The sequence below is a fragment of the Aegilops tauschii genome, chromosome 4 (assembly GCF_002575655.3).
Source record: "Aegilops tauschii subsp. strangulata cultivar AL8/78 chromosome 4, Aet v6.0, whole genome shotgun sequence".
Taxonomy (NCBI): Eukaryota; Viridiplantae; Streptophyta; class Magnoliopsida; order Poales; family Poaceae; genus Aegilops; species Aegilops tauschii.
Window position 1 is genome coordinate 472,317,314 of NC_053038.3, and position 70,572 is coordinate 472,387,885.

Genomic DNA, 70,572 nt, shown 5'->3' on the forward strand with positions numbered 1-70,572 from the left:
TTAACTTGAACAAGATTCAGCATTAAAGAATGTCCTGCAGCTGTTTCAGGCTGGGGTCCAACTCTGCGCCATTACCCTCTTCATAATAACCATCTGAAGGGGTCCTGTATGCATCAGCAATTGCCTTTCCTTTATCCATAACGGCTGATGGCACGGTTTGCAGGAGGCTGAAATGATACGAATACAGAGAAGTATGAGTAAAGACTCCTTTTGATTTTAAGATGGATAAAGATTTTGTATTATTTGGTAATACTTGTCTAGTGCTCCAAGGGCTACAGCGATTTTGCTCCTCATGACTTCAACAGATGCTGACGAGTCTTTTCGTGAAGCCTTTAGTAGCAGCGAGTCGAGATCTTCCAACGCTCTAGGAAACAGCATGCATAACAGCTCATAAGCTCCAATACATTCGGCAAACAAGTATGTACTTCTAAAAAGGGTGTCATATACCGTAAGCATTCATCCACTGCATCAGAGGCAGTTTTGCCTTGGCCATTACTGGAAGCATATTGTGCCACCTACATTAAGTTTACGACACAGTTTCAGTATGCATAGCTAGAAAAAAAGGAATCATAATTATGAAATATGGATACTCTATAATGCTATGGCCTAAGAATAATTTCAAGACCCTAGGACACCTGAAGCTTGAGAAGTAGAAGGGCTAGCTAGTCATAAAACATGAATGCACTAGTAATGTACTAACATTCACCAAATCATTGACTTACTGCCCGAATATTGATGCGTAGAGATGATGCTGGACCAGAACGAAGCAATGATCTACTCTCATCAAACCTTGGCTTCTCGAATTCCAAGGATTTCTCTGTATGAATAGCATATAAAGGTTAAAACCATCTGACAAAGGTAGAATCTAAGATAATTGAGTCGTAGCACATTTCCACTGGAAGAAGCACATCATAATTGAATAATGTATGGTAGAGCTGCAAAAGAACTTTGAACAAAACTGTACATTTCACACTGATTCTGGACGATTGCATATGAAGAACCCAGCTGCTAATGGTTGCTCAAACAGTCATGCATTTGCAATTGGAATAACTTTCTTGCACATGTTCAATCAGGACAGCCAGCGTGTCGATCAAGTCGGTGCTTTGGGTACCAAGTTTATCAACGGTAAATCAGCCTCACCTAGATCCCTGAACTGGTCTTGGGTCAGCAGCACAGCCGGGACGTACGTCTCCAATGGCTCCAGCTTCTTCCTAGCAGCAGCCATTGAAGGTCAGCACGAAGCCACAAGGTGGTGTTAATAACGCAAAGAAAAATAGAGACACGGATTAGTACTTCTTGACGTAGTTGTCGAACGGACTGGCTTCAGCCCCTGCAACACCCGTGACACGGCAAATTTCACTCACATCGCACACAGCTCGCCCAAAACACACAGGCGAGCTGCCCATTGAAATATTGTAGTAGCATGCTTACGGCCGGCGGTAGTGGCGAGCCAGGCGGCGACGCCGGCGAGGGAGACGGCGCGGCGGCCGAGGCCGAGGCCGACGGAAGGCGACGGGGCGAAGGCGGCCGTGACGCGGCAGCATCGGCGCCGGCCGCGGGGCGGCGCCATGGTGGGGCAGGGCTGCGCCCCGGCGGAGGTGACGGGGAGGAGCGAGGCGGAGGGCATTTTTGGGGGGAGGGAGCTCTCGGCGGGGTTCGGAACTGGGGAGAGCTCTTTGCTGGCTGCCGCGACGCGAGACGGGGGAGGGAGGGATGCGGCTGTGGTTGGCTCGGCGTGGCAACGGGCGGGGCCGGCTACGAACAAATCGTTCGGGTCGGGTCGGGCCGGGCAACAGGTCGACGCACTCGGTGGTCTTGCACGTTACGTGGGCTATCCGTTGCCACTACCCCCCTTGTACGTGGCCTCTGCCCTGTTCTGGTTACGGATACGGTGTGAGTGCAACGTCGTCCGAAAAGGCATGGGAACCGATAGGGAGTTTTTGTTTGAGCATTTGCTATTCCTATACGTACTGGTTTTACAAAGATCCTACGCACTAGTTCAAAGCGCTGGCGGTTATTTTCTGGTTTTTCTCATAACGGTTAGTGCCTCTCTTATACAGATAAAGTTTTCGTAGAAGTTGTGCGTAGGAATAGCAATTTTGTTTTTGTTTAAGCTGTAATTTCGTAGAAGCGACAAAATTCGAGGGTTTGGGTTGCTTTCATGAGGTCCGTCCGCTAGGCATTTCGCCAAACATTTTCAAGGCGCCCGGAAGGAAATGTCGCTCCATGCAAAATGCGTTACAACAGTATACAAATGCAGTCAGGGGTGAAATTGGGTTGGATCTGAACGGAATCGTAAGGGGAACCAATGTGCAATATTGTTCTTTTCGAAATCGTGAGTCGGACCAATGCGGCAGATTGGAATACAGATTATTTCGAATCTCAACATGATATGATCTCTACTCTTATAAAAAAAAATAAAGTTGGTGATGATGGTGTGCCTGCCATCCTGCAATATAGGCCGCCCGATTTATATCTGACGGATAGGAAGGAAACTATGGCAATTTTGCAAAAAGATACCTACACCACTCTTCACATTTGTAAATAAGGTCTTCCCTCGTTCATCCTTTTCTCTCACAAGATAAACTATTCATACAAATGCATCTTCATTTTACGTGCAAGCATGGGCATCTTGCTAGTAATGGATAGAAACGTGCATGTACTACATGCACGTACGACGAGTATTAGTACTTAGATGCAGTTCTTGGTGAGGTTGCTCACCCGGGCATAGCCGCGGCGCGGATTCCTTTCTATGTGGTCCTAATGAGCAAACTTTTAATTTGTGTGTTGTGTTCAGTTTTATACAAGGACCCCATCCTCAAGTAAATTGGGTACCTTGATTATTTTAATTGTATGTTCTGTTCTAGGTGCCCGAAAACAATCTTGTATCCCTTCTTCAATTGCTCCGGCCTCCATGTGCTTTCTCCTCCTTGCTCCCCTCCCGAGGCTAAGTCTTCGAAGCACATCAATATCTTTCTTCCGTGGGTCATTTGGAAAACCATGAATTGTGTACTCTTCGACGATGCTCGGTCTTAAGATTTAGAGGTGTGCCGTATGATGAATGACCATTTCATTTGTAAATGGCGGCACTATGTGGTGTTTGTGATGTCAAGCAACATCACAGAAGTTTGGTTTAGTTACACGAACACACGTGTGTTTATCTGTACTTTGTCCACATGTATGCACATACAACCTTTTTTTGCAAGTAGTATGCACATATAACTTTAACATCACTTGTTTCGACTCCTAGTATGCTACTTGTGCTTGTGTTCCGTCAGAGCCTTGTCTCATGTTGATTGCAACCCTCTTTCCATAGTGGTGTGTGTATCACCCCTTGCCCTACTATATCTCCTAAACTGTGCGCTCACATGATTGGTGCAAAAAGTTTATTTTGCTCAATACAATGTTTAGGGGAGCGGTCACCCCATTGCCCGATAGGAAAACACGACACATAGCAAGTTGCATACACATGAGATGATTGGTTGTTGAATTTGTTGGATCAACACACTATTGAGGTGCGGGATATGATCATCATGTTACTATGGAGGATTTGACACTTGCGGAATGAACTATCGCATGGAAAAGAAATTCCTCCGGTAGAGACGTCTAAAACATTTTTCTGCAGCTATCTATGTTCTGTTCGCAATGTTGCTCATTTTGCAAGAGAACAAATTATTAAAGGCAAATCCCCACTGGAGGGTGCGCTGCAGCCAGAGATGATCAAGTTACGGCCGCCGGAACCACCATGGCAGCCACCGTCAGTAGCTGGCCTTGTCGGCCTTGTCGGTGGATGGCTCTTATCTGGCGAAGGATGGCTCAGCAGGTGCAAGCATGATCCTGCATGATAATGTGGGCTCTCTCATTTTCTCGTTATGCCAACTATTGTTCATTTGCCACAATGCCCTCGAGGCAGAAATTCAAGCTATAAGAATCGCTATGTCTCTAAACTTCCGGTCTTAGTGCAATAGGACTCGGTGGTAGCCTCTCTACAATAATGAATGCCTCGCTCGATAAATCGCCTAATGGTCAGTTGGTCAAGGAAATCAAGAACTATATGTTGCAGAGGGAGTTCAAATCCGTGAAGTTCCTGAGATCATAGAACATGGTTTCACATTGTCTCGCCCATTATGCTCGTACGGCTCGTAAACCGCGTGGTGGTTACTACAGCCTACCCCCTTCATTCCTAGTCTTATTTTAGCGGGCTATAATCTTGTTATTTGAAATAAAATGTGCTTTTACCCCGCAAAAAAGTACGACTAATAGTGTTAGTAACTCTAGCACCGATGGGCCTGAAGCCCACAAGAAGACCATGCCCAAGACAGATGCAACCCGATGCACCAGCTGGCGCACACGCTGACACGCAAGCCCTGCCAGCTAGTCTCTAGTGATGAGTGGGTGACGTTGGCTGAGTATAAGAAGGAACCGATGCCGAAGGAGTGAATCATCGAGATCAATCAGGACGGAGCTACCTACTCCCATCTTGGCTCTCAACCCCCCTCTTGCTTCTTCCATTTCCGCACACTTGTGTGTGTATCCGGTTGTAACCAGACCTGTAGCTACTCAGAATTCCCCTAAGCAATACAACTGTGAGAGAGAGAGAGAGAGAGAGAGAGAGAGGATTCCTAGTAGCTAACATATAGTTTGTAAGTTGCGGCTGGCCGAGAATCGAGTGCCAATGTTCAAAGATATTCTGTCGTGATATTTTCTCATGGATTCTTAGTTGTTAATATAACCAAGTAATTCTTTTCTTTTGCCTCTTTGGGAAAACATGCTTTCTTTTCTTACACATGATCAAAAGGTGATATTCCTTTTGGTTGAAAAGTTTTTGTGTGGTGAATTAGCAATGAAAAATGTATCTGAAACCAAAGCAATAAAACAGGTAGAGGTTTATTTGAGAAGTCAAGTTGCAGGATTGAAAAATCCAGCACAATCGTCTTCCCAAAACTAAAAAACAAAGCTAGCATAACCACAAAGGGCCCAAACCTAGAGGGTTACCGTGAAATGTTTGAGCTAGGCTGTAAACACTTCAAGAACAAATTCAATTTGTAGGTGACCAAATATTAAACAATTGAGCAAATATTATCTTTGTTCGAGCTATTTTCTTTTCTTTTCTAAACCAAGTTGCAAAAAATTGTCTGCCAAATCAAAGCTATAATAAAGATGTAGAAGGCAACATGACAAAGCCTGCACAATCCCTGTGCTGAGCGAGAAAAAATGAGCATACAAATCAAGCACAAATGTACCACAAAAAATATCTCAAGCCTCTTTGTAACCATGGACATTATCAAATTCCCTTTAACCATAGCTTTTTGCAGCTTTTTGCAGCTTTTGGCAGCCCCACCTATCCCACCTCTCATGACTTATCTTTTGACTTTCTAATTTGAATCTATTATATCTTTTGAATCGAAAGTCCGATTCTTTTTTGTTTGCACAATTATTGTGTTCCTTGCGACAAGGGCTTTGTAACAACATCACTCTTGAATAACTCATGACAAGTTCTAAAACCATCACAAAGTTTCAACTATTAAAATATGGTAAAGACGAACAATAATTTCAACAAGTTTCGGATACTAAAATCTAAAGTCTGCACCAGCACCCTTAGCCCTAAAACTTAAGCCCGCCAAGTTTTAACTATTAAAGCTTGATAAAACGAAGGATAAATTCAACAAGTTTCAAGTACTAAATATGAAACCCTGCACTCTGTTTTTTAGGGATCAAACCCTGCACTCTAAACTCGAAGCCCTAAACTCTAAGCCCTAGAACCTAAACCTAAAAGCAAATGGATCTTTGTAAATGTTGATGAAAGTTGGTAAAAACTTAATATTACGACAATTAAGTTTTACTGTTTGAAACTTGGTAAAAATTTAAATGTTGTCAAATTATAATCAAGAGTGGTCTTATTTGAAAGTCCTCGTCGCATGGAACATGAATATGCAAATGAAGCATAAACTGGAATTTCGGTTCAGAAGATAAATAGATATAAATTTGAAAGTGGAAAGAAATGCATGAGAGCTGGGATGGGTGGAGTGGCCAAAACTGCTATGCATGGACCCCATGAACATAAACTAAATACTAGTCACATATACGAGTTTACGAATCACGAAGCAATCGTGTGGCCAACTCAGTCGGTTCCCCTGGGAATTTCTGACTCACATGAGCGTCGTAAAGTTTGTTTAGGTGTGCGGTCACCCCATTGTCCGATAAGAAACATGACACATCGATAAATGGTGTTAATCTTGGGCTTTAGAACAGGCTATGGAGGGATGATAGTTTGTATTTCGCGGTTGGTGATTGGTCCCACAATTGAGTGCCAATGTTCAAAGAGATTCTGGTGTGATATTATCGATTCTTAGTTGTTAATATAAACAACCACTTCTTTTCTTTTGCCTCTCTCGAAAAAAATGCTTTCTTACACAAGATCAAAAGGTGATATTCTTTTCGGTTGGAAAGTTTTTGTGTATTGAATTAGCGATGAAAAATGTATCCGAAATCAAAGCAATAAAAGAGGTAGAAGTTTATTGGAGAAATCAAGTTGTAGGATTGACAAATCCAGCACAATCCTCTTCTCGAAACTAAAAAACAAAGCCAACATAACCACAAAGGGATCAAACCAGGCGGGTTACCGAGAAATGTTTGAGCAAGACCGTAAACACTTCAAGAACTATTCAATTTGTAGGTGACCAAATCTTAAACATGTTGACCAAATATTATCTTTGCTCGAACTGTTTTTTCTTTCTTTTCTAAACCGAGTTGCGATGTGTTTTAGTGAGGAATTAATGATGAAAAAATATATACAAATCCAGCACAAATGGACAGTCAGAAAGAGCTCAAACCTCTCCGTAACCATGGACATCACTGAATTCCTTTTGCTAGCACCAGAAACACTATACACTGCATAGCGGTGCGCTCAAGAACACGATTCAGTCAAAATAAAGGAGCAGAGAAGAGCACTGGCTAATGAGACAGGAGCTGCTCCATGCGATCGATTCATCATCATCTGAAAATGAAAGAAAATGGAGAGACGGAGACGACCCATAGCCACAGCAGGCCGGGTGGCTCGCTCGGGGAGCCTAGCCTAGAACTAGAAGGAGGCCTTGCACTTGAGGACGAAGCCGAGCAGCAGCAGCGTGGCCATGAGGCCGCAGGAGGAGCCCCCGACGCGGTGGATCCAGTAGGGGTCGAACCTGACGACCCTCCGGTCGACGAAGCACGCCACGTTGATAGCCAGGATGAGCAGCACCAGCAGCGCCGGCAGCCACAGCGCGGACGGCAGCAGCAGGCCCCAGCCCTCCTCCTCTTCCTCCTCCTCCGCCTCCAACTCCCGGTCCATGTACAGCGGCGACAGCACGGCCAGCGCCGCCAGGGCCACGCACACCAGCTTCTCCGTGGAAGACGGCCTCCCCATGTTCGTGCTGCTGTCGATCAGCCGCTGTCGATTGCACACGCTCCAAGTGCAAAGTAGACTCTCCTACACTCTCTGGCCCGAAAGTCTAAAGGTCTATACTGTGTGATCGTGGTGCTCTCCAGAATTTCTCTCTTTTATTCTGCGTTTGGCTAGCTGGGCCAATCTTGAGAAGCAAGCGCACGAGCACCTACCGATATCTATGCTTTTGATCGGCAAATCCTTTTTGACTATCGATCGATTCCTACCACGTAAAAAAGGAACATATTCAGATCTATGCATTATTATCCACTGATCGGTAGGGTGATGTAAAGCCGCCCGCAAAGGGGAGATTCTTTCTTCACCTTCGTAGCTGGTGAGCACGGAAGAGAATCGGATGCCGAGACAAACTGCTCGAGCTCGACAACCCGAATATTGCGCGGTTACGGACGCGCGCGTAGGATCGAACCGGCCGGGCTTGTGCTTGAAGCTGCATGCGCCCATGCAGCAACGTGGCTCTACAACTTTTTGCTGTACCTGTACGGCACAATGAGTCCTCTTACACGTGTTCTTAGCATAAGCTAAAGTATAAGATTTCGCTTTATTTTTTTCTTTGTTTTTGCGAGGATAAAAGTGTTTTGTTCTAGGATTATAAAGTTACAGTTAAGAGGCAAGAAATCCTTAGTACATGGAGCCGATTTTTTTATTAATAGTAAATGATAATTCTATAATTCCAAAACTGGTACACGGCCCGTGAAAATTATAAAAATAGGAAGGACGCCATAAATAACAGCATCCAGGATGGACTCTGTTGCTAACAGCGTCCAGGTCTGGACGCTAGTATGGATGGCGTCCAGTCATGTCGTTCCACTTATAGATAGAGGTTTCATGACTTAGAGCATCTCTAGCAGACGCCTTAAAAATTGACCCTTAAAAACACGTATAAAGGGCACTGTAAACCATTTGACAGTGCGAAATTGTCCCGGACAGAGGAGACCCTGTAAATAAAACTGTAGTCCACTGTAGCTCATTTTTTTTCTCCCATCCCGGCAGAGCACGTCTCCGGCCACGGTGTGCCTTGCCCCGAAGCCCTGGCTCCGCCTGCGTCGGCCCTGCGCCGCCCACCCCGACCATGCGCTCCCTGGCGCGCCTTCTCGTCCCCGATTGAGCCCGGCACCGCCCGCTGCCATGCGCGTGCTCCCTGGCATGGCCGCACGAGCTCCTCGACGCCCCCCGGTGTGGCCGCGCGAGCTCCCGCCGCCGCGCACGACCCGCCCCTCCCCCCTCCACAGCCCTTCTCCGACGCCGCCTCGCCCTGATTCGGGCCGCCGGTGGCCTGCTCCGCCCTGCCTATCGACGGCCTCGCCTCGGCAGTGGAGGTTGAGCCAGCCGCAATTCGGACCGGCGGCGGCAAGTTCCGGCGTGCGTCGGCTTCTTCCGACATGTGGCGACGGATTCCAGTGAGTTCTGGGTAGATTCCGGCCAGTTCCACGGCAGCGCGTCTGATCCAACGAGGTTTGAGCGGTTTACATGCAGAACTGTATACTGCCTTCAAAACTGTACATTTGAGGTTCTCGCGGATGGATTTGGTAATTGGCTAGTTTATGAGAATAGATAAGTCGACCTTGAGTCGGCGGCTGCGCTTTTGCCTCTACATGCCGGTGCACTGCTGCCAGTACTTCTGGGAGCATGGCGTGCCGGCGCCGTAGCTCAATGTGAACCTACCGCACGGGTGGCACCTCAACCTCGATAGGGTTCCGGTGCCGGCTCTGTCGGCCTCAGGCCGCACGTAGCTGACGAAGATCGACTGCCGCCCGTGCTCTACTACCGCCGACCTTCGCCGCGACCCAACGTACGCGGTGGATTCGCCGAAGGGGGATGCGTGGTTCGCCATCGAGAACAACCAACATTGCCGATAGTGCTTCGAGTGTGAGTCCGGTGCACCACGCGCACTCGCCGCTCCACCACCACTGCCGGTCATGGCAGGCGGAGCAGCAGCTGGCAGCCTTCCAGCAGGCGTTCCCGTGGATGGTGGCGCCAGTCTACGTCGACCTGGCCAAGGAGGAGGAGGACAACGATGATGCTACCTAGATCTACCGCCCGCCGCTGACTGTTTTGTAGTTTTCATTTAATTTTTTAGATTTAATTAATATAAATAGGACTTCTGTTGGTTGTTTTTTAAATTTCCAAAAGCTAGCGCAAATGTGAAATACTTCTGACCGTGTTGGACGCACCTACGAACCGGCAGACAAAAACAAACATTGGCGTGCACCTGACCAACCCAAATGAACAAAGAATGGAGAAAATCCGCATCAGTTTGGAAGGTTGCACAGAGGCGAAGTTCAACACACAGGACGCTGCTAACAATAGCGTCCAGGTGTGGACGTGGTTCGCAACAGCGACCAGGTCTGGACGCTACTAATCATTGCGTCCTTCCTATTTTTCAAAATTCCAGCTTATCGTTACTAGTTTCGGAATTGCAGAATTAAAATTTATTATTAATAAAAAAATCGGTGCGTGGAGGCCGTCTATGTAGCTACACAACTGTGCTACGTTCAGTACGTCTGTATCTCGCCAAACAACCTGCCACTCTATTCTGACTATGATGTAACTTTTGTGGAATAAAGACCCGATTCTCTGTCACGGACTTGATCTCCAGTGCTAGATGACAATACGAAGACTTGATCTCCAGTGCTAGATGACAATACGAAGAGCGAATAAGTGAATCATCTCTGAAGACCGATAGGGCCATCACTGAATCTGACTGCACGACAACTGGAAGCTCGGTGCACCGACTGACTTATCACAGACTCCGACGACCAACCCTGTGATCAGAGCGGACAGATCTGCGCCCCGATATGGACCTTCAAGCCCGCTCCCAGACCGCTCACCTCACCATAAACACCAACGCAAAAGACGTGGCGCCGCGTCGGGCGCCACCCTCCGCTCGCCGCCCACCACCTTGAACTCCCCAATTCATGAAGGACGCCGCCGCGGGAGAGAAAGAACCGGCCCTGCCGCCACCAGCTCCACACGAGCTTTTCCCGCAGGAGGCACTGGAGACGTGGAGTGGAGGAGGGGGGGCGAGGGTGGCCGGGCTCTCGGTGACGGGGGTCGCCGCCCTTGTTGCCCCTGGGAAGGGAGCCACGCGGGGGTGGGGCTACTTTTTGACAAATCATTTACAAACCGTAACATGCATGATTCATCACATGAAGCATGTAACCCGCTCGGCCAGATCATGTCTACATTACAAAAATATAAACAAATAAACTAGCACCACCGCACGGTAGGTGTGGTGAGCAATCTTCAAATTATTTGGAAAAAAACTAGCACCAACAATGAGCACAACTCTCTCTGTACCACTGATAGGTCACAAGGTTTTTTACTTTCCAAAGGTCAAAAGCCATATATTAAACAATTCTTCGTCTCTGACCTCCATTTTATGCTTTTTGGTGAGTTTTATGGCCCTGCACACGATTGTACTGCATCCTGAGGGCCTCTTTGATTCGCAGAACTCTAAAAATATGGGAATAGAAAAATATAGGATTGAAATATCATGCTCATCTTAATACTTTAGGATTTTGGGTTGTTTGATTGCGTCATAAAAAAAGGGTTCTTTGAAAGAGGTTTGAGTGAATGCTAGAAATCATATGGGAAGTAATAAGAAAAAATCCTATAGGAGTCGATCCTATGAATCAAACAACCAACATAGAAAGATCAAACAATCAACATAGAAAAAAATCCTAAAGATTCTAATCCTCCAAAATTCTTTTGAAAATCCTTTGGATCAAAGAAGCCCTGAGTGTAGCTCATTGTCGCACCTACTCCACACCCCTTGAGCCCATAAATGTGTAATTGTAGCCAGGAAGTCATCGACCATTGCTAGTAGATGACAATGACGATGATCTAGAGCACGCACCGTTGACCTAGATAAGAGATTATTCTTTATATATACCACTGATATTTTGAGGCACTCTACATCGTGCAAATGACTTCCTGTTAGTAGATAGAGATCGGTTGAACAATGGTGCCCATGTAATGCAAATTGTCCGTTTGTCATCCTAAGTGTACAATAATGTATTCTATATTATTCCCTCTGTTCACAAAAATGTAAGATGTTTTGAATATTTTAATATAAACTACATACAAACTGAAATGAGTGAACAAACCACTAAAACATGTATATATACATCCAATTCAGAAGAAAAAAACTAGAACATCTTATATTTGTGAACGGAAGGAGGGAGTACTTGGTATATGACCCAAAAAACTAGAATCGATTCTCCCTGATTTGCTAAGTGAAAATATGCGTTTAGATAGTATTACCGATATTTTGGGAAAAGGGCATCTATTATTTTTCTTTGGATGAAAAGGGGGCATATATCCTTTCTCCTGAGGGGAGGGGACATTTATTGTGATTTAATAACAGAACCCTATGCAATGTCATAGAGAAACTCAAAACCATTATACAAATGGTATGCAACGGGATATGCCTTCTCTTGGTGATGTAGGATGGAAGTGAGGAATTATCTCTTGCGCTGTAATATAAGGTAAACGTTTCACACCGGCAGACCGGCGGAAGCTTGGGCCGGTCCAATCCACGCGCGCACGCGCGACCCACTTGCAAACAACCACGTGGCGTGGTGGACCCGAATTAACTAGTCCTCCCGCGTTATCCCTTCTTCTCTTTCAGGCCGCTCGCTCTTATCCCCTTCTCTCGTATATTTTTTTTCGAGCTCGCGCGCCTCCGCCTGCACATCCTCCTTGTTGGAAATATGCCCTAGAGGCAATAATAAATTGTTATTATTATATTTCTTTGTTCATGGTAATTGTCTATTATTCATGCTATAATTGTATTGTCCGGAAATCGTAATACATGTGTGAATACATAGACCACAACCTGTCCCTAGTAAGCCTCTAGTTGACTAGCTCGTTGATCAACAGATAGTCATGGTTTCCTGACTATGGACATTGGATGTCATTGATAACGGGATCACATCATTAGGAGAATGATGTGATGGACAAGACCCAATCTTAAGCATAGCATAAAAGATCGTGTAGTTTCGTTTGCTAGAGCTTTTCCAATGTCAAGTATCTTTTCCTTAGACCATGAGATCGTGCAACTCCCGGATACCGTAGGAGTGCTTTGGGTGTGCCAAACGTCACAACGTAACTGGGTGACTATAAAGGTGCATTACGGGTATCTCCGAAAGTGTCTGTTGGGTTGGCACGGATCGAGACTGGGATTTGTCACTCCGTGTGACGGAGAGGTATCTCTGGGCCCACTCGGTAATGCATCATCATAATGAGCTCAATGTGACTAAGGCGTTAGTCACGGGATCATGCATTGCGGTACGAGTAAAGAGACTTGCCGGTAACGAGATTGAACAAGGTATTGGGATACCGACGATCGAATCTCGGGCAAGTAACATACCGATTGACAAAGGGAATTGCATACGGATTGATTGAATCCTCGACACCGTGGTTCATCCGATGAGATCATCATGGAGCATGTGGGAGCCAACATGGGTATCCAGATCCCGCTGTTGGTTATTATCCGGAGAGGCGTCTCGGTCATGTCTGCATGTCTCCCGAACCCGTAGGGTCTACACACTTAAGGTCCGGTGACGCTAGGGTTGTAGAGATATATGTATGCGGAAACCCGAAAGTTGTTCGGAGTCTCGGATGAGATCCCGGACGTCACGAGAGGTTCCCGAATGGTCCGGAGGTAAAGATTTATATATGGGAAGTCTTATTTTGGTCGCCGGAAAAGTTTCGCGCTTTATCGGTATTGTACCGGGAGTGCCGAAAGGGGTCCGGGGGTCCACCAAGGGGGTCCACCAGCCCCGGGGGGCCACATGGGCTGTAAGGGGTGCGCCTTGGCCTATATGGGCCAAGGGCACCAGCCCTAAGAGGCCCATGCGCAAGAGATAAGAAAGAAGGAAGAGTCCTAAAGGGGGAAGGCACCTCCGAGGTGCCTTGGGGGGGAAGGACTCCCCCCTGGCCGCACCCTTCCTTGGAGGAAGGGGCAAGGCTGCGCCCCCCCCTCTCCCTTGGCCCTATATATAGTGGGGGGAAGGGAGGGCAGCAAAACCTAAGCCTTGGGCGCCTCCCTCCTCCCCTGCAACACCTCTCTCTCTCTCTCGCAGAAGCTCGGCGAAGCCCTGCCGGAGACCCGCTACATCCACCACCACGCCGTCGTGCTGTTGGATCTCCATCAACCTCTCCTCCCCCCTTGCTGGATCAAGAAGGAGGAGACGTCGCTGCACCGTACGTGTGTTGAACGCGGAGGTGCCGTACGTTCGGCACTCGGTCATCGGTGATTTGGATCACGGCGAGTATGACTCCGTCATCCACGTTCATTGGAACGCTTCCGCTCGTGATCTACAAGGGTATGTAGATGCACTCCCTTCCCCTCGTTGCTAGTAGACTCCATAGATGCATCTTGGTGAGCGTAGGAAAATTTTAAAATTATGCTACGATTCCCAACAGTGGTATCAGAGCCAGGTTTATGCGTAGTTACTATGCACGAGTAGAACACAAAGTAGTTGTGGGCGTTGAGTTTGCCAATTATTCTTGCCGCTACTAGTCGTTTCTTGTTTCGGCGGCATTGTAGGATGAAGCGGCCCGGACCGACCTTACACGTACGCTTACGTGAGACAGGTTCCACCGACTGACATGCACTAGTTGCATAAGGTGGCTAGTGGGTGTCTGTCTCTCCTACTTTAGTCGGAACGGATTTGATGAAAAGGGTCCTTATGAAGGGTAAATAGAAATTGGCAAATCACGTTGTGGTCATACGTAGGTAAGAAACGTTCTTGCTAGAAACCTACAAACCACGTAAAAACCTGCAACAACAATTAGAGGACGTCTAACTTGTTTTTGCAGCAAGTGCTATGTGATGTGATATGGCCAGAAGATGTGATGAATGATATATGTGATGTATGAGATTGATCATATTCTTGTAATAGGAATCACGACTTGCATGTCGATGAGTATGACAACCGGCAGGAGCCATAGGAGTTGTCTTTATTATTTTGTATGACCTGCGTGTCATTGAATAACGCCATGTAAATTACTTTACTTTATTGCTAAACGCGTTAGCCATAGAAGTAGAAGTAATCGTTGGCGTGACGACTTCATGAAGACACAATGATGGAGATCATGGTGTCATGCCGGTGACAAAGATGATCATGGTGCCCCGAAGATGGAGATCAGAGGAGCATGATGATATTGGCCATATCATGTCACTATTTGATTGCATGTGATGTTTATCATGTTTTTGCATCTTATTTGCTTAGAACGACGGTAGCAAGTAGGATGATCCCTTATAATAATTTCAAGAAAGTGTTCACCCTAACTGTGCACCGTTGCGAAGGTTCGTCGTTTCGAAGCACCACGTGATGATCGGGTGTGATAGATTCTTACGTTCGAATACAACGGGTGTTGACGAGCCTAGCATGTACAGACATGGCCTCGGAACACACGCAATACACTTAGGTTGACTTGACGAGCCTAGCATGTACAGACATGGCCTCGGAACACGGAGGACCGAAAGGTCGAGCATGAGTCATATAGAAGATACGATCAACATGGAGATGTTCACCGATCTTGACTAGTCCGTCTCACGTGATGATCGGACACGGCCTAGTTGAACTCGGATCATGTTTCACTTAGATGACTAGAGGGATGTCTATCTGAGTGGGAGTTCATTAAATAATTTGATTAGATGAACTCAATTATCATGAACTTAGTCTAAAATCTTTACACTATGTCTTGTAGATCAAATGGCCAACGTTGTCCTCAATTTCAACGCGTTCCTAGAGAAAACCAAGCTGAAAGATGATGGCAGCAACTATACGGACTGGGTCCGGAACCTGAGGCTCATCCTCATAGTAGCCAAGAAAGATTATGTCTTAGAAGCACCGCTAGGTGATGCACCAATCCCACAGAACCAAGACGTTATGAACGCTTGGCAATCACGTGCTGATGATTACTCCCTCGTTCAGTGCGGCATGCTTTACAGCTTAGAACCGGGTCTCCAAAAGCGTTTTGAGAAACATGGAGCATATGAGATGTTCGAGGAGCTGAAACTAGTTTTCCAAGCTCATGCCCGGGTCGAGAGATATGATGTCTCCAACAAGTTCTTCAGCTGTAAAATGGAGGAGAACAGTTCTGTTAGTGAGCACATACTCAGAATGTCTGGGTTGCACAACCGCTTGTCTCAGCTGGGAGTTAATCTCCAGGATGACGCGGTCATTGACAGAATCCTCCAGTCGCTTCCACCAAGCTACAAGAGCTTTGTGATGAACTACAATATGCAGGGGATGGAAAAGACCATTCCTGAGGTATATTCAATGCTGAAATCAGCGGAAGGGGAGATCAGAAAAGAACATCAAGTGTTGATGGTGAATAAAACCACCAAGTTCAAGAAGGGCAAGGGTAAGAAGAACTTCAAGAAGGACGGCAAGGGAGTTGCCGCGCCCGGTAAACCAGTTACTGGAAAGAAGTCAAAGAATGGACCCAAGCCCGGGACTGAGTGCTTTTATTGCAAGGGAAGTGGTCACTGGAAGCGGAACTGCCCCAAATATTTAGCGGACAAGAAGAAGGCCGGCAACACCCAAGGTATATGTGATATACAAGTAATTGATGTGTACCTTACCAGTACTCGTAGTAGCTCCTGGGTATTTGATACCGGTGCGGTTGCTCATATTTGTAACTCAAAGCAGGAACTACGGAATAAACGGAGACTGGCAAAGGACGAGGTGACGATGCGCGTCGGGAATGGTTCCAAGGTCGATGTGATCGCCGTCGGCACGCTACCTCTGCATCTACCCACGGGATTAGTTTTAAACCTCAATAATTGTTATTTAGTGCCAGCTTTGAGCATGAACATTGTGTCTGGATCTCGTTTAATTTGAGAAGGCTACTCATTTAAATCCGAGAATAATGGTTGTTCTATTTATTTGAGAGAGATGTTTTATGGTCATGCCCCGCTGGTCAATGGTTTATTTTTGATGAATCTCGAACGTGATGTTACACATGTTCATAGTGTGAATACCAAAAAATGTAAAGTTGATAACGATAGTCCCACATACTTGTGGCACTGCCGCCTTGGTCACATTGGTGTCAAGCGCATGAAGAAGCTCCATGCAGATGGACTTTTGGAGTCTCTTGATTACGAATCATTTGACACATGCGAACCATGCCTCATGGGTAAGATGACCAAGACTCCGTTCTCCGGAACAATGGAGCGAGCAACCAACTTATTGGAAATCATACATACCGATGTGTGTGGTCCAATGAGTGTTGAGGCTCGCGGAGGATATCGTTATGTTCTCACTCTCACTGATGATTTAAGTAGATATGGATATGTCTACCTGATGAAACACAAGTCTGAAACCTTTGAAAAGATCAAGGAATTTCAGAGTGAAGTTGAGAATCAACGTGACAGGAAAATAAAATTCCTACGATCAGATCGTGGTGGAGAATATTTAAGTCACGAGTTTGGTGCACACTTAAGGAAATGTGGAATAGTTTCACAACTCACGCCGCCTGGAACACCTTAGAGAAATGGTGTGTCCGAACGTCGTAATCGCACTCTATTGGATATGGTGCGATCTATGATGTCTCTTACCGATTTACCGCTCTCATTTTGGGGCTATGCTTTAGAGACTGCCGCATTCACTTTAAATAGGGCTCCGTCGAAATCCGTTGAGACGACACCGTATGAATTATGGTTTGGGAAGAAACTTAAGCTGTTGTTTCTAAAAGTTTGGGGATGCGATGCTTATGTCAAGAAACTTCAACCTGAAAAGCTCGAACCCAAATCGGAAAAATGCGTCTTCATAGGATACCCTAAGGAAACTATTGGGTATACCTTATACCTCAGATCCGAAGGCAAGATCTTCGTTGCCAAGAACGGGTCCTTTCTGGAGAAGGAGTTTCTCTCGAAAGAATTGAGTGGGAGGAAAGTGGAACTTGATGAGGTGATAGTCACCCCTTCCGAACCGGAAAGTAGCGCAGCGCGGGAAAATGTTCCTGTGGTGCCTACACCGACTGGGGAGGAAGTTAATGATGATGATCATGAAGCTTCAGATCAAGTTACTGAACTTCGTAGGTCCACAAGGACACGTTCCGCACCAGAGTGGTACGGCAACCCTGTCCTGGAAATCATGTTGTTAGACAACGGTGAACCTTCGAACTATGAAGAAGCGATGGCGAGCCCGGATTCCGACAAATGGCTAGAAGCCATGAAATCCGAGATAGAATCCATGTATGAAAACAAAGTATGGACTTTGACTGACTTGCCCGATGAGCGGCGAGCCATAGAAAACAAATGGATCTTTAAGAAGAAGACGGACGCAGATGGTAATGTGACCATCTACAAAGCTCGACTTGTCGCTAAGGGTTATCGACAAGTTCAAGGGGTTGACTACGATGAGACTTTCTCACCCGTAGCGAAGCTGAAGTCCGTCCGAATCATGTTAGCAATTGCCGCATACTATGATTATGAGATATGGCAGATGGACGTCAAAACGGCATTCCTTAATGGCTTCCTTAAGGAAGAGTTGTATATGATGCAGCCGGAAGGTTTTGTCGATCCTAAGAATGCTAACAAAGTGTGCAAGCTCCAGCGCTCAATCTATGGGCTGGTGCAAGCATCTCGGAGTTGGAACATTCGCTTTGATGAGATGATCAAAGCGTTTGGGTTTACACAGACTTATGGAGAAGCCTGTGTTTACAAGAAAGTGAGTGGGAGCTCTGTAGCATTTCTCATATTATATGTGGATGACATATTATTGATGGGAAATGATATAGAATTCTTGGAAAGTATAAAGGCCTATTTGAATAAGTATTTTTCAATGAAGGACCTTGGAGAAGCTGCTTATATATTAGGCATCAAGATCTATAGAGATAGATCAAGACGCCTCATTGGTCTTTCACAGAGTACATACCTTGACAAGATATTGAAGAAGTTCAGTATGGATCAGTCCAAGAAGGGGTTCTTGCCTGTATTGCAAGGTGTGCAATTGAGCATGGCTCAATGCCCGACCACGGCAGAAGATATAGAAGAGATGAGTGTCATCCCCTATGCCTCGGCTATAGGGTCTATTATGTATGCCATGCTGTGTACCAGACCTGATGTAAACCTTGCCGTAAGTTTGGTAGGAAGGTACCAAAATAATCCCGGCAAGGAACACTGGACAGCGGTCAAGAATATCCTGAAGTACCTGAAGAGGACTAAGGATATGTTTCTCGTTTATGGAGGTGACGAAGAGCTCGTCGTAAAGGGTTACGTCGACGCTAGCTTCGACACAGATCTGGATGACTCGAAGTCACAGACCGGATACGTGTATATTTTGAATGGAGGAGCAGTAAGCTGGTGCAGTTGCAAGCAAAGCGTCGTGGCGGGATCTACATGTGAAGCGGAGTACATGGCAGCCTCGGAGGCAGCACAGGAAGCAGTCTGGACGAAGGAGTTCATTACCGACCTAGGGGTGATTCCCAATGCATCGGGCCTGATGACTCTCTTCTGTGACAACACTGGAGCTATTGCCCTTGCGAAGGAGCCCAGGTTTCACAGGAAGACCAGGCATATCAAGCGTCGCTTCAACTCCATTCGTGAAAGTGTTCAAAATGGAGACATAGATATTTGTAAAGTACATACGGACCTGAATGTAGCAGATCCGTTGACTAAACCTCTCCCTAGGGCAAAACATGATCAACACCAGGACGCAATGGGTGTTCGATTCATCACAATGTAACTAGATTATTGACTCTAGTGCAAGTGGGAGACTGTTGGAAATATGCCCTAGAGGCAATAATAAATGGTTATTATTATATTTCTTTGTTCATGGTAATTGTCTATTATTCATGCTATAATTGTATTGTCCGGAAATCGTAATACATGTGTGAATACATAGACCACAACCTGTCCCTAGTAAGCCTCTAGTTGACTAGCTCGTTGATCAACAGATAGTCATGGTTTCCTGACTATGGACATTGGATGTCATTGATAACGGGATCACATCATTAGGAGAATGATGTGATGGACAAGACCCAATCTTAAGCATAGCATAAAAGATCGTGTAGTTTCGTTTGCTAGAGCTTTTCCAATGTCAAGTATCTTTTTCTTAGACCATGAGATCGTGCAACTCCCGGATACCGTAGGAGTGCTTTGGGTGTGCCAAACGTCACAACGTAACTGGGTGACTATAAAGGTGCATTACGGGTATCTCCGAAAGTGTCTGTTGGGTTGGCACGGATCGAGACTGGGATTTGTCACTCCGTGTGACGGAGAGGTATCTCTGGGCCCACTCGGTAATGCATCATCATAATGAGCTCAATGTGACTAAGGCGTTAGTCACGGGATCATGCATTGCGGTACGAGTAAAGAGACTTGCCGGTAACGAGATTGAACAAGGTATTGGGATACCGACGATCGAATCTCGGGCAAGTAACATACCGATTGACAAAGGGAATTGCATACGGATTGATTGAATCCTCGACACCGTGGTTCATCCGATGAGATCATCGTGGAGCATGTGGGAGCCAACATGGGTATCCAGATCCCGCTGTTGGTTATTGACCGGAGAGGCGTCTCAGTCATGTCTGCATGTCTCCCGAACCCGTAGGGTCTACACACTTAAGGTCCGGTGACGCTAGGGTTGTAGAGATATATGTATGCGGAAACCCAAAAGTTGTTCGGAGTCCCGGATGAGATCCCGGACGTCACGAGAGGTTCCGGAATGGTCCGGAGGTAAAGATTTATATATGGGAAGTCTTATTTTGGTCGCCGGAAAAGTTTCGCGCTTTATCGGTATTGTACCAGGAGTGCCGAAAGGGGTCCGGGGGTCCACCAAGGGGGTCCACCAGCCCCGGGGGGCCACATGGGCTGTAAGGGGTGCGCCTTGGCCTATATGGGCCAAGGGCACCAGCCCTAAGAGGCCCATGCGCAAGAGATAAGAAAGAAGGGAGAGTCCTAAAGGGGGAAGGCACCTCCGAGGTGCCTTGGGGGGGAAGGACTCCCCCCTGGCCGCACCCTTCCTTGGAGGAAGGGGCAAGGCTGCCCCCCCTCTCCCTTGGCCCTATATATAGTGGGGGGAAGGGAGGGCAGAAAAACCTAAGCCTTGGGCGCCTCCCTCCTCCCCTGCAACACCTCTCTCTCTCTCGCAGAAGCTCGGCGAAGCCCTGCCGGAGACCCGCTACATCCACCACCACGCCGTCGTGCTGTTGGATCTCCATCAACCTCTCCTCCCCCCTTGCTGGATCAAGAAGGAGGAGACGTCGCTGCACCGTACGTGTGTTGAACGCGGAGGTGCCGTACGTTCGGCACTCGGTCATCGGTGATTTGGATCACGGCGAGTACGACTCCGTCATCCACGTTCATTGGAATGCTTCCGCTCGCGATATACAAGGGTATGTAGATGCACTCCCTTCCCCTCGTTGCTAGTAGACTCCATAGATGCATCTTGGTGAGCGTAGGAAAATTTTAAAATTATGCTACGATTCCCAACACTCCTCACCATGGCCAGCCTCTGTTCTTCTTCCTCACAGCGTCCCTCCACATCATGGCCATGCGCCAGCTACCCCCTCGTCCTCATGGCGCACTCCTAGGTCCCCAACTCCCTGGCCGTGCTACTATGGCCATTGGCGCGTGCTACAACCGGCAGCGGAAAAAGCTACAACCGTTTGATTCAAAAGCTTCAACCCGCGGTATATTAAGCTTCAACCGGATACCACGCACAGAAAAAAGCTACAATAGTTCATACGAAAGCTTCAACTGTAGTTTGAAAAAGCTTCAACCAGCGACGGCTGGAGGTGGAAGAAGATGACAAAACGCTGCAGTTTTGCTACATGCTTCAACTGGCATAGATTTTGCTACAATCGGCATATCATTTTGCTACAGCTAGGGTCACGTTTTGCTTCAACACACAGCCGGCGTCGTGGTTTTGCTATAACTAGCATCGCTTTTTGCTACAACCGGCATAATGTTTTGCTACATCCAACACGGCCGAGTTGCGACCCGCGACGGCGACAACGACTTTTTTGTTGCAACCGTCGTAGGTATTTGCTACGTCCGGCAATGGGTTTTGTTACATCCGTTCCGTGATGCAAATGTTCCTACCTGCAACGGCGAGCTACAACCAGCGAAAACGGCGACGTTTCTTTTTTGCTGCAACCGTGTCTCCATTTTGCTACGACAAACAACGAAAAATGCTACAACGGGCAATTCTATTTGCTGGAACCAGTCAATCGCCAACGAGGCGGAGCTACATCCATGGCGTGCGTGGGCGGCGAGGGCGGGATCCATCCATGGCGAGCGTGGGCAGCGAAGCTGCTTCCATGGCAAGCGCCGGGCGGCGGAGCTGCATCCATGGTGAGCGCAGATCTCTGATGAGCGCGGGCGGCGGAGCTGCATCCATGGCGAGCGTGAATCTGGGGCAAGCGCGGACGACCGGCGAGGGCGCCCACCGGCGACGAGGAACGCCGCGGTGGTGCTTCAAGCTCGGCTATTTTCTCGCGAGGATATGGCGTGGTGTCGGCGGCGCTCAGGCCGTTGCAATTTTTTTTGGAAAATTGACTCAGGAGGAGGACAAAGCGAGGGACAGATCTGACGGTCTAATTGCAGCATCGGGCGGCCAGGGCTGGACCGGCCCAGCTGTTGGGCCGGTGCGCCGGCGCCTAGCGTCGCCCTATACCAAATGGAAAACGATAAGAATCCCGGCTGCTTTTTGGCTCCCTATCGGCTGCCTCTCCCGTGCGACATGTGCCCCCGTGGAGCCTACTTACTGCTCTCCTATTCCTATCTCAAGCCGTAGCCCCTCATCCACACGTTTTCTTGGTCGAGAGCATCAAGGGCACAAGGTCGTCCGGTGATGTTGCAAGCCACATCACCCTCTGCTGCGAGGGGGCGGCGACACTGCTGTGAAGGCCAACGGAGTTGTTGTGAGTGGCACCACTCCCCGCTGTGAGTGGCGGCGGCATTGATGCAAAGGCTGTCGGGGTTTCTCCGAGCAGCGCAATGGTGGTACCCCGGAGATGCTGAGACAGGTGATGGCCCCGCTATGAGCTAGTGTTGTGAGCGTGCCGCCGTGGTGCGAGCCGTTGCTGTCAGCGGGGACCTCCGGTGTTGCGAGGGCGCAACCGGTGCTACAGGAGAGACGTGCGATGAGGGGGTCCTGGGATATGCAGGAGCACGACGGACGAGCCTTTTTTTAGAAATGGAGGAGGACCCCCGGCCTCTGCATCTGGACGATGCATGCAGCCACTTTATTAATTATTCACACAAGACCTTACAAAGTCATACAACAGTAAGACTAAAGCCACCGTCTAGGCAACATCTGTCGCTACTCCTATCCAGTTGATGAAGGGATGCTGATAGTCTGAGCCTAATACCAAACAGACCTCGCAGCCAAACCTAACATCTAAGACCTGAGTTCCCAAGCAGGACGCCTGCCGGGTATGGGGCACCCATCAGTCCGGCGCACTCCTCAACCTGGACGCCTGCCGAGTATGAGGCCGCCGCAGCCACCTGCCACCAATCCATCTTTAGTGCTGTACTGCTACATGTACCTTGCCCGGTCTAGCTGCTGTCGACGCCACCACGACGCCAGACAACGCCACCATCCTGCGCTCGTCCATCATCACACGCCCACCGGTGAGACCCCGCTGCTCCATGCCGCTGAGACTCGCCGTTGTCGACGTGTCAGATACCATGCCGCTCCTCCTCTTGTCCCCTCCAGCCAACACTTGCTCCAAAAGATGCCCCCAGGAGGGAGAACGACATCGAAATGTCGCCATCGTCCGATCCGGTAGATCCAGATCTAGGGTTTCCCCCGGAACCTTCCGATCAGGTTGACGTGACCTGCAACGACGATGCCTCGAGAAGGGAACGACGTCCGAGACGTCGCCATCGTCCGCCATGACCGTAGTCAGGCGCGATTTTCACCGGAAGCCACGTCGTCCCGATCTCGCGGTTGGCTGGAACCGAGCGGTGCCCGCCGCCGATCCGGACACGCCACCGCCGTGCGACGCCCCCGATGAAGATCCTGATCGAGATCGAAGACGACCCCGACCGAAACCCCACCGCACCGCGCCACCTCCTCCTAGCCCAGTCGTCGCCGAATCCAGCCGTCCCCGCCTCCGGGAGACCAGCCGGACGAGGCACCCCTTGTCCCCGAACAGCCGACCCGCTCCGCCGCCATGAGGACCAGAGAAAGAAGGGAGTGCCCCGCCACCGCCCGCGTCGCACGGGTTTCGCCCGGCGGGCGCACTCCGGCGGCGGCGAGTGGAAGGAGACGTTGACAAGTGGGAGTCGCCGGCGGCCGATCTAGATCTCCCGAGACGCGCGCGCGGAGGCACGTCGCGGGAGCGGGGGTGCGTCCACGACGGACGAGCGTAGCACCGGCTTTTACAAAACTGAGAAATTAAGCTTCTCAGAATAACTCAGGAAGTAAGACAACAACGCATCCATCAGTATCATTTCTCCTTTAACAACGGCAGCTCAAAGCCAGGTAGACCAATACATTATTCCTATGTTACTTATCACTTGAAAAGCATTCACAGCACGGATGGTTCAAATCTTTGGAGGGGGAGGACAGACCGTGCAAATGCACGCGAAGTCATGCTCGCAACTAGCAACAGCATTGCTTCCCCATATTTTGTTGCAACGGTATTGGCACACCTCCAAATTACAATTCCCTTTGTACCGGAACGTTTCGCAGTCCTCCGCCGTCACCTTCACGGCCACGCCTGTGGATCGATCCCAGAGCAAATAACGAAGAGAAAATCAATATTAGAAGATCTGCTGCGAGGTTAACTTTACCATTATTTTATCGTATAGATGGAGGTACAAGAATTACTCCTGCATGGAACATAATTTGCTTGGAGGAGGAATGTACGTGCCTGAAGATAGAACCACAAGGGCAAGGACCAGGAAGAACAAGCAGCGAGTCCTCATCTTAGATTTGTTAGAAATTTTGGCTAGTGATCACCGCGCTAATGGCTCCTGAAGATGATCAGATGTCGGTGTGTGCTAACTAGATGGCTGGCTATGTCGGGTTTATGTAGGATGTTCTTGCTTATCTTGTCTGGAGATATTAATTATGCTATACTAAATGCAAAATTAATGAGAAGTTGGACCAAATTAATTTACCAAATTAAGAGCAGTCAAGGATTAGAGACGTTTCCCTAATGTAGGCATACACTTTATTAAAAAGCACCCTAGTTTTCGCATCGAACGAGGGGCATGTCTAATTTGAGGCTTAGCACTGTACCTTCACAACAATAAAAGTTCACTGAGCCGTGGATAACTGCCCTAGAACTATAATATCTTTGCACCCCTAAAAAAACTATAATATCTTTGTAAAGGGACCAATTATGCCTTGTAAGAGCATCTACAGCCGGACGCCCTAAATCGGCCTCAAACGGCCGGGCTGCCCGCCCGGTCGACCGATCATATTTTTTTGACCCAGACGGACGCCTCAAACAGACCTCAAACGCCCGGGCTGACGGGCACCCCTCACATCCAGCCATATATGGGGTGGATATGGGGTGGCCAGGGCACGCCCGAGCGTGTCCGCCTGACAAGCCCGGCCCACCACCGACCCCACGGCTGTCCCACAAAAAACCCCATCTGACTCATCGCTCTGAAATCCTAGCTCACTTACTTTCCTCTCTCTCGCTCCGTCCTCTCATCTCCCGCACCATTTCCGATTGAATCCAGCGCAATGTCGAGCTCCGGGAACCGCTCTGACTCATCGCTTTGAAGCACGCCATGTAGGCAGCTGGGCGGCAATGTTGTCGATGAGGGGTTGTAGTTGAGCTTTGGTGAGGGCGGTGAGGGATAAAGGGAGCCCAAGGTACGTGACCGGAAGACTGCCAAAGGAGCATACTCATCTCGCGACACCTATCGTGCCTTCTTCTTTGGGCGAGAGTTCGTGCCTTGTGCGGCGGAAATCTGGCAGTCGTGGGCCCCCCTTGAGGTGAAGATCTTCACTTGGCTTGCCGTTAGGAAACGACTATGGACCGCGGATCGGCTGGCGCGTCATGGCCTCCCAAACACCACGCAATGCCAACTATGTTGCCAGATCGACGAAGACACCATCCACATGCTCCTAGGCTGCTCGTTCTCCCGCTAGGTATGGTACCACTCCCTCCTGCCACTGCGCTTACACCGCGTCACTCCGACGGGAAGGCAAGAGCTTCAGGACTGGTGGACGTCTGTCGCGGCAAGCTCAAACCGAAGGGAAGTCAACACTGTTGTCGCCGCCACGCTCCCTTTTATTTGGCTTGAATGGAACAGTAAAGTTTTTGAGCACACGGCCTCGTCTGCGGCTAGCGTAATCACTAGGTTGAAAGCTGAAATCGAGCTCTGGAAGTCCGCTAGGGTAGACCGTGGGCACTCGTTTCAAGTGCACTAAATCTCTACTCCTAATAGAGCAGTTGGTGAATAGTCTTCATGGTTTTTTTTGCTGGTTTTTTTTCGTCACCTCCCCCACCCCACCGGTTTAGTTTCGCGTCACCCTCACACACAACAAAAAAATCTGAACGGATCAGAACTTTCCATTCTGGCGCAAGTTATTGAGGAATGTCTTTATGTGAAAGAATCAATCACGATCAATCTCTAAAGACCAAATCTAAATTAATTAACCTTATCTTAAATTGCTCGATCACATTAATTAGGAAACAAATAACTGAGTATTGTTGTCTACCGCTCCTAAAGACCAGTTGGTGTATAGTCTCCACGGTTTTTTTTTGCTGATTTTTTTTCGTCACCTCCCCCACCCCACCGGTTTAGTTTCGCGTCACCCTTACACACAAAAAAAAAATTTGAACGGATTAGAACTTTCCATTCTAGCACAAGTTATTGAGGAATGTCTTTATGTGAAAGAATCAATCACGATCAATCTCTAAAGACCAAATCAAAATTAATTAACCTTACCTTAAATTGCTCGACCACATTAATTAGGAAACAAATAACTGAGTATTGTTGTCTGCCGCTCCTCCTCCACCAGTCCACAACGCACAATCTGGATGAACGCTGGGGCAAGAAGAGAACACACACGGCACGATCCGTCCTCCTCTCCCCCAGCCCTCCTCTACATGCTCCTCCTAGATCGTGTCCCCGTCAGCCAAGTCCACTCCTCGGCGTGGTCCATCTCAGCCGTGAAGGTGATCGCCATCAGCCAATAGCAGCCGCTAGAATCGTCGTCCGATGCGCACTAGGTATCCTACGCCGCCGCCGCCGCCGCAGGGGAACTCCTCGACCCGCCCAGCCTCCTGCCGCTCCGCCCCCTTCCGTTCCCGTCGCCGCAGTCACCCCCTCCATCTCCTGCCGGAGCCACTCCACTGCCACGAACATCCCGCGCGCGATGTACATGACCGGTACGGCGGCCCTGACGGGGAGCGAGAACCGCCACGGGACCGCGGCGGTGAGCCCCTCGATGAAGACCTGCGCGGAGAGCAGGAACACGTGCGGGGCTGCGGCGGCGATCCCCGTGGTGTCCCCGGACCGGAGGCCATCGAGGACGTAGAGCGCCGGGAGCGCGGCACCAACGAGGAACCCGCCCATGGTGTGCGCGGCGAGGAGGAGGCGCGCGAGGCCGAGGAAGACGGGCAAGGACGGGTTGGGCTTCTCAGGGCGCTTGCGGGAAGGCCAGCGTGGCCAGGAGAAGGTAGGGGAGGAGCAGGACGGCGAAGGCGATCTCCAAGAGCGGCACGGTGGTCGAGAAGGCCAGCACGGCCTTGGCGCCCAGCGTGTTGAGATGCTTGCATGTTTCATGACATGTACCTGAAGGTCAAGGTAACATGTTCAAGAACAAGAGGGTCCTCATGGAGAGTATCCACAAGTCCAAGGCTGAGAAGGCAAGAGAGAAGACCCTCTCTGACCAGTTTGAGGCCAAGCGTGCCAAGAGCAAGGCTAGCTAGCAGGGAAAGGAATATTGCGAGGAGGCAGGAGAGATTGGCTCAGGTAAGATGATTTTCACTTGAGCCCTGTCTATTTCCTCACATAGTTAGATTTGTGCTGCATTATATTGGTACTGAAATACATAATGCGTGCACATGTCTCCTGTTGGATGTTTCAGAGATGCTTATGCAGGGTTTCTTTAATCTTTTTGGTTCATGGTACCAGCTAATGAAATTTACGTGCTCTGATGATGAATTCGTGCCATGTCGAGTTGGATTGGCGGTGGCGTATTTTTCCTCTTGTAGTCAAATTAGTGAGATGCTTCGTTCTCTTCTTTATGTGAACCTACATGTATGACCAGTGTAATTAGGTGCAGTAGTTTTGGTCAATGTCAAAGCAGAAGAGAGCTACATGTATGACAGTATTGAATCACGGCGAGAGAGTAATGTAGCTTCGTCCCTCCCTGATACCGTGCAATCATGTCTAATGTCTTTCATTAAATCTCCGCGGAGGTGCCGGCCGGCCGGTACATATGTCAGTGCATCATCTATCTCAGACTCTCAGTCACAGCTATCTAATTGGGGTATATTCATCTCCAATTACAGCCTCATACTTTTTTGGACATTCATTTACAGCCCGATCTACTTGGATGTGCGGACCTGGGAGTTGGAACAATTCACCAAGAGAAGCCAGCTCGTGTATAACAGAATGGGTGAGGAGTAAAGGCGTGTCATATTCCATATTTTCATTCAGATTTCAGAGAACGCGACAGTAATTTTTGATATTTTGCTCTACAGGTGGAATTTATCATGAGATCCTACCCAAATCCGAGTACTTCTCCAAGGCACTGTACACCTTCCATTTCGCCCAAAACGATCTCTCTGTGGGCTACTTCACCAATAAGACTACCAAACAGATTGAGGCCTATGACCCCGATCCTAAGGAGCGGTTCACTGTGGCAATGCAGGTACAATTCAAACTAATTTGCTGACAATCTCGCTCACAACCAAGGAAAATTTAGTTCTTGACACAATTAACATTACATGATCTGTGCTGGCTATACTTTATTCATGCTTGCTTCGAAGTCTTGGTTCATGGAAAGAATTTATAATTTTATCTCTGTACTACACATGTAATATAACTTGTACAAGAAGAATAAGAAGCTTGTCAAGTTTTATCTCTGTACTAGACATGTAATATACCTTGCAGTAGAAGAGTACTAGACATGTACATTCTAAGGCTGAGCCAGCCTTAGATTACTTGTAGAAGAAGCTTGTCAATTTCCTATCAACGAATTTGCCAGGCTGGTCTCATAACTGAGCCAGTTCTACAATGCTCAATATCTTGTTGCTTTTCTCTCTGAATCCTCGGGTATGAGGCCCAAGCTTTGCTAAATTAGCAATCCTGCATATGCATCCACTTGCAAGTTGCAAATTGAGGCAAGGATATTCATTGTCAAACAAACACTACTATGCTGCTAATAACAAAAATTAAATTGCATTAGGATGCATGAACTACTTATTTTCATCTTTGATAAGGAAGTTTGGAGATATATATTTATATGTGTCGACCTTTTCCTTCTTTCAGTGAAAAATCATGCATGTGGCCTTCATGTTATATTACTGTTACACCTTTCATACACAGATAGGCTGTGAACTGAACAAGTCAAGTTTTAAAAGTTCCAACAATTTCTGACCTTAAAATTTTAATGCAGTTTGTTTAGCACTAAATGCCAGAGACTGAAAATCATGAGAGGATCTAATGCATCCGTCTGCAGTTTTTATCAGTAGAGTCGAACTCTACTTGTATTTGTGTTTCCTACCATGATTGGTTACATTCGCTGATTCCTTTGGTTTACCGAGAAATTTTTGAAACACGGCCATCTAAGTACTTTTACTCATGCATCAAGTGGTCGAATCAAGCATGCTGTCAACAGTAGTGTGGTAATGGTTCTTTGGTTGATACGATTGTGATTAAACATAATACACACTGAAGTTCAGTACTAGCTCTAAGGTGAGTAGTTGAATTACTGATAATGGAGGTAATTAAGTGGTTAGCTAAAATGATAAGGATTTGATGTATTCAGTCCAGTCATGTGTCTAATTTCCTGAAAGTTGTTAGTCTGTCGGATGCATTTATTTTCCTAGATGCCCCGAGAAGAGGTAGTAGTGGTGGTGCGGGCGCGCCGTGGGCGAGGTGGGCTCCAGGTGTTGCGGCGGGGGCGGCTGCCCCATCGATGGCAGCGCGATGCCCCCTGCCGTCGGGCCCATGCCGCCGGACATTGGCGGTGACCGGAGACTGTCGCGACGATTGTTGGTCGGTTGCGGAGCTTGCAACACGAGCTGGTAGCGCCAGCGTTGGCAAGAGAGTGAGGTGTCCCCGGTGCAGTAGGCGGGGGAAAGCTTAAGGCGACCGGTGCCCGCCGGTCCTCATCGCTGCACGTCGAGGTCAAGTCTGAGGCTGCGAGCTGATGCATCCACAGACATCATCGTCGATTGCATCCTCAACCTCCGGACGCCGCTTCCGTAAACTGCTTCGTCAACCTCAGCCGTGACCCTTCCTCCCGGTCGCCGTGTTTAATATCCTACTCGTCGGCCGCCGATCTCGAGCACCACGAGCGAAGGTGGATGCCCTGACAGCCGATCACCAAGGTGAGCTCCAATTTTTGTTGATGTGCAGTTTGTTGGTCGGACGCCACCTAAACGGTGAAGTTCTACCGAGTATGAACTGTTTGTTGTGAGCTCTGTAGTGTTGTGTCCTTTAAAAGTGGGCATGTTAGGCTTGTTGTAGACAGTGCTATGCTTGTTGCTAGCAATTGATTGCTAAATGTGCTATGATTGTTACAGACAGTGGGAATGGTAACTATTAACGAATTTTGATTCAGTTGGTTAGTTACTATAAGCAAGAACACGTTATAAGCGCCAAAATGCTAGAGAGAAAAGTTCAAGAGCCAAGAACACAACAAGGTCGTTGACTTGGTTAGCCTCTTTGATGTAATAAATTGGTGTTGGTGGGTCCATGTGGCTGGAGAACCCTTTTTCTCCAAAACGTCGGCACTGTCGTGCTCGTCGTACATGCCGGCATGGTGGTGCTCAACTTATGGGAGTAGGTTGGCAACCACCGCCTCTTGTTTCATCTAAATAATCACATTTTGCTGATATTTTTCTTCTGATTGATTATTGATTCAATTTGCACAGAGCTATTCTGGAGGGAATAGTACAAGCTAACTCTAAATCATTTCTTAGCTGGTCAATCATCTCTACTATTAAAGGCGACCTCCGGCACCCCGACCCCATTGGCACGCGGTAAAAAAATCGCTAGATCCCGCACGCACGAGAAACCCGGAAAATCAGCCCACGCTCCCACCCCATCGTCGCTAAAAAAAAAAGAATAAACTGCCGCCCACAAACACGTCCCGCCCCCACCTCTCCCCAACCCCTCGCTCCCGATCTCGTCTCTCTCCTGCCAAAAATCGTCGCGGACACAGAGAGGAAGGAGCGCAGCGGAGGCGCCGAGGAAGAGGGGGTCGCCTCGCTCGCTTCTGCTGATGACGATCATGCCCACCGCCAACCCTCACCGCCGTCGCTGCCGCGGCGGATGCGGCGAGCCCCAAGCCGCTGGGACACCGGACGCGGCCACCCCGCCGTCGACGCTGCCGTAGGGACAGGAAGAGCAGGGCTGCGGGCGCCAATGCCGGCGCTGGCGGGGCCTGCGAGGAGAGCGCCCGCCCTGAACCCGACCCCCACCCCCGGCGAGCTCCGGTTCCGCCTCCCTGTAATCTGCTCCTCGGTCCTAACGCCATGGCTTATTGCAGGTGGAGGTGGAGTACGCGCCGGAGAAGCCCGACCTCAGTGCCGACGACCCCTCCTGCTTGGCGCCTTCGCGGCCGTCTTTGAGAAATTCGGGGATGGAGGATCCCGTGTGCGTGGGCGTGAACCACCAGCACGCGGCGCCGATCGATGGACGCGGAGCCGTCCCGGGCGGCCCTGTACAACCCCAAGACCAACTACACCTCGCCGAGGCCGCGGTTCCTCCATTACAAGCCCGACCCCCTAGGCGCTGGCGTCAGGCGCCTCGAGGACGGCTTCGCCTCCGCCTCCGAGAGCAGCGACGAAACCGACGCCACTGCCACCACGGAGGACGACCTCACGTACGGAGGAGGAACAAGAGCAACCACAGCAAAATCACCTGCCAGGGGAGCAGTCAGCTCTCGCCGCTCCATATGAGGCCGCTGAGGCTTCCGTCCTGGCGCCAGAGCCCGCGGCGGTTCGCCGCGCGGCCCCCTCTGCTGTCATCGGAGGTTGCTGCGGTGAAGCCAGAGCCGGCTCGCGTCTCTACACCGGAGCCTAGGGCGACTCCTCCGCGAGCTCGTGCACTGACACCGGAGCCAGAGCTTGGGGTGCGGGCTGTTAGAATTAATGGGCTAGGCCCATAGCAATTTCTGAAATCTCAAAGCCCATGTGTAAAAATGGCAAGTGGTGGTGCTAAGTTTAGTCCTACCTTGGAAGTTGAAGAAGAGTTGGACCTCTTTATATAGTGGGTTCTCTCCACCACTTTAAGTGGTGTGTGAGAAGAGAAAGGGAAAACCACATGCGCTCGCTCGCTCGCCTGGCCGGGCCGGGCCGGGGCGAGGCGAGGCGAGGCGTACATGTGCGTGAATGGTCCGCCGAAATCCGGTCCGTCTCCTTGCAGGAGCGCAGCTTCCTTTTGCCGTTTTATTTTTATGTCTTGGCAGACAAGTTTTTGATTTCTTGTCCGGTAAGTATACGAATTAGAAACCGAGTCGGTTTGGGATTGTGGTCGCGACACAATACCGCCTCTGGTCCTAATATATATACAGCTACCGGCTGCGGCCAGAGACACACCGAAGCCTCATCTCACAACTTGCGCCGCCATCGTAGTCTACTCCATCCCAAACGACGGCGTGCATCGGCGCGTGGGAGAGCAGGTCTCCGGAACCGTTCGTCTTTGCGATCCTGCACCGGGAGAGGACGAATTAGGTTTTTGGGAAGCGCTGTGCGCGACTGCTCAAATTCGTCATCACGGGTCGTCTTCCGTCCAAGTCGGGCGGTGCTACTCATCGTCGTATTCATCGCCGTCAGCAGCAGATCGTCGCCAACATCGTCATCAACACTGTCGCACCCATAATAGCTAACGATCAGTACGTCCAACATCCTCTGTTCATGTCTGTTTCTACAGCTATTGTTACGTGTTTGCTGCTGTTATGCATGTCTTGCTGTTCTTCTAGTTTGCTAGATTATTGCATGCTAGTATCTCTTCTAGTCATGAATTATTTACTGGAATTAATCATGAACTTGCCTAATATTCCAACACGAGCTCCAGCGAAGAAGGGATCCGCGTTGAGGTTCCTGCTTCCCCTTGCTTTCGTTCTGTTCATGTCTGCTGCTTCCGTGTGCGTGCTGCTGCAGAGCCGGAAGGTGATGTTGTGGTGGAAGAAGAACCAGTTGATGATGCTGGAGTGGGAGAAAAATCTGATGCATCAGACTACTACGACATGGTAGTAGATGAGCTTGATGTTGTAATGTCAGAAGAAACTCCTGGTAGTGCCGGTGCCTTGGAGGAGCAGTTGAATATCCAGGATGCAGTTTCTGAAGCAAGCAATGCTGGCTTGATTGCAGAATCAGAGGGTGTTGCTGCAGTGGTAGAAGAATCTGATGCATCAGACTACTCCAAGGCAGTAGATGAGCTTGATGTTGGAGCATCAGAAGCAGCTCCAGGTAGCAGCAATGGCGAAGAGATCAGTGAGGATTTGGACACCCCATCTCAACCTGCTGAGCAGCGTGAACAGGATGTTGAGAGTGGTGAGCCCGAGAACAATCACGGCAGTGGCAAGGAGGGCCAGGAGCCGTATCTTGGTCTTGAGTCGGATTCGAGCGTGTCGATCGCCAGGCTACCTGGACAGAATCTCAAAGCCTGCAGCAGCAGCAGGTGTTGCCATTATCGTGGTTATTCTTTCAGCCGGCATTGCTGCCCTCTCCATGAGGAAATGGCAAGATCAGCTTAGATGTATTTTGTACGTGCAGGTTTGATGCATGATTTCAGCTGCATGTAGGTTTCGGTTTGTGTCCAAGACAAGTATATGTATACCAAATTACCAATATTGATTACCTTTTTTTTCAAATGGTTCCTGCTGAGGGCATGACAAGTGTGTGTGTATAAATTAGTATCATGTTGCCTGCACATTGAATTTATAACTCTTTTTTCTAAATAATGTGTCATATTTTGATTCCTGTCAAAATGGCCATTGCTATTTGCTTTCTAGACATCTTGTATGTTCCTTATGCTGATAATAATTTTATTTTTCTCAGGATTTGATTATGCTCTTCAAGGGTACATTAAGAGCATGTAAACTTCTCTGATAATCAAAGTGCCACATAGACTAATTTATTTTGGTACTGTACTGTCTTTTATGCATTCGTCAGAGCTATTCCATAATTTTGTCCCCAATTATACCTTTTTACACTTTTATATGTGTAGCTTCTTTTAATTTTTTAAGACATTAATTTTTGTTTCTGAAGTCTTCATGTGTGCAGAATTACTTCTGCGGTGAGCCGGCATTTGGTGAGCTTGACGAGTACTTCCTGAAGGTTGATGTCCGCTTCCGCTGGGTCACTGATCAAGGCCACATCTATGTGGGAAGCTGATTTTTTTGTTAGATTGGCCATGAGACACTTGGATAGGAGAAACGAAACGGGAAGAGCATGAGAGATAGTGTTGAGAACCTAAATAGTGCACACACACACACACACACACACACACACACACACACACACACATTTACATATTTCGTGTGATGGTAGTATGTCGTCGTAGTTTTCGTGTTGGTTGTGCTACTTACTGTTCATGTCAGTCATAACTTATCACATCGCTCTCAGTTTTCAGGCATGCTTGGAGCTTTGACATGCAACTATACAAAATCAGAAAGAATATCTAAGGCTCAAGGTAATCTTGGAACTTTAAGGTGATCAATTCATATGATTTTTGGGCTGTAAGAGATTAAACTAACTATTGCAGACATCATGGCTCTAAATTATTAGTTTGTATTTGACCATGATGAAGGCAAGGTGCACGTAGAGCTTCTTTCTATTCTCAAGGAGGTCAGGAGTTCCTTTTAAGGAGGAAGAGGACAACCTTGAACTCAAGCTGCCCCTGCACAGAGAAGTGCTTTAACAGAAAATGCTCCTCCCAGTCATTTGGCGGATACAGAAATAACTTTTAATGAGAGTGACCTAAAGGTCAGTTGTTTTGAATTAAATATACCTCGTTTGCAGGTCTTTTTCTTTGGGTTTGGGAATGGTATATGCTGTAAAATGGGAGTCTATTTTTTCAGAATTTTTTTGTTATTTTGTTTTTATACTCATCGGAGTTCATGTTTCTTTCCAGTTAGTTGTGAGGTACTTCTTAAGTTTCCATTCAACTAATTGACCACCAAAAAAGAGATCAAAATAATATTTTGTTGATAGTATCATCAATGAAAATACAAGATTTTGAAGAGGGCCTTGCTCACGGCAGTGTGAAAAAAGGTGAAGGGAAAGGAAGGGTAATTAAAGAGAAAGAAATGATGTAAGGGGGGATAGGTTAAAGAGATACAATGATATCCTAGGAAGAAAGACGTGGGAGAGATATCGATTTGTTAGAATTGAAATCATGTCTTGTCATTTTGACGCACATTTTACTTAGAACAACTATTTGATTATATATTTTTTGTTGATCCGTGGCAACGCACGGGCATTCAGCTAGTGTAATTAGAAAGCAAAAATAAGCTACCAAAATGATATAGCTTGGTAGAGAAGTTTGGAATATTAACCTCCTGGTTTAGTTACCCAGGCAATGGAGATCCCACACAATTTTTTGAACTCCCATGCAAATTATTATGACAAGTTGCTTGGTATCTGACAATCTGCTTGTCCTTCTGCTATGCATTTTCAGAAACTCCGCGGAAAGCTGCTGCAGATAGGTGTTGTGCTGGTATATTCTTTCTGTAGCCTTTGTTCAGGTAAATCAGACCAAGACTTGGAGACTATAGATAGCCACTCTTTTTTACCAACCTTTGTTTTTGTTAATAATGAGTCTGACAATGAAGTGACTACATCTCCATCTTTTCACCTTTGTTTCTACTGAGCTTATCAAAGGTCCATTCCTGTAATATTTTGGAGGACATCTCCCATTACAATCGTTGGGGTTTTCAATTTATGAGTAAGGCACGCGAAGCTCCCTTACAAACCCGACAAATCGTACTTCGGAATCATCGCATTTTTCTTCATCGGCGGTTCACATCAAACATGTAAGCAAAAGGCAATATATATACTACTGGACCCTGAAGCCCCAAATCATCTTCTGTTTTCTATGTACTCCCATGATTATTTAGCAAATGCCAAAAATAGTGTTTCTTTCATGCGTACATCGTTTCGTTTGGAGTTTTGCCCACTTGATCTGAATATGAGGAAGGACAAATATCTTGTAGCAAATCAGATTCAGGTCATGTCATGATTCCTTAAGGGCCTCATGACTGGTGGTGTTTCTTTCTTTCAAATGAAAACACCATGGTGATTCCTATTTTTCATAGTTGTACTAGCAGGATTATCATAACAACTAAGCAAATGCCAAGTTGGAAATTTGAAGATAAAAAATTGAGGCGTGTGATCAGGTGTCAATACTTAAAGAAAGAGCCTTTAGTTTTTCTTAATCAGAATGCAGAAATTTAAGCATGTAGATCTTTGATGAAAACATAATTAAGATATTGCTGAGGTAATCTCATGTTACCTTTGTATTATGTTAGCCTGCTAATTTACTATATCCAGGTCATAATATTGTTGCTATTTTCATGAACTAAGTAATGGTTAATGACACAACTCGATGAACTAAGTATTGAGAGCATGGGCTGTTGCGGTGGACCGGTGGTAACGACAAGCTCAGAGGGTTTTGCCACTTTTATCATGTTGGTCGTGCTAGCACTGACAACGTAAAATAAACAATATACTGCTAGGACAAGTGACACTTATTCTACTTCCTTAACAGCGGGCAAATTGGTAATTTTTGGTCGATATAGCAAGTTTGAGAAGACCCAATTTTGTTATACTATGTAAGTTGATACACTTTTTATATGTTCGATTGGTGATATTGGAAATAGCTAAGCTTACTGGTGTGATCCATCTAGGAAAATCTCACACAATGACATAAACCTATATCTAGAATGATACGAGGACTGTGAAATAGAAAGGATGTGATGCTACTATGTTCCAGTGGATTGTAAGATGGTATTTGAGGATTTACTAAGTATTTAATGATTGGAAACATTACTCTTGGTATGTTTATAGGCGAGGCTGCTGGCGCCTTGCATGTCAACCCACGACCGCTATAGCGCGATGTGGAGGGCCACTCCTCCTTGTCCCCCTCCGCCTCACGAACGAAGGCATCCCAGTCATCCTCTTTTGCCGGATCTGACACCTCTGGCGCCGTCGGTGTCGACATTGGGAGAGAGAGGGGGAGGGGAATGGACGTGGAGTGGAGGTGAATCGACGGAGTGCGGATTGAAAGTGAAGTGGAGTTAGGGTTTGCTCCGGGTGGGGATTTTAGTGGGAACAAAGTGTGGTCGACGCGGGCTAGCCTGGGCCAGGCTCATGTGGCGGACGCGGCCTTCCTATATCCGCCCCAGATTTTGGTTAGATATGATGGGTGCGAGACAACCCATGCCTACAGGGTTGTTATGAGTCATCGGTCTGCGTCGGTTTTTCTGACCGGGCCTTTCGACCGGGCGTATAGGGGCAGTTTGTGGTGCTCGGATGTAGATGCTCTCTATTGTGGCGTAGTGGAGGTGGTTGGATCGACGGGTGAAGAAAAAGACAAACATTTGGAGGAAGACCAGCGACAATCGAGCTCGACTAAAACATACATTTCTTGTTAGTTAATCGCAAAGGCACTCCCTTCAAATTTCCATGCATTGTGACCATACGAATACATTTTACTTCTATTATCACTATATTCAAAATAATATTAATTTAGAAAATTACCGAGATTTGTCTGGCTATTATTTATTTATGCTCTGGTGGAATGGTAAAGAATTACTTCATCCGGTTTCTACGATGGGTATTCTCTGTTAGACATTTTAATCCCTTTGACGTGAAGTATTTGTGCTAACTGTATATATTGCTTGTGCATAATGGGTACAAGTTCAGGAAGATGTTTTTATTATACTTGCTCGAGTATCATGCCAGTGAAGATAAAAACAAAATTTCTGATATTGTGCGAGATTTCTTAAGTGCATCAAATAGTAGATCTTAATTTGTAACAACTTTTTAGTTGGATAATCGTTCTATATGTATCCAAGGTCAAATTGCCTTTTTGCTATCAATTAACATTGCAAGTGAAGTGGATTTAAATTGTTACTCGATTGGGCCCATGATATCTATTCTCTACACGTGAAATTTAACATGCTTTATGTTTACATAGCTCCAGCAAAATATTTCAAAAGCCCGTGGCAACGCACGGGCATTCTACTAGTCTCTGTAATGTGTGAGAGGTGGGCTTTGCTCTTGGGAGCGAACTTTGGTTGTAACCTTCTCTTCCTTCCTTAATAGAAAAGACATGCAATGCTCTTGCATGTTCTTGAAAAAAAATGTTTTTAGTAATCTAATTTAAATTTGTCCGTCGTTTATGTGAATTACATGAACTGTAGATCTTTTGGACATCCGTCGGTGATCTTTTGGTGATCGAAATGTGCATTCCTCTGTCCGATTTTATGTTTGTGTGATGATATACGTTCCTTTTATCTATGTTACATGCTAGTGTGGATTCGAGGGACCGGATATGAGATACACGGATGTGTACGATGGGATTTGAGGAGTGCCCGGTCAGTGCCCGCGGAGGCACCCAGGCGCGTCCGCGGGCGTTTGAGGGCCCGGATTTGCCAAGCCCGTCTGTAGATGCTCTAACCTGCTCCGTGCTAGTGATAATTCCATTAAAGAGTAAAATGCTTCCTTAACTTTTTTTGTGAGGAACGTGGTACAAATGCAGACGCTTATATACATCATGCACACTTATCTTTATGGACGCATCCACGCACTCCCCTATCTGTGTGAGCACCTTTGAGAGATAGAGACAACAGATTTTGAGATCGACAAAGTTGGCACATGAGCAATCTTAAAAGTTTGTTGGGTGCTTCTGGTAGGTAATATAAGTTTAAAAACACCCATCTAGGTCCATTATGTGAGTGAGACAACCATGGCGGGTCCTAAGCTGGTCTGACCATGCCAGGTGGTCGGTTGACCCATGCCATGTAGGTTGACACAATTTTGGCGGGAGGATTCCTGCCGAAAATGGTTGCTCTTTTTCCCCTGACATATATAATAGTGTGGTTAATTTCCCTCAGTTCATCTTCTCTCTTTTTGTTTCCTTCTTTGCCCTTTTCTTTCTCTTCTTTGTCTCCTCCCACATGGTCGAAAGCTCGAGTGTTCCAGGGAGCTCGTAGTCATCCACGAACAACACTATGGCCGTGATGTCTTTGTCGTTCGTGGAGTGATATTGTTGTTGTGGAGGACAGCCATTTGGCTCATATCAAAGTCGAGTAAAAATCCTAACTGGGCAGGAGAGCATTGCCAAAGGAGTGGATGAGTACTACACCAATCTGTTCGGCTCCTCCTCATGCCGCATCCACTCTCTGACTTCAAGGCACTTGATCTACCAAGTTTCGATCTATTGCACCTCGACGAGCCGTTCGCTAAGGAGGAGATTCTGAACGTGGTTAAGGTCATACCGCCACATAAGGTGTTCGGACCAGATGGGTTCACCGGGCGTTTCTATGCTTCTTGTTGGCACGTCATTGCGTTCGACTTCATGAGAGCCCTGGATGCGTTTTACCGAGGCGACATGTGTGGTTTTGCATGTGATCAATAAGGCCCTTGTCTCTCTGCTACCTAATATAAGTTGGAAGGGGCCATGGACATCAACGACTTTAGGCCTGTCAGTCTTGTCCATGGCGTGGTTAAAATTTTCAACAAGATATTCTATCATGTTGGCTGGCAGTTGAGCTACCTCGCTTGGTGGGAGTACACCAAAGTGCGCTTATGCAAGGTCGATCCCGTCACGACAACTTCATGTTGGTCCAATGCATGGCATGCCAATATCTAGTTGGATATCGTATGTGGGCGTTTCTATCATGTTGGTCCAATGTATCTAACTATCTATGTATTTGAAGTTGAAGTTATTGAACACCAAGGTTGCTCGGACTCAGGTCGGGCGAAATCCATGCTTCGCTTGCCGATGCTGGCAACGGCGACACTCGCGGGTATCGATTCCCTTCTCGGAGGTGCTGCCATGGCCTTTATCTGTGCCCCTCTTCGAGCATCAGGGGAAACCCTAGGTCCGGTTCTTCGAATCGGATGGCGGCGGCGTCATGGCGGCGTTCTTCTTCTTGATGGCACTATCTTGCTAGCTCGTGGTGTCCCGGTGTTGGATTTGAAGACGTTCGACTTCTTGTTGATTTGGTCTGCTCCTCTAGTTTTAGTTGTGGTGGGTTTAGTTGTGTCCTTCACCCTGTTCGGGCTAAGCACCCTATCTCTCTCTGCTCCGGGCACCATGCTCATGCCTCCTTACGTTCATGTCATGTGTTGTACCCTTTTTGTACTCATTATCCTTTCTTCTATCAAAGAAAGGATATACAAGCTTTGTGTATTCGCGAAAAAATTGCCATGTCTGGTTTTATGTTGAACTTATTAATGTCCGATCCTATGAATGGTATGTGTTTATCTACGTTGCCTTAATCTACCTTGCATGTGATTGCATGGATAAGGGGATTTGAATATGAGGGGACGGTTGCGGACAAAAAAAATGAATTAATGGTTGAGCATTGTCCACAGACGCGTCTGCGAACGTATATGGGCTCATATCAGGCAAGTCCGCTTGTAGAACCATTAGACAACAAATGTACAATTGAAGGATAAACCTCAATTTGCATCCCATGAAGTAGTATGTTTGTTTTTCCGCGGAAAGCACTATGAGTTTGTTCCAAATATGTCAATCTGCCCGATAATCCTACATCCATGAAGCTTTTTCTTCAATCACACTTATCCATGTGGCAGCCTACGTAAAACACGTAGCTTTATTTACGTGGATGTAGCATTACTGCAATCTGCCCTCCCTCGAAACCCTCTTGCCCCACCCAAAATACAAATATCGCCGTGCATGTGCTACAAACCTACAATGGCAACCACAAGGATAATGCAATGAATGAATAGATGCACTATCATTATTTGTAAACAAAATCAAAATGCTCTATATAGCCAATCATGTAGTCACTCACAAGTCACACGGTAGAGCTGCGGGGCCACGGCGCCGAGACGTGGGCGCTTCCTGCGCACGAAACAAGCTGTAGGCGGCGGCCATCCACTGGAAAATAGATCCCAATCCAGCAAACCGGACGCGTCAGGCCCACAGAAAGAGTGAAACGGATAGAGCAGAACAACTGCTACTAGCACTCTAGCAGAGAGCCCAAGGCAGAGAGGGGGGGAAGCAGCCGCGAGGTTGGTGGTGCGGTGCCCGGGTAGACCACGGCGCACGCCAACCCGGACCCCGCCGCGCCCAGCATTTCCCCTCGCCGCGCCGCCGAGGAGTACCTCCACCCCCCGCCCCCTTGGACCAGGCGCTAGCAAGTCCGGGATGGCGAGCGGAGCCGTCGCGCCGCCGCCGCCGCCGCTGGCCGGCGGGCGGCGCGTCTTCGGTGGCCGGGGAGTCCTCCTCCGCCGGCGCCTCGCCGCCACGCCGATGTGAGCACCCTTTATCCGGTTCCTATGTTCGCGGCCGGTTTGGTCGCCGGGTCCGTGGACTGCTGGACTGGTAGTACTTTTTCTTGTTCGAGGAATGAGGGATTTCGTGTTCTTACTTCTTAGTCGCTGATTGCAGCAAAGGAAGGGACATGCCTGCTTGAATAGGGAGGAATTTAGGATCGGATTCGCACCCTTATTTGTGGAATTGTTGTTGGCTAATTTACCAATTATTACTGGTTTATTCGCCAGCATTTTGCTATAAGTTTATTCCCAAGCGAAGAAGATAAATATACTTCTCTGTTGTTCTACTAGAAATCAAAAAATGCTGCGAACTGTAGGATGGTTTTTTCGTGGATGCAGAACTGCACAGTACTTTGAAAACGTCTCATTACTTATCATGTGGTTGTGATTCTTGTGAAGGGAAATACTCGCCGTAGGACTAGAACACAATTTTATCTGGATTAGGTTTCTGAATCTTGTGATTTCTTCTTGCTTCGAAAGCATAGATATGTAAAAAAGCAACACCATACTTACATTTTATTTTATCCATGTTGTGCATTATTTTCATGCAAAATCAGTTTTCTTCTTTCAGGAAAGATGAGCCCGTGATTTCTACAAACAGCGGAAAAGAGGAAATGATTGCTCATAGTGTTAATGTTGCCAGAAAAGCATCCATCCCTAGTGTCTCATCAAACATATCCAATAGGACACCAGTGACACCAACACCTTTGCATCCAGCAGAACCATCCGATCTCCGTTTCAATCGTCTTCGACCCTCGATTGAGAAAAGTGATTGCAAATACACAAGATATTTCGGTCGCTATGTTGCTCGGGAGGCTATAATGGATGAGGAATACTGGGTATTATTCTTGTTACTTGTAGAAAATATGCAATCGCTGATTTTGTGCAATAACTTAAAGTCCTCCACTTCTGAGTGACATGGTCAGCACATGTGTTTATGATGAGTTAGTGACAATAATTAATAAGCTACCTGTCTTTTGTTTCTCATGCTAATAAGCTCAGTGCATGAGATCTATAGATACTAATGTTTACATTCCAAATCATGAACTGTAACAATTTAGTTGGTGCTATGAAGTAACGAAATAAAATTTACATTACCACTATGCCTTACATCTCTTCTTACCAAGACTTTATAGATCGCCGCATGGTTGAGAGCAGAAGATCACTATGAAGATCAGTCAGGCGATCGGTTAGTATTTAAATTACAGTGTTGATGAACTTTTTGTTAGTAATATCCTTGTAACTAAAACCTATTCTACTGTTGTTTTCTCACTGCAGCTATGTTGAAAGCTTTAAAAGAAAGTTTGCATCACAGGTACCTGTGTAATCAGTTAGTCATATTTTTGGGTTACTCAGGCAAGTGGGATGGTAATGATGTCGACACGTGCCCATTTCCACCAGCTGATCATTTAATAGTTGACGTTCTGCTTCACTTGTAGCCGTATATCATTCTTGTAATATGTCAAATGTATCATCGCCAGTCATCTCACTGCAGGAATTTCATGCTTTAAAGAAGCGATGTGGCAGGCAGGTTGGAGAGAAGTATACCTGTTTTGTTGCGGTATGAGAGTAAAGCTGTTTGTAAGCCATTTATTAATGCATTTTTAAATCAAGCATGTTAGTTCACGAAATAGCATGTTATGCTAGTTCTGAAATATGCTTTGAGGGAATCAAGACAAGCGAAAGTGGCTACCCAACAACCTTCAAGTTAAAACTTCAGTTTCTGTTAGAGATCTTTTGTGAAAATTATTTAGGTCTACATTGTCAATCACTCTTAAAAGTTGCTTTGATGATAATTTCCTTTATTTCACGGTTAATTAACATCTCGCCTACGGTAATAATATTGCAGGTAAAGAATGATGACGTCACACGAACTGTGGTGAATAGTGTTGTTGGTACAGTAGATCTATGTGTCAGGCATCCTCTACATGGGGAGACATACCCTGCGGTATGGAAAATAGCACCAATTCCTTTGTATTACTCCTGTCTGTGTCTTTGGAAGTTACATTTGGAAATTATTCGCAGGAGCCTGGAAACACACCATTTTACTCTAGAATCTATCAGCCAGATCAGCCAAAATTTGGATATTTAACCAATGTTTGTGTTGCTAAGTATGCACGGCGTCAAGGGATTGCCAGCAACATGTTGTTATTGGCCATCGATGCTGCAAGACTCGATGGTAAAGCATTAGGCTTGTCTGGAATTGTAAAACCACAGATAATAGTAGTTCATCTGCTGATACCTTCGCCCCTTATTGTAGGTGCTGAAAGTATTTATATTCATGTACATAAGGATAACTTGCCAGCTCGGAGGCTCTATGATCATGTAGGATTCAAGGTATATATAATTTTCTTTGCAAAAAAATTATCATTTTTCCATTTAGTTATAAAGCTCTAAGTTGAATTGCTCTTATGTTGGTTATTTGTAGATGGTTGACATGGATGGTGCTCGTCAGTCATCAGATCTGTGCTTACTCTCCTTCAATTCTATGCACTAGGCTAGTTAACAGGGGATTTATTCCCATATCCTTTGTGCAGGTGAAAGTATGCCATCAGTCCTCTTGATTTAGAAAAAGCAGGACGGTGTCGGTGAATATGTTTTACCATCTTGCACATGATAAAAGCTTGTAAAGTTCAAAATCCTTGGAATCGTCTACATGGAGCGACAGTACCGGTGTCCAGAATGCTGTTGATGTGTGTGTGGGCTTTTCATCTGAATGCTTCGTTTTTTTTTATTACTGTACAGTTTGTGAAGCAAGCCCATTTGATGGCTCTGGGTTCATTCTTGTGAGTCTTGAAGAAAAAATGTACATCCATGCTAACAAACATCTGTAATAAGAACTGTGATTTAGTTCCTTCGGCCATAGTTGGACCCGGCCTTTTAGTTTTTGAGTCTACAATTCTATGTTCGGCAGCCGACCTGACAGGCCAACTGGGGCAAGGTGCACAGCCCGATTATAGATTAAAAACATCTGAAGATCATAATTTTTTGATAATAATAATAATTTCCTTCCAAAACTCAGTAGATTATTGCTATAGTTAGTTTTAGCCTGAAATAAGCTAAACCCTCACAACTGTAACATGATTGCTTTGCATAAAATCTTTTGTTATTTATCTTTTGATCCACTAAGAATGGAAAACATGGAAAATTCAGTTATGAAAATAGAATCCCTAAACTGGAAAAAGTACAAGTTGGGGTTATATTCATGGATCATTCGCATTCATGTCATATGCATATACACATGTATATTCTGCTATTCTCTCTGGACTGTCCTTATCCGACCACTCGATGTTTTGACAAGTTCACTTCTGAAACCTTGAGTGAAACTTGGAAGTCCATTTCTTTGTTTATGTTGATATATCAATATGGCTTTGAACCAAAACCTGCGCTCATCAGTTCGTGAAACCAAACAAGTTCAGACCGGATCCCGTTCTGTGCTAAAAGTTTGAGCAATGCTGGGCTCTAACAAAGGCAAACCTCCCTACCCTAGTGATCATGTTAGGCAAATCCAGTAGCCAAACCTCCCTACCCTAGTGATCATGCCATCATGGCTGTCACTTAAGCAACCTTACTGATTTTAAATCAGACAATCTAAAATCCAGTGATCAAAGTTACTGCATGAGCCAAATTTAGTGATCATGGATGGATTTTAGTACAAAACTAACTAAACAGTACCCTAGCATTAGCAGCTCGTTTCGGCGGTGACAATGGTCGTTCACTGGTCTAGGAATGCTTTGTACTTCTGATGAACCTTTATAACAGATCTGAATCCTTTTCATAAGAGAAGTACAGTATTGCCATCATCACACTGGTGCCTATATGAGGGGTTCTTGAGATACGGTTGAACCGCACCTCACAAATTGCCATGTAGTAATAAAAGTAAAGATATAATGACCATTGCGAGGTCACTTGTTGTTCATCTCGATTCATTATAATATTTTATACAGGAACCCGCAATGGATTGTCAACGTACAACTTTGATATATAACAAGCATAAGCATCCCAACCTCAGTTTTAAATTTTGAGATGCATCAAGTCATTTCCCCAAATGGTAGAGTAACACAGAAACAAAAATGATTGTGTATATAAAAGTATTATTGCGAGCTCCCACATCAAGAAATGCCCCGAAACTTATATGCCCCATTTGCTTCTTGTGCTTAACGGGGCAGGTCGAACAGCTCAGGCAGATGCGCGTTGGTGAGCTTGGTCCTTTTAGTGATCTCTTTCTGCTTCTTCTTGGCCTTCGGCTTTGGTCGCTGGCCATGAATCTGCGCCGCTGCACGCCGCTTGGTCGTGTCGGTTGCTGGCTTGTGCCCGTTCTTCAGCAGCTCCTTCTCGATGTCGATCATGTCCCGTGGCAGCTCTATCTCCCGGTAAAGCTGCTTCAAGTCAGCATCGACCTTGATCTTCGATTTGGGATCATTTGGGTACACAATGTCTTCCTGGGAGTCCATGCTTGACAGCCACCAGACGTCACCTGAGGCTTTGAGAGCCTGCGGAAAACGAGATTTCAGCCATATAGATCAGACTTCTGGGCTGAATTCCTGGTTTGCTCACACCTTTGCAATGAAGAGAAAACACTACAAGTACACACTGTGGCTCCACAAAGTAACACCAATACTGAAACACTGATCAGTAAACGATCTGCCTAGTTTCAATATCTTGGAACTAAGTCGTGCTTTGCTTGCTGCTCTATTTATCTGCAGCAAAGAACCACCACTATGGGACTGCAAGTAATTTCACAGATTCAATATGGCTGTGCTCCATCAGACACCAGGAAACACTGTTTCCAAGCAAATAAATTGCCTGTCATGGAACACATCAACTTCATATATTCCTCAGTTCCTCACTGGTTCAAGTTAACTAAATATCGATTTTTTGTGCTTAGCTGAAGGGCTGTGCTGTTGTGTACAGTCCATCCACTTCAATTATTTACCAACAGTGAAGTAATCAACTGTTGAAATATTCCAATGACCACTAGAAGTGCACACAAAAGCAACAACAAACATTAAAATTTAACCTCCATAAAAGCTCGAGACCCTGTTAATTGTTCCAATAGAGAAGGTAGCTTCGAGCATTACGCGGTAATAAGAATTTTAGAACACAACCAATGGAATCCTAGCTAACTGTACTTTACATATACGTAAACAAAAACAAGGATCGCTAAAAGATCCCTACATTAAAATCTGGAACCTCTGTACATAAGACTACTTGGTTTCTGAACACATATACAGTTAGTTCAACCATCAAATTTGATGCACAGCATGCAAAATAATGTGGCACCTACCAGATTGCTCAAAATCTTAGACCAAGAATAATAGTCACCTGTAGATCATCCAATACGGTTGGATATGAATCCTTGACCTCCACAACAGGAAGACCCTCAGGAAACCTTCTGATCAAATGAAGCAATTGATCTTTCCCCTTCAAATCATGCTTGGACTGCATAATTTCAAATGGCGGGTCAATATGCAACCTAATGTGAGATGAAAGACAAAGTCTTTCGTGACGGAAAAAAACCATTTCAATTATCAATGTGTAACAAAATAATCCTCGATGCAATTACCTTGTAAGAGAAACGCTTCCCATCAAATTGTACTTTGGGATTGTTTGTCAGACTATCAAAGACTGCCTTGTTACTATTAATTGCAACATATGTTGCTTCATTTATTTGCTCTGCTGTATAAGCAAGTCTTGTCTGCAGGTTCACAAGAAAAGAGGGGTATTATTTTACACAGAACACATTATAACATATATTCAGGACAAACACTGTAAGAGAACATTCTTTTTGTTACTGTACTATTAAGTCTGTCATTAAGCTAATAAGTTGGAAAAAAATCAAGGATTAAATATGCGAAATAAGGTGCAGAACCATTTTTCAGGCTTGAATAAATATCTCCATTTTTGCGTTAGGACCACCAGTATCTAATAGCTGAGAGTGCAATTATATATTATATTTGTCACTAAAAGCAACAGTAATATCCTATGACATCAGTGCTCTGTTTGTTTTATCGTTACCCAGAGAAAACTAGCACTGTAATTTTTTTCTCTAACCTAAAGACAACATGAGCAACAGCGGAACTTATCCAAAAAGTCACTTATTGTCCTATAAGACAACATGAGCAACAGCATGAGCAACTTGCATTGCATGATCATTAATACTAGTAACGATTTTGCAAGGAAAAGCAGATAACAGATAACCCTGTCACACTATGCATGGGGCGGAATAATGGAAGACGAGGTAATCCCATCAAGTTGAACTTTTGGCAACTTACCTTGTAAAGCAGTTCAATAACTAATTTGATCTGTGCTCCGACAGGAGACTTCCTCACTGAATTGATGTGTTGAAGCCTTTCTGTATCATTTGAGAATTTAATAGCCTGTATCTGTTTTGCTGGAGCTGACGGAGCATTTGCTGGTCTAGACCTTGGAGCATTGTGCGACTTTGTGGTTGAAGCTTGGGTTGCAGCAATGCTGGATAGAGTTGTCTGGCATCTCTCCTGCTGTTGTTTAAATTTGCTGAGACGTTCATTAAGAGCCATCTGGACCAAAGATTGCAATATACTGGATTAATGATATGGCACACAACAACATGCAGGATTACATGGAACAGGACACCCAACTATCTGCCTGATACGAGCAAAACCAACATAACAAGAAATGCATAAATAACACTGCATGTTGAACCAGACAGAGTATTACCACATTGGTTTCAACTTTGATATTTTCTAACAAATAATGATCATAAATTGATTAGGAATAGCAAGTTTAAGGTGATCCTAATTACACAATACCCTGTGATTGCTACGTGTATGCACAGTCAGATAGATTGCATTCAGTGTGTCCTCGTGAATTGACATTGGCATTCGAACAAGCTTTTCTCTACAACTCATGAGTTAAACCTGTTATGCTGTATTCACCTTTTGTTCATCCAACTTAAGTGGTGAAACCGCTTAAAACTTGGATTTTGTGGCGTAACGGATTATTTCCTTGCCTGAATCTGTTGGGGAACAGCTTAATCCCATGTCGTTACCCAGAGAAAACTAGCACAGTAATTATATATTACTCCCTCCGTTCCAAAATACTTGACTTCCATTTGTTCAAAAATGAATGTACCTATATATTAAAACATGTCTAGATACATTTATATTTTGACAAATGAAAGGCATGTATTGTGGAACGGAGGGAGTATATTTGTTACTAAAACACAGGAATTATGTTCAGATCACATGTGTTCTTGAGTGATGTGCCCTCTATCTAATATAGTTAAGTATCAGTTCTACTCAAGCAATCCACTAAAATCAGTTCTGGTGTTGGATCAGGTGAGGATGCATGTGGACATCATTTCACCATATACTCAGCATCAAATTCTGCTGCGAATTACCGAATGGGTGCGTATGGCATCAACCCAAATCCAACTTCACAATTCGAGACATTTCGCCAAAAAAAAAAACGTAGCTAACAAAGGGGGGCGATCACTCGTTCCATCATGGTTCGATCCCTACAAGATCCTACTAAACCGCGTCCAAGATTCTCCGATCCCGATCACGATTCAGTCTATGCGACCAAATCTCACCCCAGGGAAAGCAATCAAATCGGGTCAAATCAAGCAACGGAGAACTGATGGACGCGGGGGGTCTGGAGTAGGGAACTCGTACTGGATCCGCGGCGGCGGGGCCGATCCGGCAAGCTCGAGGCGCCCTTCGGCGAGATGCCGGCGACTGAGCGGCGGAGGGGCCCGGCGGCGATGCGGTGGTCGGCCCAAGGGAGGGAGGGAGACGGACGCTGCTGTCTCGCTTCCTGCCTCGCCTAATTTCTCTCTTGTGCTAAGCGCTGCGCCTGGTACCGTCCATCACCGCATATGAGAACGGGAATGATGTGGGTGGCGGGCTCACATGGGCCTAAATGGTCTAAAGGGGAGGATGTTTCTATGCCGAGCGAGGGCGGGCCCAGGGGCGCGTGGTGGATGAGAGAGAGAGATGGCCGATGGCGACGGTGGACTGGCTCCTTCTTGATACCTCACGTGTAAAATTACATTGTCTAAAAAAAACGTGTAAAATTACAACCCCTAAAAAACGTATAAAATCGAATGGCTAGCGTACAGTGACAAAAACACATATTTTTTTTCATCTCGGGCTAGCCAGCTGCCGAAAAAACCAAATAAAGTCTCTCCAACTTCCGGCCGGTCGGTTAACTAAGGATGTAAGCGAGTTGGAGGAGTTGGCTACTAATTTTTATAGCGGCCTATATTCTTCACAAGGGGTGCATGACATGGACATAGTCTTGAATGTGGTTCCATCCTTACATTCTTCAGAAGGGGTGCATAACATGGGTAGAGTCTTGAATGTGGTTCCATCTAAAGTTACTTTTTTAAATGTTTCCAACAAAGGTGCCAAGGCCAGATGGGTTTCCTGTATATTTTTTCCAGCGTCATTGGGAGGTTTGTGGCACAGATGTTACTCAGGCAGCTCTTCTAATCATTGAGGGAACGGAGTCTGCAGAAAGCATAAACGAAACTACTTTGGTTCTTATACCGAAGGTAAAAAAACGATACTGTTGTCACAGTTCAGGCCTATATCTTTATGCAACGGTATAGGATTGCTTTCCAAGGTTATTTTCAATAGGTTGAAACTGGTGCTTCCTGATATCATCTCAGAGGAACAGTCCTTTTTGTTCCAGGTAGACTTGTTACTGAAAACATAATTGCAGCATATGAGTGCCTTCATTTCACGAAAGAAACACGGCCAATAAAAACAGACATTGTGCTCTAAAGCTGGATATGATGAAAGCATATGACGGAGTCGAGTGGGACTATTTGCAAGCAATTATGTTAAAACTTGGCTTATGGAGAGGTGGATTGACATTGTGATGAGTTTGGTCAGAACAGTCAAATTTTCAGTGTTGTTCAATGGTAAAAAGTTGTAGGAGTTTAAACCATCTCGTGGTATTTGACGGGGAGACCCAATTTCCCCATATATATTCTTGATAGCAGCAGAGGGCCTTTCATGCCTTTTAAAATCAATTGACGAGTCATCCAACCTGAATGGGGTTCAGGTGGCTCCTTTGGCGCCACTAGTTAACCATTTATTATTCGCAGATGACAGCCTATTGTTTTTCAGGGCTAGTGTTGGTGGAGTAAATGAGGTAAACTAGTTGTTGAACGCATATTGCCAGGCTTCGGGACAATGAATCAATCATGATAAATCATCTACATTCTTTAGTAAAAGATGTCCGGAGAGTGTAAGGGGTGACGCGAAACAACCATTGCATGTACCGAACAAATCATTGAGTGCAAAAAATCTGGGCATGCCATCTGATGTGGGGTCCTCAAAAAATGGGGCCTTCAAGTATCTCAAAGATTATTTGTGGAGCAAAGTACATGGGTGGATTGAGAAAACAATATTTTTTGCAGGTAAAGAAGTTTTGGTGAAAGCGGTTGCACAAGCGGTTCCTGTCTTCTCCATGTCTTGCTTCAAGTTGCCTAGAGGACTGTGTGAACACTTAAACATGCTGACAAGGAAATTCTGGTGGGGAGGTAAAATGCGAAGCGTAACCCCAACTGGGTATCATGGGAAGAAATGACATCGCCAAAGAGCATGGGAGGATTGGGTTTTAAAGATTTTGAGTTACTCAACCTAGCACTGTTAGCTAAACAGACACAGAGGATCCTGCAAACTCCTGAATCACTCAGTGCGAGAATTTTGCGCAGTGTCTATTTCCCTAATGGTTCAATTCTCAATGTCGAACTAGGAAGTCACCCAAGACAAATCTAGAGGTCAATAATTGAAGGTTGAGATATACTGAAACAAAGTCATATAAGAAGAATAGGTAACAGGGAGACGACTAACATTTAGTTGGACAACTAGATACCTAGGGATGTTATGATGAGACCTTATGGGTGCAGAGTTGGTAACCTCCCGAACTTGTGTCACATCTTATTGACCATACATCTGCTACATGAGATCATGTGAGACTTGAGGAATTGTGCTTGCCAATTGATATCCCTGCTATCGCTGGCATACCTCTTTGCACAACAGACATCATTGACAGTTGGGCTTGGAACTTTGAGAAAAGTGGTATGTTTATTGTGAGATCCGCGTATAGAATGATTATAGATACTAAGACGAGGAGAGTGGCTTGGTTGGATGGCCTGTCGGGATCTTCCAGTATGGATCGTGACTCGGCTTCATGGAAATTATTGTGGAAAACTCTGGTCCCAGGCAAAATAAGAATGTTTTTATGGCGTTTGGCGAAACATTCTCTCCCTACAGAAGATGCCAGAGCTCACAGGAACATGTCAACTACGAGTACTTGTGGTTTGTGTGGTGCAGAGGATTCTTGGCGACACTCTTTGCTAGGGTGTTCGATGGCTAGATGCGTGTGGGCTTTGGTTGATGGAGATTTAGCAGAACACCTATGCGAGACAACTGGACCCAACGCGAGAGTGGATTTTCTCGATGATAGATACATTATCACATGTTTCATTTGTAAGATTGGCTGTTACACTCCAGGCCATTTGGTGGGCACGTCGAAAGGCAATTCATGATGAGATTTTTCGGAGTCCATTGGCCACATATGGGTTCATATGCAGATTCATTGATGAGCTGAATATGGAGTAGGCGAAAAGTTCCAAAACCACTGGGTCGCCGGGCAAAACAAGGGTGATACCGAAGGCACCCCCACCAGGATATATGAAAACATATATGGATGCGACCACTGCAAGAAATCAGGTGAGGGGTGCGGAGGTGGTGGATGTATGTTGCGATGGAGAAGGAAATTATATGGGAAGCTCTTCCTTGGTAACTTATGGCATAAATGATGCAACGACACTAGAAGCCATTGCATGTCAGGAGGCTTTATCTCTAGGAAGATCTCATGCTCCAAAATTTTGTTGTAGCCTCAAATTCGAAACAGATTGTCAAGGACATAAAGAAAGGAAATCAGGAAGCACATGGGAACACTATCAGGAAGATTAATAGTAGGTATCGATTGTTTAATTGTATTTTTTCGTTTGAAGGCCAAGCTACTAATAGCGACGCCGATAGCTTAGCCAAGTTTTCGCATTCTCTTGATTAGGAGCGACACGTCTGGTTGGTCCAACCCCATGATCCATTTTGTATCCCACATCATGTGGATTTTGAGCAATAAAACTTGGTTATATCCCTAAAAAAAGAGACACACTCACGAAGGAAATATGCCCTAGAGGCAATAATAAAGTTGTTATTTTATATTTCCTTATATCATGATAAATGTTTATTATTCAAGCTAGAATTGTATTAACCAGAAACTTGATACATGTGTGAATACATAGACAAAACACCATGTCCCTAGTAAGCCTCTACTAGACTAGCTCGTTAATCAAAGATGGTTAAGTTTCCTAACCATAGACATGTGTTGTCATTTGATGAACGGGATCACATTATTAGGAGAATAATGTGATGGACATGACCCATCTGTTAGCTTAGCATATTGATCGTTTAGTTTTATTGTTATACACTGGTGTGCGTCGGTCCTAAACAAACGGTTTTTTACCCCTTTCCGCGACGGCCTTCGGAACCGTCGCCAAGTGAGTGTGTGCGATAGGGGGTCCTTCCCACACGACCCAGAAACCGTCGGGGGTATGGAACAGTGATCCAGAGGCCTTCCAAAATGTAATCGTGTGCGATGCAGCACACAATAAATTCTTTCGCATGTGTGGTGTCGGTGATTAAGCGTTTCTAATGACGCAGTGAAACCATGCGGCCTGTCGTAACGAACCGTTTGGGAAACAGTATGTAAGGCACACGGGCCAACATATGAACTGTGTGTGATTTGTGCCCGATCGCACACGAGTTTTCTGCGTAACCCGTCTGCCATGCTAGACTCCATCGCACACGTTTTCCAACAATTACCGTCTGCGATAATGTTCTATCACAAACGGTTCAGGAGCCCCTTCGCACACATACAAGTGCTGCATACCGTTTGTGATTTGTTAGGTATCACCAACGGTTGCTGCAAGAGTGACGTGTGCTTTTCGTTTGGGATCCCACACGTTTCCTGAAAAAAATACGACTGGGATTGTATTTTGCATTGGGCACAGTTTACTCCCAGTTCTCGTGTGCGATAACGCGATATCACAAACGGTTTCGGAGAACCTACGCACACGTAGTAGCACTACGAATCGTTTGCGATCTGTTGTGTATCACCGACGGTTCCAATACGATTGACGTGTGCTTTCGGATGTGGATCGCACACACTCATTTAGTTGAACCGTGTGCGGAGCAATTGCCAGGTTAAAACAAAAATATCCCATTTTGAATCGGCACACAAAAAGCAAATTCGCCACAATATTCAATTGAACAAATAAACATAAATATCTCATTTTGAATCGGCACGCAAAAAGCAAATTCGCCACAATATTCAATTGAACAAATAGTGTCCACAGGAAGAACATTCATCAGATTTCGCAACAATTGCAATTGAACATATGGTAGCTAAATTCCAATGATTTGTCCACACATATATGCATTACATAATTAATCATAGTGTACGAAATACGAAAACCTCATCAGATGAAAAACAATGGATCCATGCATTATATGTTTAGCGGCTAACTCTTACTCAATGTTTCAGGAGAACACATGCTAAAATCTTCATTATCACCAGTGGGATTGATGTAGTGATCCAGGAAGAAGTCGCTGATAAATCTCCGAACCATTAGCAATTCACCAGCCGGGAGCGGTTCAGGGGTCCTCGGTTTTAAGATGAGCTGCAGTATTTTTAAGATCAGAATATGCCATATGAGTGGAGTAGAAGATATTAATTAAGATAGACTTACTGGTACTAATTCACGAGGATCGTCACAACTATCAGCAGATTTGCAGATGGAGATCATGTGTCTGCAAACATAGTATCCACAAAGGTTGGTCCCTGCTTCTTGCTGAGGACACTGAAATTTTTTGTACAAAATTAGTCATGTATTTGTGCTGTTAGGAACAACCTAACCAGTGTTAGATGTATTATTTTTTCTTTGGACAAAATAGAAAGAGGTTTATTTAGAAGCTTGAACATTTGACTAGCATAAGAAAAGGTATTTGCAGACTGTTGGATAAATTTTCTGAAAATAATGGATTTCGGTGTGTTACAGGAGAAACGATCTCGTGCTGAAGAGGTAGTTTCCTCTTGAACAGGTTCCCTATTTTAGTTTCCCACAATGCGAGCACACTGCAAATGATGATGAATTTTGACAACATCAATTATTGAACCAGATATGAATGCAAATTAATTTCAAAATCATAGAATTCAATACCTATCCAAGAATTGCTGAAGATGCGTCAGATCCTGAGCGTTTGTTGACTCTCTGAGAGAATCAATGTTGTAAACTGTGTTCTTGTTTGGAACAATGAATACCAATATCCAGTGATTGCTACATATTAAGAAAGCCATGAACTTACGAATGATGTCGAAATCTGAAAGACAAGCAGTGTATGCGTGGTTGTTTACTTGACTTACCCTTCATGATATGGCCAGAGAAATAATATTACTCCCCGATTCGAACAAGCTGCTGTTAATTTGGTTCTGGGCGATGAGTGCTTTAAGTAAGAGGCAATCGTTCTTTTTCCTCTTCACTTTCACGCTGCGCTTCCTCATGGTCGTGGGTGTAGCCTTTTTGGCCATTTCCTTCTTGGTACTTGAAGCATTTTTGGCAGAACGTCTGGTTGCCTGCACGGTAGACTGCCGAGCAGACGGTGAAGCTTGGACGGACTTATTAGCAGACTGTTTATCTATGCCGGACCGCTGAGCTGGCGGTGCTGCAGTGACGGACTGCTGGGCTGTAGGAGCAGAGGCATCGGACTGCTGACCATGCGTTGAAGCTATGTCGAGTTTCTGCGCAGGTGGTGCCAACTTGTCGGTGTGCTGAGGAGGCCGTGCCAACGCGTTGGTTTGCTAAGCAGGAAGTGCTGACGCATTGGTATGCTGACCATGCGCCTGCGGGCCGACGGACTGATCAGCAGTCGGTTCTGGACCTACAGACTGCTTAGCAGGCGGTTCCGAAGCATCAGACTGCTTAGCAGGCGGTTCCGAAGCATCAGACTGCTTAGCAGTCTGTTCCATCAGGTTGGTCTGCTGAGCATGTGCTGCAGCTGGGTCTCCCCCTGCTGCTTCAGTGGCCGGCATCTGAACCGACGGTGCGTCATCAGCAGTTGTAGGCCTTGCCACTTGCTGCTTTGGGGCGGAGGATGACATGGCCTGTACGCCACAAAGTCGGTCCAGCTGATCACAGGTTGATGCACCAGCCCGCGAGAGCTGCTCTGGCAAGGAGAGCGTCACCGGTTGAGGGGCGACAGTGGTTGCTCTTGGCGGGGTTTCAGGAATCTCATCGATGAACTCTATTTCCTTTCGTGGCCACTGGATGTGATGTAACAGTGTTTCTCCCAAGGTCCTTTGCTCATCGAAGTCTCCTAGGACATTCTTCAGGGCAAATTCATTGAATCCAGGCTTTACTTTAGTCACGTAGCACTTTACACAGCCCGACTTCAATGGCACATTGTCCAAGAAGAGGCCATCTTCCAAGAAGGGTGGGCAAACCCAGGCTGTTGCACATTTTAATGTACCTTCATAATGTGTAAGCTCGCCCTTCAGTCTGTCTTTCATTCCAGATAGATCAGATATAGCATCATCACGAGCAGCTGCGGTCTCAGTGTCGCTGGGGTCAGCTGATGCACAACTACTCTTGTGCAGTGTTGTCGCACAATAAGCAGCATCATCCATGCCCGCCTCCCCTCCCATCTGAAGGCTATCTGTCAGTGTTAGAGTCTTCTACATCATCATCATTAACTCCTCAACATCCTTTCGAACAGCCGGATAAATCTCCTTCTTCAACTTTTCAAACAATGCATTCTGCTTCATTTCACTCCTCGCCTTTTCATGCTGAGCCTCTCTTCTTTGCTGAGTGTGAAAGCCCTCTTGTGCGGGACATTAACACCTATACCCCTTGCACGGCCAGGGGGCTCTTTTGTGTCCAGAGCAATGGACAGAATGTCACATGGCCCTGAGTTCCTGTAGAACCTTCCAGGGATCTTGGAAGCCTCTACCATCACTTCATACAGTTTGGCGTCACATGCGTTTTCAAAGTAATAAGTTCCGTCATCACGCCTCTTGGCATGTGCCCGCAAGTAGTCTCTGGCACGTTCGCCCTTGATTTCACTAAAGGCCAGACTCCCACCCGCTGTTACTGCTTCTTTGTCCTCCTGTTCCCATATCAGTTTCATGCCGTAGTATCCTGCCACACCCATACGGTGGGGGTGTATGTTCTTCTTCTGAAGTTTCGATTGCTTGAAACTCTTCGCAGCAAACTCTAGAGTTGCCTTGACCCTTTTGAATTCTGCCCAGTCTGCCTTTGTAATTTGGGGGTATGAGGGGATTGGGTCCTTGCCTTCACTCAAGTACTTCTTGTACAGCACGTGCTTCCAGTTTCTCCAAGCATCCCTAGCCTTCTTCAGTGTAGCGTGTTCCACCTGCATTCTCCACTGCTCTGGAACGTTGAAGTGATCCATGATCTCTCGGACTATCCTTCGCCATGTTTCTATGTCAGCCTTCCGAAACCCCGACAGATTAATGTTGAGCCTTGCCCTGCCAACAAATCCACACACACTCCTGAACCTCATGCGTGCTTTATCTGGTTTAGTTGGAGCCCAGGACTTTAAATCAATCTCAGTTACTTCATATACACCTTTAGGCTGGTGTGTGGGCTTCCTTGGAGCGTTCCTCCGTGTCCTGACCGGAAGGGTAATTGCTGCAGCTCTATCCCGTTCAAGACTACTTGATCCCTCACAATCTGCTGAAGACCTAGGGTTGTCCGAATCAGATGAAGATACATGACCTGAATAAGTGCTGTCGCTGCTACTCGGCATCTACAGAGAACACATGCGAAACTCAGGAAAGGAGGATAAGCATAAAACTAACAACTTGGTATCAAGCTTTCTAAATATGCCATGCAATAATTTAGAAAATGTACGGCTAATTTGTTAAGTTTGTGTGACTCGGGCGCCCGCGATCTGTAAATAGGCAGTAACTTATTGGAACAAATACAACTTATATGTAGTAAGGAAGATAGATAATGAACATATATATGCTCTCCGTTATTTTATAGCCAATTTGGGAACATACAGAACGAAATTCGAAGAGGGATTGCGAGGAAATATGCCTCACCGCGATGGAGAGCAGTAACTAACAGGATTCTTAATGCAAACCCGGCCGGACCACAGGAGAGGCGAGGGTTACTGCATCGATATGCTCGAGGGTGGCTGGCGAGCAAACGAAGATGGCGAGGCGCGGGCCGCCGCGTGTTGGGAACGACAGTGGAGGTAGGCTTGACGCCGAAGAGCGGGCACACGGCCGGGGTGAGCACGGCGGCGCCGGAGAGGGTTCTGCTATGGATCTGGGGGGAGGGGGGAGCTGGCGAAGGAGATTGGGTGGACTAGTTGAGTGAAATGCGGGCGGACGGTGGGGGGGGGGGGTGTTGGCGGCCTAGGTGAAAAGGGTGAAAAATATCCCCGGTCGCCGCGCGCGCGGAAAGGCCTATGCAAACGGTTGCCTCTAAGCGCTCGTGTGCACAAACAGAATAATTTCGTTTGAAATGAAGACGTACTAATTTTGAAATGAAGACATGAGTTCATCATTTCTCATCTAAATTTTTCACGCGTAAACCAATCACAATTTTACCACGGGTTTGATTTGCTGGCGCATTTCAGGTCTGGTGTGCTATATGTAAGACTTTTTTTGGCATTTACCGTGCATGTTTGTGTATAAATCAATTCCTAGCCGTACTGCATTTCCTGTCGTATGGGATAAGGATTGTCGTTCGATCTGGGAGCATCCAACGGCGCAGACGTACGATCCGTGGGGTTTGGGTTCTGGCCAATCAGAACACACGACTCAGATCGCACGCGCAACGAGGGGGGCATCGGTCACGGTTTGGTAGGCACACGGCTTTCGTGTGTGAACCGTGTGCTATTTGAAAACATTTTTTTGGGAGGGGATATTTGAAAACATGTACATGTGTTGTCGAAAGGGATGAGGATCATTGTTCGATCAAGGAGAATCCAACGGTGCAGACGTACGATCCGTGGGGTTTGGGTTCTGGCCAATCAAAACGTACGACTCAGATCGCGCGCGTGGCAGAGGGGTGGGGGTGTATCAGCCACGGTTTAGTGGACACACGGCTTTCGTGAGTGAACCGTGTGCTCTTTGAAAACATTTACATTACCTAACATCATATTTTTGTTCGAATGAAAACTTGAGTTCATCGTTTCGCCTCCAATTTTTTTTCCACGGTAAGAAATCATGAGTATACTGGAGAGTGTCATATACTAGTATTATGAATATACAGTACATATGATACTACCTTTAATTAATTATAGCGCACAGTATAATACATAGAGTATAGTATCATATATATATATATCATATTTATTGCCATGCATGACACAAATTAGCATCGCATTTAACATGATACAGTATCTACCTACTATATGTTACTCTAACCCTCTTTATATATATATTTAATTCTTTGCCACATCAGCATATATACTTGCTATTTCCGAGTGCATGACATTGTCGGCTATGATACCACCACTATGGTCAGCCTTATATAGGGAGTATCATATAGTACTATATATATAGTATCATGCATATGATACTAGTGTATGATACTACGTACGTACCTTCATAGTGCATATATAGTATCATATAGTAGTACTAGCTCCCTCTGTAAACTAATATAAGAGCGTTTAGATTACTAAATAGTGACCTAAACGCTCTTATATTAGTTTACGGAGGGAGTATATATCATAAATGACCGTATTTATGGCCATGCATGACACAAAGTAGTATATCATTTATTATATATATATGTTACGGTATCTACCTATGTTATTGCTTCTTTGCCACATCATCATATTTTCTATTCCCGGGTGCATGATACCGGCTATGATACCCCCACTATGGCCACCCTAATAAGGCTGGTCGTAATATGGGAGTATCAAGCGGTATGATGCATGCCAACTAGACTTTTTGGATGATGTGGCACACAGTTAAATGATGAAAGAGAGGATGTGTGGTATCATATCATGATACCGTATCATATTAAATGTTGTACTACTTTGTGTCATGCATGGTAATTAATAAGGAACCTAAGATACTAACTCATGATACTATGCATGCGTGCATTACGGAGGTATTGCCGATCATATACTAGTATCATGCATATATACTCCCTCCTTTTCGGTTTATAGGCTTATCTCAAAATTTTAGTTTTTCCATTTTATAAGGCTCAACTTGGTTGTTCCCCATCACATGTCCAGATTCCAAGGTGCATTAAATCATTGCATGCAAGTATTGAGAGAAAGTTGACCAATGCATGTAGTATATGCATGCATGTATTACAATTAATACATTGGAAAACATAAATTTTTGAGGGAAACAAAAGCATTAATTGGGTGTTCTTGCAAACTACAAAAGGTATTCCACCACTCACCATCTACCTTGGTTGGTGAGATTTTTGAATTGAGCCCTATAAGGCTGGTTGTAATGGGGAATATCATATATATATATATACTAGTAGTATCATGCATATATATGATAGTGTAGCTAGGATACCAGCTACTTCCGTAATGCATAGTATCATAAGTTAACATCTTAGGTTGCCTTACTAATCACACAAAGTAGTAGTACAACATTTAATATGACACGGTATCATGATATGATACCACATCCTCTCTTGTGTGCCACATCATCCAGAAAGTCTAGTTGGCATGCATGATACCGCTTATGATAATACCATTACAACCAGCCTAGCTAAACCGGAAAGGAGGGAGTATGAGACTAGCTAGCCACAATGGAGAGTAGTACACTGGTAACATACACATATCCCTAGACTATATATGTTACTACCTTCATAGTGGGTAGTAACATAAGTGTAGTGTCATGCAAAGCTTCATTTCTTAGGTTACAAACTCATATTGCATTGGGACATGTGATGCTACAGTAACTATCTAAGTTACTGAAACTATCTCTCTCCTCATTAACTTATTGCCACATAAGCAAGTTTGCTGAGTTGGAGTCGGTATTACTGCTGAAGTTACTCCCACTATGGCTAGTCTGATACAGGCTAGTCGTCTATGATATACTAGCTACCTCACTAAGAGCATGGTTAATAATACAACCAAGGGTTGGCTATAAGAAGTTGACATGTCATATACAGCCAACTTCTTCGCGGGTATGTACAATAATAAATTTTATATACGTACTAGTTTATCAATAGTTGGCCCACCTTACATCCTCACAAAGTGTCTTGGGTCTCCTGTTGTAGCTGGCTCTACTAACCAAGAGCCCGCTTCTCTTCTCTTTCCTCGAACTAATAAGCACATATATATTATTCTATTCCTTATAGCCAAACTACCCACAGTGGGAGTAACATAGGTAGTAACATCACACATATCTAGATAAAATAGATGATGTGGCAAGCAATAAATGAAGAAATGGAGGAAATTGGATATGTGTGATGTTACTACCTATGTTACTCCCAGTGTGGGTATAGTCTTACTATAGTATGAGACTACCCACAATGGGAGTAACATATGTAGTAACATCACACATATCTAGATAAAGTAGATGATGTGGCAAGCAATAAATGAAGAAAGAGAGGAAAGTAGTAACATAGCTAGTTACTAGTAGTATGAGTAACATCACATGTACATATCAAGGCAAGATGTGTCTATAGCCTAATAAATGAAGTGTTGCATGTTACCACACATATATGTTACTCCCCACTATAGAGGTAGTAACATAGACTAGTGTAACACATGGGCATGTTACTAGTCTCTGTTACTACCCATTGTGGCTAGTCTGAGTAACATCACACATCTCGAGGCAAGATGAGTCTATAGCCTAATAAATGAAGTGTTGCATGTTACTACACATATGTTACTCCCCACTATAGAGGTAGTAACATAGATTAGTAACCTTTTATGTTACTACCCATTGTGGCTAGTCTTATGTCACTCTATTGTGTACTTATTTGCTCTAATAATTCATAGTATCATAGAGTAGCTAGTATCATATGTAGTACTTTATTTATATTGTCATGCATGACACATAGTAGCATAACATTTATTATGATACGGTTTCATGATATGATACTTAACCCTCTCTTTCTTCATTTAATTAATTCTATGACAACTCATCAAAATTGCCTAGTTGGCATGCATGATACTAGCTATGATACCACCTTACTATCAGCCTAGCAAAGGTGTACAGATCATTTGTGCGTCACTTTGTGAGTTTTCATCTGTTTGTTCGAGAAGCGGGGAGAAGTTTCAAACATTTTGGCCGCGAGGTGCGGCCACTAGCGTAGGCCTAGTTGGTATTTTAATTATAGAAAATTCAGATGGAGTTTGGACATCATCAAAATCGATGTGTGCCTGTGGCGTGCTCTCACGACCCCGTGGAAAAAATTTGGTAAAGTTTGGCACAAGTTTTGATGACCGCTCCTTCCAAACCGAAGCATCTCACATGAAGGATCATGGTTTTCCAAAAGGAGACATGTCAATTCAAACTCCTGTGGCCGGTGACTTCATCGTTTGGCCTCATAAAAGTTTCCACGATGCGCAATCACCATTATACCACGGGTTTGATTTTCGGGCGCATTTCAGGTATCGTTAGCTATATTTAAGACATTTTTTGAGATTAACGTGCATTTTGTGCATAAAAATAAAATTACAACTGGAACTGCATGTGCTGTCGAAAGGGATGAGGATCGCCGTTCGATCTGGGAGCATCCAACAGTGCAGACGTATGATCCGTGGGGTTTCGGTTCTGGCCAATCAGAAAGCATGACTTAGATCGTGGGCGGGGTGGTGGCGGGGTTTGGTCGGCACACGGCTTTCATCAATGAACCATGCGCTATTCGCAAACCAGATTACATATTTTTGTTCACACATACTGTAGTGAGATCGATTGAGTGTGCTACCTCTATGATATAATAATAATAATAACAACAAAAAACAGTTCATATTCATTGCCTGAGCTGACAGCATATCAAGGTCAACATATTAACGGTTCTTACATCAACAGAAAACCGGGCATAACTCACAAATTCAGTACACGCGACAGTTCTAAATTGAACGAATTAAGTTGCAGGGTAGGCATAAAGACTAGTCTTACAGCTTAATTCCCATGTACATGGGGGAAATGGGATCATTAAGTTAACCCCGAATGAACTTGGGGTTTTTGATGATTTTAAACTTCTTCTCTGTTGCACTGGTGCGTGATCCCTTGGCTGGCAACTCATCAAATTCATCGTACTCGTCCTGATCAGCAACATCGTCGACACCCAATACCCTTCTCTTCCCATGCATTGCTAAATGGCCGTTCTTATGCAAGGGGTCTTCCACAAAGAAAATCTGGGTAGCATCGCTGGCAAGAATGAATGGGTCCGCGTGATATGCCATCGTTGTCCTGTTAACACAGGTCTTCCTGTACTCATCAATCCTTACTTGACCAAGAGGGATCCATGCGCACCTGAATAATGCCTCCTTAACTTTCACATAGTCAAGCTCCCAAATCTCTTTGATGTTTCCATAGTATACCCTTTTATCAGCTTCATTTACAGTCATGCATTCTATTCGAACAGAGCTGTTCTGATACGAGGTCTTCTTATCACGTTCCGCAGTGTAGAACGTGTATCCATTTATGTCATATGCTTGGTACGTCAGCATCGTAGGTGATGGCTTTTGTGCCAACCATGTAGCAATGTCACCGGTGGATCCTTGTGCCAAACGATTCTTCAGCCATTCGGCGTAGTTCTTAGTGTGCTCCTTCATCTCCACCTCTGATGAAGGCACCATTGGTACGAATCTTGGGCGTATCTCCGCCAAGTGTTCTTCGGCATAAGCGATGAGAACTGGGCTGTTAAGAAGTACCGTCAAATGGGCTTTCTCTGCCAATTCTCCGGGTGTAGCCATTTGCGTGCCAGCAAGGACTGGCTTACCTTTCAGCCTTCCCTCGTGGCGAGAGAGGGGCAAACCTATAGGTCTTTGTTTCATGTATTCGGTGCAAAACTCAACCACCTCCTCCGCGGTATAACCTTGTAGGATGCTTGCCTCTGGATTCGGTTCCGACAAAAGCACTTCAGGATTCCCATGAACCGCTCGAAGGGATACATGTTGCGAAGAAACACACGACCACAATACTTTATCTCGTTGACAAGGTGCACAGTGAGATGGACCATGATATCAAAGAATGACGGTGGGAAAACATCTCTATAGGTTGGACAATATTCTTGCAATATCATCTTGCAAATGATCCAACTCTTCAGGATCTACAACTTTCTGCCATAGTTGGTTGAAGAAATCACAGAGGTCAATGAGTGTGTTTCTTATATCTTTGTCCATCAGATTCCTGATGGCCACCGGGGGGATTTGTGTCAACATTACGTGGCAATCATGTGACTTCATGTGTCCCAACTTCTTTTTACCCGAGCTCACATCCACAAGACTTCTGATGTTTGCGGAGTAGGAAGAGGGTGTCTTAACTGACAACAAATAGGTGAAGAACTGTGTTGCTTCTTTTGTACGGAAATTGTAACTCTGGCGAGCTTTGATGAATTTGTCATCATCTTCTGCTTCACTCTTGCGTTGTGATTGATCAGCAAGCATATCGAGCCGTGAACCGTCACCATCCTTTCTTTTACCTTTAATCTTGAGCAGAGTACCAAGGATGCTTTCACATACGTTCTTCTCTACGTGCATGATATCGATGAAGTGATGTACACATAGAATCTCCCAGTAAGGTAATTTCCAGAACACTGATTTCTTCTTAAACACTTGATCCTTGGGTGTTAGTTTCACCGTCAAAGGGTGGTTCTTACCAAGCACAACATTAAATTTTTTAGCCATGTTGTGGACCACCTCCCCTTCATAGGGTCTTGGGGCTGCAGCTGTGTCGGTGTCCTAGGAACGGGGGTCCCCAGACTTGCCTGCCTGCGGCCCACGGCGTGGCTCCACCAGCGGCCCTGCACGACCCATCTTCACCAGCAAACACTCAAGACCCTCACGAGGGGCCAAGCCTCGCGAGGTGGACGATGCAAGACCTCCTCGGGGGCGGCCTCACCAGGCTAGCTCGCGAGGGGCGGAGAGATCAAGGCAAGGGGCACCTCGCGAGGTTCCTGTGACGTAAGCCACGACGACCGGGGCCAGGCGGGCGCCAGCACGCACAGTGTCCTCGTTTCCTCTTTGGTGCTAAAGAGGGAAGCGCAGGCGAGGAGTCCCGAGGCATCAGGCAAAGGTTTCCATATCAGTGCAACGAGACCAAGAACAGCAGGACAACAGGACGGAGGTCACCGTGGAGCCCAAGACGGCGTCACCACCAGAGCCTTTGGCAGGCGAAGACCACCTTTAGTCAGGATAACTTGTACTAGTTGTCTCCCTTCAAATTTGGCCATTGTGGCATCCCTTCCCGCCAGCATTTGGGAAGAGGACCAGGGCCTCTATAAATAGGGCTAGCCACCACAGTAGGAGGGAGGGAGGATCTGAGGCAACTGATGGCGGATCATTCAGATTATCCTCAACCACACAAGCTCACCGAGCACAAGAGCACCTCTCCTCAGGAGGCTGTTCTTCCCCTGTACTAGTTCTTCCTCAACCTAAGAGGCAATCCACCACACCACACTGGAGTGGGGTATTACACCACATCGGTGGCCCGAACCAGTATAAATCTTGTGTCCCTTTGTTCTGCAAGTTCGACGCGCGGAGCCTTGAGATCGCGATGAGGGTGAGTGCTAGAGGGAGGAGAGATCTTTGTGCGCACCCCAGTGTTCGAACCTCGAGGGTTTTGCCGGAACCCGAAATCCGACATTTGGCGCGCCAGGTAGGGGAGTGCCGAAGCTTTCCTTTCGCCGATCCGCGTTCCATCGCTCCATCGCATCCATGGCGGACGCGTGTCGAGCCCGCGCTGAGCGTCGGGCCGCCCTCGCCGCTCGTGTCGCTCAGACAGCCCCTGTCGGCGGGCCTCCTGTCGTTCCCTGTCACCCGCCGCCAACGCTGCCACCGGTCCGGCAGGAAACGAGCAACAAGCGTCCTCGCTGCACCCCTCGGTGCGTCGGGATGGCCGTACCGCCACTCCGTCGCTGACCCCAGCCGGCTCATCATCTCACGCTCGTCGCACTCCCACGGATGCACAGGCCGCGCTGCTCATGGCACGCGAGCTCCTGCGCTACCACTCGGTCGACGACCTCTACGAGGACTGGTTGGACCACATCGCCGAGCTCGTCAGCGCCGCTGGGGGTTCCCCCGCACCCTCCCTCTCGCTGCCTCGCCCTTCGCCAGCTGCGGGCGACGTAGCTCACGGAGCACCTCCACCACCTCCACACCAAGACGGCGCTCTGGCGCCAAGGCGCGCAGCCCCCCGGCGTGACCCACCGCGTCGGGCGCCCGCGCGAGAAGAAGGAAGGTGCCAAGAAGTTCCCCGGCCGCAAGAGAATGCTCCCGGGCTCCCAGCGCCACCGCGACAAGACCGCGTGCCGCCTGCAATGGCGGCGTGCGGACATCAGGGGCAGGCTGTGCATCAGCAAAGGGCCCCGGTGGCCACAGTAGGCTGCCACGCCTTCACTCCGGAGCTGCGTAGCGTCGTCTAGCCGGGCAAGTTCAAGCTCGACCTGCCTCTGTGCTACGACGACACCCCCGACCCTGCGGAGTTCTTGCAGCTCTACGAGCTGAGCATCGAGGCGGCCAACGGCGACGACAAAGTCATGGCGAACTGGTTCCCCATGGCTCTCAAGGATGGTGCTCGCTCGTGGCTCCTGAACCTGCCCCCGGGCTCGATCTCCTCCTGGGATGAGATGCGCGACCGCTTCGTCGCCAACTTACAGGGCACTCGCAACCGCCCTCTGGCCGCGGGTGACTTGCACCGCATCAAGCAACAGCCAGGAGAGACCTTGCAGAAGTACATCTAGCGCTTCAACAACGTTCGTCTCAAGATCCCCAAGGTGACGAACGAGGCCATCATTTCGGCGTTTTCTGATGGCGTCCGTGATGTCAAGATGAAGGAGGAGCTCGCCATCCACGAGGAGCTATGCACGGCTCTGGAACTGTTCAACCTGGCGACCAAGTGCGCAGGAGCCGAGGAGGGGCGCCTTTCCCTCCTCGAGATCCTAGCTACCGACCTGGAGGAGAAGAAAGCCAAGGCCAAGGACGTGAAGCACAAGGGAGTGGCCGTGCTCGCAGTGGAGCCGGACACGAAGCGCGGCCGGGACCACCCCGAGTCGTCCAAGAGCAGCCGTCCATTCTGCGCCTTCCACAACATACACAGCCACAACACCAACGACTGTCAAGAGCTTAGGGCCATTCGAGATGGACGCTTCGGTCGATGCCCCGAGCGCAATGACTGGGGATACGGACGAGGAGGAGGACGAGGCAGAGGACGCTGGGACGATCGCGACCCCTGCCAGGAGTGGCGCGACCGGCCTTGCGAGGACCGCTGGCAGGACCAGCCTCGTGAGGGCGCCTGGAGGGATCAGCCTCGCGAGGACCGCCCTCAGGGCAACACTGGTCTTCCTCCACTCCCGCCGCCACCAAGAAGGAACGACGACCACCATCAGGACGAGGGGCTGGGGGCTTCCAGGAACCGCGCGCTATCACCTGCATCCTGGGTGGAGCTCAGGCCCCAGCATCTCAGCGTATCTTCAAGCAGTTTGCTCGTGAGGTGAACGCAGCCCTTCCCAGGCTTGAGGCCACGCGCCCGCTCAGGTGGTCCAGGTGCGCCATCACCTTCAGGTCGGCGGACCAGCTCAAGTGTGCGGCCACTGCTGGCGCCCTCCCGATGCTCTGCTCACCCGTCATCAGCAACGTACAAGCCACCAAAACCCTCATCGACGGCGGCGCATGGCTTAACGTCCTGTCCGTCAAGACATTTGACAGCCTCCAACTGCCAACGATCAGCTTCAGCCCACCAAGCCCTTCTCAGGAGTGACCGACGGCTCCACCACCCCGATAGGGCAGGTCCGCCTCCCTGTCACCTTCGGACAGTGCGACAACTACCGCACCGAGCTCATCGACTTCGACGTCGCCCACATCCGTCTGCCATACAATGCCATCCTTGGGTACCCTGCGCTGGCCAAGTTCATGGCAGTGACTCACCACGGCTACAACGTCCTCAAGATGCCAGGAAGCGGCGGGATCATCACAGTCCCCTACGAAGAAAGTGATGCGGCGTGTTCCCTCGAGCGCGCCTTCCAAGCCGCAGCAATCGAAGACCCCAACGACCAAGGCACCATATACCCTCTTGAGGCCATCCCCAAGAAGAAGAAGCAACTACTCCGTACAGGGCCTCAGGGGAGCGGCGCCTCTAGCGGTGCCACATCAGGAGCGGCGCCCGCACCTGGGGCGCCTCCCTCCCTCGCACAGGAAGGCGCGCCTGGCGCCCTCCTCGGGCAAGGCTCGGGTGCTCTCATCTGGAGGGCCTTAGACCTAGCCAACATCACGAGGGAGGCGCTCGGGCACCACGTGGAGGCGTGCTTTGCGACACGTTTCCCTCAGGAGGACACCGGGCGAGGAGTGCCCGGCGCTCAGGAGTTCATCGCCAAGACCACTCAGGAGCTGCAGAATGCAAGGACCATGCGCGGCGGTCGCCGCCCACTTGGCGCGGCTCCCCATCCAGGCGAGGATGGCGGGCTGCATGTCTGCATCGACATCCAGGGCTCAACAGGGTCGCATCTCAGGAGCGCTTCTGGCCTTCGTGCGTGGGACCTTGCGAGGGCCCACCTCACCGTTATGTTCGCATGCCATTCGGCCTGCCGAGCATGGCGGCCGCCTTCCAGCGCAACCCGCGGAGCGTCCTGGCGACCCAGGAGGCCAGGCATCGCGCGGTCCTGGCGGAGACGAAGACGGTCCTCAAGGAACCGCCTGGACCCCCAGAGCCTCCCGAGGCTCAGGGCCCCGGTGGCTCATGAAGAGCAACCCCTTCGCCACGCATCTTCAGCTACCCCAACATGCCTTCGGCAACGGAACCAGGTGAAATTTTCCAAGTTTATTTAGCTAGGAGCGCCCCCCGGGCTGCATCACTCCCAGGCCGCGTGTGCCTGTCCCTGCGGCATGTATCCTTTTATGTCTTTAGCTTACTCTGCTGGGGGCGCCCATCGGGCTGCATCATCCCCAGGCCGCTCGGGTCCGACCCAGTGGCATGTATCGTTCTTGCATTTACCTCAGCTAGTTCGCTTTCCATGCATAAGAAATCTATGGTTATCACCTGCTTGGTTATAACCCATCGTGACCGCCCGCGTCGCCGGTCTACCCCATGCTCATCCCGCAACGGGAGCTACTCACGCTGGCACGACGCTTGTGCTCGGGTCCGTCCCTGCAACGCCGACAAATCTGAGCGGTCGAGTTCTGACTCGCGGCACGTCCCGTGCACGTCACCTCACCAGGCCCTCAGTGCCTTCATCTTCTTGCGGAGCGGCCAGCGGCAGACCGGCAATCATAGTGGCAATCTGTGTCCCTCCTCGCGCTAACCCGCAGGAACCTCATGAGGACAACAGTAGGCGGTGCTGCAGGCTCCCTCTTTTCCCATGCAATTCGCTTGCGCGTTAAAAGGGGCGCTCCTGAGCATCGCGACTCAGGAGCTCTTACTGGCTCTCTAGCCCTCACGCCCTGGCCTTGACCACGGCATCGCGACCTGGCATACCAGCGACGGCAGAGATCGCTCGAGGGCCAGGACCTAAGGACGTAGAGCACATGGAAGAGCGGGGAGAAGAGGGGGAGACTCGCACGGGCCCAACCTAGCTACACTACAGCCGTCGACGCATGAGTCTAGTGCAGCACAAGGAACCAACTCTGGACTGCCAAGATAAGTTTCGCGCCCGGGTCGACCAAGCGCTACGGCATAGGATTCTCACTTGTTGCAGCCTTGTTACGGCAACGTTGCCTCCCTTTCCTACCTCTCGGTGGCTGCTTGCGTGCTAAAGGGGACCTCTTGAGCATCGCGCCTCCGGAGCTCTTGCTGGACCTTAGGCCGCTCACCTCCTGGCCTTGACCACGGCATCGTGACCTGGCATACCGGCGATGGCTGCAGCCTTCCTGGGGACCGGGACCTGTCGGCGTAGAGCACCAAGCTGCCGCGGGGTTGGAAAGGGGAGACCGAGCCGAAATAGGACATGCGATTGCAAATTTTCATGATAAGGATAATATCAACAAAAGACGTTACAGACCCTTTACACTCCCCCGCGGGGTCCATCCCGATTCCTCGCAGGAAACAAAAGAAGGGAGTTTCTAGGAGCACTATCTACACGCGCCAATGCGGCCGACGCCATCATCAACAGAGGGCCACGGGAGGCCGGTGCCAACCCCATCCAGATCAGCGACGGCGGCGGCCTGATGCTGCGGCCTTGCTCCGAGCACGGCGAGAGCTCGGGGGCACGTAGCTATCGTCGCTCGTCTCCTGGGTCTCGTAGGGCTCGGGAGAGTCGCTGGACTCCCAAGCGCCATCGCTACTGCTGGAGGAGCTGCTGGCGAAGCCAGCGGCAGGCTCGGCGTGGGCCGCTGCACCGTCCCGACGACCCCTTCCCGGATAGCACTCCAGGCGGTGGCCTTCCTCGTCGAAGACCTTGAAGAACATGGTGGAGGCGCCATCGTACTCAAAATGGATGGCGAGGGCACCTTCCGAGCGGCAGACTCGATCAACCTTGCCCCAGCCACGGGTCATGAAGATCTTGCCTGGGGAGACGGCTTCAACCTCCGCTCCAGTCGCCAGGGCGTCACAGTCGGCGTGCTACAGCCAAAGCTCAAGGGAGCCCCTTGGCGGCATCTCGGCGGAGAAGAACCGCGGAAAGCGAATCCAAGTGCACGGAGGCATCGCCTCCCACATCACGAGTTCACGCGAGGAGTCCACGACATGGGCTCTAGGGGCGATGGCGTGCGTCACCACGACGCGGCGACCACGGCCACGGCGTGGGCGGCGCCGCTCGCCGCCTCTCCCTTCGGAGCCCTCGGCTTGGGCGTACAGAGGCAGCGGATACCCAGGAGGTGGCTGCTCGCACCAAGGCCTCGACACCTCCAGTCTCATGACTACGTCGCGGCGGTGGGCCAACCTCTTCTTCGGTGGAAGTGGCCCGGGCTCGCCGCGGGTTTTTTTTTCCCTTCTCTGCGACCGAGAACCTCCGAATCGGCGCCATGGGTGTCGCTACTAGCAATGAAGCAAGGGAGAAGAAGCGAGCGGAGCAGGAAGAGATGGGTGACGGTGGCTCTGCCCCCTCCTCATTTATAGCGGAAGAAGGCCAACCGGCGATCCCCACGATCACAGGTAATGATGATTTTTCTCTGCATGCAGCAGAGACTCGTCAAGTCGGGCAGTTGCCGAGGTTGCATGGGGAAGCGGGGAGGCCCACGTCCAATCAATCGCCACGCGTCAAGCGATGTCGCAGGCTGTTGGGGCCCGCGGCTCTC

General features: G+C 47.3%; 5 protein-coding genes, 2 long non-coding RNA genes and 1 pseudogene across 9 annotated transcripts in view; 3 read left to right on the top strand and 5 right to left on the bottom strand.

Annotated features, from left to right (window-relative positions):
- The window catches only part of LOC109772137 (uncharacterized), a 1,972-nt gene extending 179 nt beyond the window's left edge, over positions 1-1,793 (bottom strand). Inside the window, exons 1-7 of the mRNA XM_020330822.4 lie at positions 1,432-1,793; positions 1,294-1,330; positions 1,141-1,211; positions 723-817; positions 448-515; positions 254-364; positions 1-167 (exon numbers count right to left, since the gene is read on the bottom strand). The exon at positions 1-167 is cut by the window's left edge and continues 179 nt beyond it. Of these exons, the coding sequence (XP_020186411.1) occupies positions 23-167; positions 254-364; positions 448-515; positions 723-817; positions 1,141-1,211; positions 1,294-1,330; positions 1,432-1,627 (723 nt within the window). The 5' untranslated portion in view covers positions 1,628-1,793 and the 3' untranslated portion in view covers positions 1-22. The remainder of the gene's footprint in view (positions 168-253; positions 365-447; positions 516-722; positions 818-1,140; positions 1,212-1,293; positions 1,331-1,431) is intronic.
- A 5,032-nt stretch (positions 1,794-6,825) lies between these two features.
- LOC109772143 (uncharacterized) lies at positions 6,826-7,593 on the bottom strand. Its single transcript, XM_020330835.4, has one exon. The coding sequence runs from the start codon at positions 7,403-7,405 to the stop codon at positions 7,082-7,084; it is 324 nt and encodes a 107-aa protein (XP_020186424.1). The 5' UTR covers positions 7,406-7,593; the 3' UTR covers positions 6,826-7,081.
- A 16,248-nt stretch (positions 7,594-23,841) lies between these two features.
- Positions 23,842-24,514, bottom strand: LOC141021555 (uncharacterized). The gene is made up of 2 exons (XR_012182881.1): positions 24,293-24,514; positions 23,842-24,139 (listed from the first exon to the last, which is right to left on the bottom strand). It is a non-coding gene; the product is annotated as an uncharacterized lncRNA (long non-coding RNA).
- A 2,056-nt stretch (positions 24,515-26,570) lies between these two features.
- On the bottom strand, positions 26,571-31,098 carry LOC109772149 (uncharacterized; annotated as a pseudogene).
- A 1,523-nt stretch (positions 31,099-32,621) lies between these two features.
- LOC141021373 (uncharacterized) lies at positions 32,622-33,513 on the top strand. The gene has a single exon (XM_073497013.1). The coding sequence runs from the start codon at positions 32,812-32,814 to the stop codon at positions 33,319-33,321; it is 510 nt and encodes a 169-aa protein (XP_073353114.1). The 5' UTR covers positions 32,622-32,811; the 3' UTR covers positions 33,322-33,513.
- An 806-nt stretch (positions 33,514-34,319) lies between these two features.
- On the top strand, positions 34,320-35,542 carry LOC141021374 (uncharacterized). The gene is made up of 2 exons (XR_012182498.1): positions 34,320-34,552; positions 35,247-35,542. It is a non-coding gene; the product is annotated as an uncharacterized lncRNA (long non-coding RNA).
- Positions 35,543-40,623: 5,081 nt separating this feature from the next.
- Positions 40,624-43,981, top strand: LOC109772138 (GCN5-related N-acetyltransferase 6, chloroplastic). Of its 3 annotated transcripts, none has more exons than XM_020330823.4 (9): positions 40,624-41,077; positions 41,670-41,937; positions 42,235-42,287; positions 42,377-42,413; positions 42,594-42,659; positions 42,948-43,046; positions 43,124-43,277; positions 43,359-43,435; positions 43,527-43,981. In XM_020330823.4, the coding sequence occupies exons 1-9, from the start codon at positions 40,971-40,973 to the stop codon at positions 43,593-43,595; spliced, it is 930 nt and encodes a 309-aa protein (XP_020186412.1). In that variant the 5' UTR covers positions 40,624-40,970; the 3' UTR covers positions 43,596-43,981. The 3 variants fall into 3 exon arrangements, with proteins under 3 accessions (XP_020186412.1, XP_040243434.1, XP_020186413.1); XM_040387500.3 differs by having other exon boundaries at positions 43,636-43,981; XM_020330824.4 differs by having other exon boundaries at positions 40,736-41,077; positions 41,656-41,937.
- A 991-nt stretch (positions 43,982-44,972) lies between these two features.
- LOC109772139 (transcription initiation factor IIE subunit beta) lies at positions 44,973-48,998 on the bottom strand. Its single transcript, XM_020330825.4, has 5 exons — positions 48,757-48,998; positions 47,374-47,640; positions 46,665-46,796; positions 46,424-46,540; positions 44,973-45,591 (listed from the first exon to the last, which is right to left on the bottom strand). The coding sequence occupies exons 2-5, from the start codon at positions 47,638-47,640 to the stop codon at positions 45,256-45,258; spliced, it is 852 nt and encodes a 283-aa protein (XP_020186414.1). The 5' UTR covers positions 48,757-48,998; the 3' UTR covers positions 44,973-45,255.
- Between the last annotated feature and the right edge of the window lie 21,574 nt (positions 48,999-70,572).

What these genes read in the sequence shown, in the direction of transcription:
- LOC109772143 (XM_020330835.4), bottom strand. Translation starts at nt 7,405, where the DNA reads ATGGGGAGGCCGTCTTCCACGGAGAAGCTGGTGTGCGTGGCCCTGGCG.
- LOC141021373 (XM_073497013.1), top strand. Translation starts at nt 32,812, where the DNA reads ATGGTAGTAGATGAGCTTGATGTTGTAATGTCAGAAGAAACTCCTGGT.
- LOC109772138 (XM_020330823.4), top strand. Translation starts at nt 40,971, where the DNA reads ATGGCGAGCGGAGCCGTCGCGCCGCCGCCGCCGCCGCTGGCCGGCGGG. An exon ending in AGTATACCTGTTTTGTTGCG is followed by an intron (nt 42,660 to 42,947) that starts GTATGAGAGTAA and finishes ATAATATTGCAG; the next exon opens with GTAAAGAATGATGACGTCAC. An exon ending in ATGGGGAGACATACCCTGCG is followed by an intron (nt 43,047 to 43,123) that starts GTATGGAAAATA and finishes AATTATTCGCAG; the next exon opens with GAGCCTGGAAACACACCATT.
- LOC109772139 (XM_020330825.4), bottom strand. Translation starts at nt 47,640, where the DNA reads ATGGCTCTTAATGAACGTCTCAGCAAATTTAAACAACAGCAGGAGAGA. An exon ending in GGAAGCGTTTCTCTTACAAG is followed by an intron (nt 46,541 to 46,664) that starts GTAATTGCATCG and finishes GAAATTATGCAG; the next exon opens with TCCAAGCATGATTTGAAGGG. An exon ending in CCGTATTGGATGATCTACAG is followed by an intron (nt 45,592 to 46,423) that starts GTGACTATTATT and finishes CGTTTTCCGCAG; the next exon opens with GCTCTCAAAGCCTCAGGTGA.